The sequence below is a fragment of the Triticum aestivum genome, chromosome 3B (assembly GCF_018294505.1).
Source record: "Triticum aestivum cultivar Chinese Spring chromosome 3B, IWGSC CS RefSeq v2.1, whole genome shotgun sequence".
NCBI classification, from domain to species: Eukaryota; Viridiplantae; Streptophyta; class Magnoliopsida; order Poales; family Poaceae; genus Triticum; species Triticum aestivum.
Window position 1 is genome coordinate 62,023,081 of NC_057801.1, and position 72,089 is coordinate 62,095,169.

Consider the following 72,089-nt stretch of genomic DNA (forward strand, 5'->3'; position numbering starts at 1 on the left):
GCCGCCATCGCCGATCTCGTCTTCACCAACTTCGGCCACTGCATCAACCTGGTTCGACCAGAGTAACGCGACAATCTCTGCTGCAACCCGGCATCCGTAAGTCCCCTTTTTCCTGCCTCTTAGATCCACATTAAGACCTTCGAGTTCTTGCGTTCTTCGATGTTTTAGCAGTTCCCTTTCATGGATTCCATTACCCCCGCTTTTCTTGATCCTTAGAGATAGTAGAAACCGTTATGGTAGGTTTTCCGCACCTACTTTGGATGTAGATAGATCCCTTTCTGTTACACAGAGATCCCATTTGAGCTTTCGAACTTCATCTGCATCAGTTTTAGGTCTAGAAATATTTCTTGTCGGTGTCATTTTTTGATCTCAAATATCAATAGCAGATTATGAAACCTGTTTGTATCACCCAGAAAACTACTTCTGTCCAATACTCTTCCACGCAACTATCCATGTAGCCGGCTTAGATAAATGACACAGAACTGTGAACCTTACTTGCTCCTCATGACCTTAAGAAGTTGGAACTGCTTTTGTTATGTGTGGCGGCTTAAATACCGTTGCGTAGTTATCCTTATATCATTAGGCCCCTTATTAAGCCGCCACCTTGAATAATTAAGATATTTCTTTCGGGTTAAAATTGAACCGGATCTTCTTATTTTGTCATAGGCCAATTGTTGTCATGGCTCCTAAGGCTGCCAAGGCCCCTGTGACCTGCAATTGGGTCCCATCCATAGATACCAAGAGTAAACTGGCTGAGTTCGTGAAATCTGGCCACCTTCCAAAAAAGGAGGTCATGTCTTATCGTGCCCCTGACCCGTCTGAAGAGAGGCCTCAACCCAAAGAAGGGGAGGTAATAATTTTTATGGATCATATGAGCCGGGGATTTGCTCCTCCTGGATCAAAATTCTTCAGGGAGGTTCTGAATTTCTTTGACCTTAGACCTCAAGACATTAGACCCAATTCCGTGTCAAATATTTGCAATTTTCAAGTCTTCTGCGAGGTGTACCTGGGAGAGGAGCCAAGTCTGCTATTATTCAGGGGACTTTTCTACTAGAACTGGCAAAATGAACGTGCCAACGGGCCCAGTCTTGAGCTTGGCGACATCTCGATCCAGCGACGGAGAAACTGCCTTTTCCTTATGCTGAGCTGCCGAGTCACCCAAAATCTTGGAACCAAACGTGGTTCTACTGTCAAGACACTTCTCCGGCTGATGAGAAGCCTCTGCCCGGCTTTCGCGCCCTGCGCCTTGAGTCCAACCATCCGTTAACAGACAAACTGACGGCCATTGAGCGTCTGCCTCTCAATCCCACCATCAAGAAGATCAAAGCTCTCTTGGGAAATGGTTTAAACAACATCGATCTGGTCCGAGTCTGGGTCACTTAGCGAGTACTTCCCTTAAGCCGTCGTTCCGGCTTAATGTGCACTTACATAGGCGAAAAGGATGACCCATATGCCATAGTCATGACGACTTACCAGATGATGTGGTGGATGCTACAACCCAGTCGCTGCTGAAGGAGGGCACTGTGACGAGTAAAACCTTCGGCTTATTTCCCTTTTGCAAGAAGAACACGGCCCCTGCAGTAAGTTATCAATCTTAATAAATATTCTTTGCTATATTATACCTTTTTTGGTACTCATAATTCCTTATCCTTTTCCTCAGGCTGATGATAACTTCTGGAAGGTCAAATATGACCATGAGGCTGCCAAACAAGCCAGGACGACCAAGAAAACCAAAAGGAAAGCCGCCAAGATGGGAACCTCAAAGAAGAAGAAACCCAGCGCCTCCGACTTACTCAAATTGGATGACAGTTCTTCGGATGATGAAGAGGTAATCTTTAAATTTTCTTAATTCCCTTGTCATTACCTGTCTGACATTCTATCCCTTCAGGAGGATACGGGGAACAGTCAAGCAGTCAATGAAGAGGTAACTATAATCTCCTCCGACTCAGAGCCTTTGCCAAAGCAAAAGATCCGAAGGGTGACCCGGAAAGTAAGATTTTCACATGCTCTTGCTTATCAAGATCCTCAATTTCTTTTGAAGCAACAACAGGTTGTGAACCGGAGGCAGACCCAGAAAAACAAGGATGCGGAACTCTCCTCCGACTTACTTGACATAACCAGGAAGCGTCGAACTGAGGTTATCTCCGATTTATGTTCTGTTTTACCTTTAGCGGGCTTAATTCGTCAACCTCTCAATTCGTCTGACTCCAATTATCAGGATACATGTCCTTCTTCCGGCGAATCCATGCAATCAAACATGCCGGCTTTCAAAACTGCTCCCGGGTAATGTAACCTTATGTACCTTGAGCTTTAATTTACCCATGCTTGCGTATTCATCCTTCTGCCTTTGTGAACAGCATGCAAGTGAAACCCAGCAAGAGGGCAAAGAAGAATAAGCCGTCCCAAGGCCTGATTGTAACTGAACCGTTGATTAATACATCTGCTCCAGACAGCTCTACCCATCAGCCGCCGCCTGAACCCGCTTCTGATATTCCAATGCCAACCTCTGATGCGCCCGTCAAAGATACTCTCAATAGTTCTGATAACCCGGAGACTCCTAGCCCGGTCAAGACAAATGACCCAGAAGTTGAGATTGTGAGGTCTCAGTTTGTTGAACCAGGGCGGCCTACCATCCTTGCCAAATGTACTGCCAAGGAAGAACTTGCCGAACACCGAAAAGCCAAGAAGAACATTACTGATTATACTCACTTAAGCATTGGTGATATAGTCTTGGGCTATCTGAATCAAGTGCATAATAGTCGTGACCTGGAAATTGACATGGTAAAACAAATACAACACAAATCTGAGGTATAACTTATACTATTTACCTGAATCTTACATACTGTACCAGCCCCCAAGTCTATTGCTTATGAATAAATATGTTGTAGACTTAGAAATCTGCTTTATTTGTTAGTTTGTCCGTCTTAGAGAGAATACATTTAACCCGGTTATAACATGATAGTTTTAAATTTGCAATATACATTAGCCCCCAAGGGTCAAGTATCATTACTTGTAAAGTGCTTGAGACTTAACATGTGTGACCCGGTATGATAGGTTTAAAATTCTTTAGCATACATTAGCCCCCAAGTGCCAAGTATCTTCACTTGTAAAGTGCTTGGGACTTGAATGTTACTGTCGGTGTCAAAACCAGCGGATCTCGGGTAGGGGGTCCCGAACTGTGCGTCTAGGCGGATGGTAACAGGAGACAAGGGACACGATGTTTTTACCCAGGTTCGGGTCCTCTCGATGGAGGTAAAACCCTACTCCTGCTTGATTAATATTGATGATATGGGTAGTACAAGAGTAGATCTACCACGAGATCGGAGTGTCTAAACCCTAAAGCTAGCCTATGGTATGATTGTTGTTCGTCCTACGGACTAAAACTCTCCGGTTTATATAGACATCGGAGAGGGCTAGGGTTACACAGAGTCGGTTACAATGGGACGAGATCTTCATATCGTATCACCAAGCTTGCCTTCCACGCCAAGGAAAGTCCCATCCGGACACGGGACAGAGTCTTCAATCTTGTATCTTCATAGTCCGGGAGTCCGGCCAAAGGTCTTAGTCCGGCCAACCGGACACCCCCTAATCCAGGACTCCCTCAGTAGCCCCTAAACCAGGCTTCAATGATGATGAGTCCGGCGCGCAAGTTGTCTTCGGCATTGCAAGGTGGGTTCCTCCTCCGAATATTTCATAGAAGATGTTGAACACCAGGGTAGTGTCCGGCTCTGCAAAATAAGTTCCACATTCCACCGTAGAGAGAATAATATTTGTGTTAATCGGATCTGCTGACGTATTCCGCGGCATGCCATCATGCCACGGCCAGGCTTTTATTCATTTTATTGTTCCACCTCAGCGAGTTTAGCGAGGCGGTTTCCTTGGCACGTCTTGTCAAAGTAGAGATCGTGTCCCCTTATTTCGGGATTCTCATCAATACGGGTGTGGGTAACCCAACCGCGCCATTAACCGCGGCGCTTGGGAGATAGGCGAGTTTTATTAGGCCGGTGGGGGGCTCGTAGTTTTGACCGCCATATAAGGGGATAAGAATCCGCCCTTTCCATTCACGCCTTCTTCCTCCTCTGCTTATCCGTCCCTGCGCGCTCGAGCTCCAGCGCCCCAGCCCGCACTTCCCACCTCGACCTTCTCCAACCATGTTCGGAGCGGGAGGTAGATGGATGGCCTCCTCCATCATGGAGGGGCAAATCAAAAAACTGAGGAAGGCCGGATACTTGTCTAACGACACAGCGCACCGGCTTCCAGATGTGGGGCAACTCATCCCCACCCCCGGGCCCCATGTTTTTCTTCCCCATTTCCTCCCCGGACTGGGTTTTCCTCTTCATCCGTTCGTCCGGGGGCTCATGTTCTACTATGGCCTGGACTTCCACAATCTGGCCCCGAACTTTATCCTCAACATCTCGGCGTTCATCGTCGTGTGTGAGGCCTTCCTCTGCATCCAGCCCCACTTTGGCTTATGGCTGAAGACTTTTAATGTCAAGCCGAAGGTGGTGAGCGGCCGTCAAGCGGAGTGCGGAGGTGCCATGGTGGGCTGGATGACCAACGTCCTATGGCTCGAAGGCTCCTTCGTGGAGACAATAAAAGGATGGCAATCGGGGTAGTTCTACATCACCGAGCCACGCGACCCCAACTGGGAAGCGGCCCCCGAATTCCGATCTGGCTTTCCCACACGGCTAACCTCCTGGAAAGAGACGAGCTTAACATGGGGAGATTTGGAAGAGCTGACCGGACTCGATACCTGCGTCAAAAAGCTGGTCAGCAAGAACCTCAAGCTCGTCAACGTAGTCCAGGTCATGCTTATCCGCCGGATCCTCCCATGCCAACAACGGGCCTTCAAATTGTGGGAGTTCGATCCGGCACAGCACCAAGCCTTGAGCGGGCTCTTCGATACTACGTACGAAGACGCCTGGAAGGTGTTGTTTAAGGGCGCTGAGGTCCCTGCATCCGCTACCGAAGATCGCGGATTCAGCTCGTGGCGTCGGCCCAACGAGGTAAGTTGTTCTACCTTTACGGGACTCTTTTCTCTCATAGTCTAACTTTATGCGGGATCTAAACTCCCCTACCTTTCACAGGACTGGCTGAAGAAATCCGGATAGGTTAGCTGTCCTGCTCCCCTACCAGAAGATCCAGCGGATGCCCGATTGACAGGGTTGCTGGTTCCGGCACCCGACGTGGTGCCGGAGAAGAAGGGCAAGAATAAGGCCACGGGGACTCGAAAGAGTTCCCAGCGCCTGGCGGCATTGGATTCGCCCGACAACCCCGACGCACCCTCCGCCTCCGAACACGAGGAGGAAGAAGAAGATGCCTCTCCCCCTCCAATAGGGGGAGGAAAGAAAAGAAAGGCCGCCCCAACTGGGGAAGCCGGAGGGTCTAAGATGGGGTAGACCCTTCTGCCGGACTACGCCCCCGACGCCGAAGACGGTGGGGGGGAATGGCCATCCAGGGTCAAGCCCGTGGCAAAATCGTAAGTGTCCGGCTACCCGAATGACTTATTGCACTCCTTTGGTATTCGATAGCTTCTAACACCAAATTTAATTATGCAGTCCGCCTAGAGCTCAGCTTGGCGATTCGTCAAGCGGCTCCCTGAATTCGTTGGACGTGAATAGCGCTTCACTTCCGATGGCCTCCTCCCCTCTCCCTACAGACGATGCTGAGGTGGAGTCCCGTACGGGACAAAACCAAGAGGAGGTGGTCCTGGAGGCGCCACAAGGCAACCTACCGGACTCCAGGCCCAAAGGGGGTAAAGCTCCGAAGGGATCTAAGTCCGGCCCTGGGCCGGACACTGCTCCGGAACCATCAGCGGTTCCAAAGTCCGATAGGCGGCGCCTTCATAAGAAGGGCAAGCCTGCGACGCCGGCGACTTCCGTCCACCCGGAAGCGCCGGACAATTTGCTAGAGGCGCTTAACGGCGCCTCCATCGACAAGGAACACCGCACTGTTATGAGTGCGGTGATTCAGAAGGTTCAGTCCGCCAAGAGTGGGCTGACGGAAGCCAGCACAAGCCTGTTAACGGGCTTTGAGGTATGTGTTCAAAAACATATATAAAAAATATTACCGCATAGATAGTAGCCCCTGATGCTCAGTTCGGTGTTCGGAAAGAAAAGCCGAGCTGAGGATCTAAAAAGATATACGCAGCAGTTTAATAGAAATGTGTCAATATGGGAATGCAGGCTGCGCTGCTGACCTCTGCCGCACTGACTGCGGAGGTCAATGCATTGAAGGAAAGCCTCGAGCGGTCCGAGAGCGAGCTCGGCCATGCCAAGAAGCATCTCGAGGATAAAGAGGGTACATGGTACCTCCTGTAAATGTATATAGAAATATTTGGTTGCAAAATAAGAACAGGACCAACATTAATGTTGCAGGAGCCACGACCGAGGTGGCGACCCTGAAAGAGGCGGTCTCCGAGGCCGAAAAGAGTGCGGCCTTGGAGCGCACCGAGCGAGAGAAGCAGGAGGCGCGGGTGGCGGAGGTGCGGCAAGAGCTCCAGGCTCTCATGGAAAAACACGAGAGTTTGGAGCGTGACTCGAAGACTCGAGAGTCCAAGCCTGCCTTGGCTCTTGAGAGTGCCAAGACCGCTAAGGACGGAGCCCATAAGGCCCTTCAGGAGATCGAGGCGATGAATAATATAGCGGCGGGTAAGGCATTCTTTATGCAAAGCAAAAATATAAAAGTTAATTATCTGCTACTTACCCGAATCCGGAGCTCTCCAGGAGCGTTCTCCGATCTGCCCCGTAGTGTGTCTGATGCCGCGGCATACTACCGAGCCGAAGAGGGGAGCTCGACGGAAGAAGTGTTCTGGTCTCAGTATGCTGAGGCCGAACATCCGGTGCCCCTGAGCGACCAGCCGAAGTAGCTGGTCGAGCTCCATAAGGTGGCCGAACAGGCCATGAAGGGACTCATAGCTCGGCTGTGGCCTAGAGAAGTCATGCCTGGGAGCTACTTCGGTCTGGTGCGGCGGCTGGTGGACGCGTGTCCGTGGATTGAGGTCGTCAAGCACTCCGTTTGTATTGAAGGTGCCCGTCGGGCCCTTGCCCATGGTAAGGTGCACTGGGGCAAGCTAGATGCGGAGAAGCTGTTGACGGACGCGCCACCGTCGGGCAAGGAGTATCGCACGCCCGAGATGTATTATAATGGCGTTTTGAAGGGTGCCCGCCGTATAGCGAATGAGTGCTCCAAAGATGTAATTTTTGAGTAGACTCGCATTTGTTATCCTGTACGCTGAAGCTTTGCTCATATGCGTTAAGCAACGCTTGTTAATTTAAAATATTACCTTCTGTGCGACCGTTTATCAAATCTGAGAGATGCAAGTCGTCGGCTTCGACCCCCATGCCACGAGTGCTGGGGTGTTCGGGATAAACCTGAGCGCTCTTGTTCCCGTTCTTGGGTCCATCTAGGGAGGCGTTCAGCACAACGAACCAAGCCGTCGGACTTATAATGCTTTATCACTCTCACTTATCCATAGAATTCTATAATTTTAAATTTCGGCGAAGCCCCTAGTATTCGAAAGACCGAGTTCGGGGCGCTATCCACACCTAGGCCGAATAAGTCCGGTTCCTCGCTCGAAGCGGCATAAGTCTTTAAGGACTCGAAGAAACCTCGCGAACAACGACCGGTCTCTCGCACTATCATGACAGTCAGTTTTAGCTTTCTCTACTCAGGTGTTAACCCAGCTCAAATGGGGCACAATCGCAGTAGTTCTCCCAGCGCTACCTTAGCCAACAATGCGGAACGTAAGGTACCAAAACATGGGAGCCGGGCAAACCCAACTATTGACCAAAGACATGATTCGGAGCCGATGCATATAGTGCTATAAGTTCGGGGTGCCGCACTCGTGAGAGTGTTCGGTCTTCTCACACCATGTTATGGGGTGTTGTAAGCCCCTAGTGTATTGTCCGCACCAAAGTATACTGTTCTAGAATGTCATGACTGAACATATTTGTATATAAAAATAGATAAGTACAATAGTAGGTAAGAGCTATATATTGTTTATTAAAAAAAGGCTGCTGCGAAAGCAGAACGATACAAGAAGTGCGGTAAGCAAGAGATGTGAGTATTTGACATATTCCCCTCTAGGGGCAAGCTGCGGGATTGTAAGTAAAATAGGTATTAAACTCGTTATAGAGACCACCTGGACTTTTGACGTGGCTTGCTCCCTCCTGGCTGTTGCATCGTGGGTTCGGCGAGTGTATTGCCGGACAGGCCTTCCGAATATTTGGGTCCTGAAAGTGTATAAAAAGGAAAACGGCGAAATAGGGAGCCCCTTAGTGCGGTTGAGCCGCATTCTGGGCATGCCGTTGTTGTGCCCCTCCCCTTATGCCCATGGTATATCTAAGGCGTAATTATGTATGCGTGGTACTAGTATTGCCGTTTGGCGGGGGTTGGGGTTGGGGCCGCACTGCTATGCTTGCTCGGAACATGCTAGCCGAATTTGTTGGAGGTTACTTCAGGCTCGCTTGATGTTGTCCGGACGTTTGACGCCTGGATTGGAGAATTGCCTTGAGAGGCTACTCTGTACTTCCGCCGCCAGGGCCACCGTGTGCTCCTTCGTTCAGAGAGAGCGTTTGGTGTTTCCGTTTACCGTGATGACTCCGCGAGGTCCTGGCATCTTGAGCTTGAGATATGCGTAGTGCGGCACCGCATTGAATTTTGCAAATGCGGTTCGTCAAAGCAGGGTGTGATAGCCACTGCAAAATGGGACTATGTCGAAGATTAACTCCTCGCTCCGGAAGTTATCCTGGGATCCGAAGACCACTTCGAGTGTAACCGGGCCTGTACAGCTGGCCTCTACCCCTGGTATGACACCTTTGAAGGTTGTCTTTGTGGGTTTAATCCTTGAAGGATCGATGCCCATTTTTCGCACTGTGTCCTTGTAAAGCAGGTTCAGGCTACTGCCGCCGTCCATTAGGACTCTGGTAAGGTAAAATCCGTCGATAATTCGGTCTAGGACCAGTGTGGCGAATCCGCCGTGACGGATGCTAGTGGGATGGTCCCTTCGATCGAAGGTGATCGGGCAGAAGGACCATGGGTTGAACTTTGGGGCGACTGGCTCCAGTGCATAGACGTCCTTGAGAGCACGCTTCCGCTCCCTTTTGGGGATGTGGGTTGCGTATATCATGTTCACCATCTGAACTTGCGGGGGAAATCCCTTCTGTCCTTTGTTGTTCGGCGGCCGGGGCCCCTCCTCGTCATCGCTATGTAGCCCCTTGTCTCTAGTCTCAGCACTTAACTTGCCTTCCTGATTGAACACCCAACAATCCCTGTTGGTGTGATTGGCTGGCTGTTCGGAGGTGCCGTGTATCTGGCACAAGCGATCGAGTATCCAGTCTAAGCTGGATGGGCCCTGAGCATATCTTTTGAATGGCTTCTTCCGCTGACCCCGTTTAGAGCCTCTGAATCCAGCATTGACTGCCGTATCTTCAGTATTGTCACTGTTAACGCGGCGCTTATGCTTGTTGCGACGTGACCTGCCGTTGTTATCCTTGGTATCCGAATTGCCGGGGCTCTTGGTTATGTTATTGCTACGAGCTAGCCAGCTGTCTTCTCCCGCACAGAAGCGGATCATGAGTGTCGTGAGGGATGCCATAGATTTCGGCTTTTCCTGTCCTAGGTGCCGGGCAAGCCATTCGTCTCGGATGTTGTGCCTGAAGGCTGCAAGGGCCTTGGTGTCCGAACAATCGACTATTTGGTTTTTCTTGGTTAGGAACCGTGTCCAAAATTGTCTGGCCGATTCCTCTGGCTGCTGGATTATATTACTTAGGTCATCGGCGTCTGGTGTTCGCACATACGTGCCCTGGAAGTTGTCAAGGAACGCGGATTCCAGGTCCTCCCAACAACTAATTGACTCTGCTGGCAGGCTGTTAAGCCAATGTCGAGCTGGTCCTTTAAGCTTGAGCGGGAGGTATTTGATGGCGTGTAGACCATCACCACGGGCCATGTGGATATGAAGGAGATAATCCTCGATCCATACCATAGGATCTGTTGTGCCATCATATGATTCGATGTTTACGGGTTTGAAACCCTCGGGGATTTGATGATCCATTACTTCATCTGTGAAGCATAGTGGGTGTGCGGCGCCCCTGTACTGGGTTATATCACTACGCAACTCGGACGAGCTTGGTCCGTTGTATTCGGCCGGGCCATACTTATTATGTCCGGCGTGACGGCTAGCGTCACGTGAAGCAGGGCGCCCATGAGATCCGTAGATCGATCTTGTTTGCCTTGCCTTATTCTCCAAGATGTCTCGCAGGTCTGTTGCGTCTCCCCATATTCTGGTATGTTTTGAGCGGTGTCGGGGTGCGGCTTGGGTTGAGGGCCTGAAGGCCTCTCTATCGCGGCCACAGGGTGGCCGATCGGGCGCATCGTACGCTGGTGATGTAGGTTTAGTTGCTTCCTCCTCAAGTTGGGGTAGCAACCTGCGCTTTGGGTAGCTCTTGGATGGGCGTTCTAGTTTATACTCCTCGGCCGCCGGGACTTCGGTCCATCTGTCGGCTAGCAAGTCTTGGTCGGCTCTAAGCTGCTGCTATTTCTTCTTGAGGCTGCTTGCCGTGGCTACGAGCCTGCGTTTGAAACGCTCTTGTTCGACGGGATCCTCTAGCACGACGAATTCGTCGTCGTCAAGGCTTGCCTCTTCTTCGGAGGGAGGCATGTAATTGTCGTCCTCATCCTCTTTGTCAGCCGCTCTCTCATGAGGGCTGGGTCCTTCGTCCTCCTACACTGAATCCTGCTGGAGGGGGTTGTCTTCGGGACTGTCCGGCGTGTTGTTATCTCCGGTGCCGGAATCACCGTTTTTGCTTTGGCGGGACTTAGAGCGGCGCCGCTGATGTCGGCGCTTGGGTTGCTTCTTGGAGGGGTCATCCTCCGTTTTCTCCTCGCCATCCCCCGCTTTAGGGGTGTCCACCATGTATATGTCATATGACGAGTTGGCTTTCCAGTTCCCTATAGGTGCTGGTTCTTGATCGTCTCCTTTATTGGCTTCCATGCCGTCGATGTCTTCCGAGTCAAAGTCGAGCATGTCGGTTAAATCGTCGACAGTGGCTACGAAGTGGGTGGTGGGTGGGCTACGAATTTCTTCCTCGTCCGCATCCCAACCGTGTTGGCCGTAGTTCGGCTAGGGCTATCCTGACAAAGAGAGAAATTTAATGAATTCAGGATATTGCCGAAAGGCGAGTGCTGAAAGACGTCCGCGGCGGTGAACTCCATGACCGGAGCCAATCGGGCTTAATTGGAAGAGGTGCGGGATTTACGGAGTCAGGATCGAAGTCCGGCACCTTGGAGTCACGGGCCTTGCGAGGGACTAGGCTGGTATCCAGCTGTATCGTCGTAGAGGTTGCAGCTTCCGGGGCGGCGTCCAACCGTCCGTCCCCGACTAGCGCAGTGGGCTCTGAGCTAATGGTCGGAGCGGACACCTGAGCGACGCTCTGGGTGTTGTCTGATGACAGAGCTAAATCAAGCCCATCGTGACAGTGCGGCGCACCCGGTCGTGGCTCGAATCCGTCGAAGATCAAGTCCCCGCGGATGTCGGCCGTGTAGTTTAAGCTTCCAAACCTGACCTGATGGCCAGGGGCATAGCTTTCGATCTGCTCTAGATGGCCGAACGAGTCGGCCCGCAGTGCGAAGCCGCCGAATACAAAGATCTGTCCGGGGAGAAAAGTCTCATCCCAGACCGCATCGCGATTGATGAGCGAAGAAGCCATCGGGCCTAAAGGCGACGACACCGAGGAACTCTCAGTGAAAGCACCAATGTCGGTGTCAAAACTGGTGGATCTCGGGTAGGGGGTCCCGAACTGTGCGTCAGGCGGATGGTAATAGGAGATAAGGGACACGATGTTTTTACCCAGGTTCGGGCCCTCTCGATGGAGGTAAAACCCTACTCCTGCTTGATTAATATTGATGATATGGGTAGTACAAGAGTAGATCTACCACGAGATTGGAGTGGCAAAACCCTAGAAGCTAGCCTATGGTATGATTGTTGTTCGTCCTACGGACTAAAACTCTTCGGTTTATATAGACACCGGAGAGGGCTAGGGTTACACAGAGTCGGTTACAATGGGAGGAGATCTTCATATTGTACCACCAAGCTTGCCTTCCACGCCAAGGAAAGTCCCATCCGGACACGGGACGGAGTCTTCAATCTTGTATCTTCATAGTCCGGGAGTCCAGCCAAAGGTTTTAGTCCGGCCATCCGGACACCCCCTAATCCAGGACTCCCTCGGTTACCTTACCATGATCCTTACCATAATGTGGTGTCAATGCAGTCCACCATAAGTCAATTTAAATCGGAGCTTGCTGTCCTAAAGAGTCGTCTGGAAACTCAAGAACTTGAAACTCAGAAGGCCAACTCCAAATTTGAATTCAGCGTCTCTGAAAATGAGAAGTTGAAGAATTTTTTTGAGCCGGAGAAGAAAGCTTGGGCTGAGAAGAAGGCTTCACTGGTGACTCGGGCCGAGACATCAGAAACATCTCTTGCAGAGGCAACAACCGAGCTGTCCGACTTAAAACGACAGATATCTTAAATGGTCTCAGCCATCTTCGGTAAGTTACTATGCAAAACCTCAAACATTGTAACCTTACAATAACTATTGTAATAATTACTTTCGGCTGACTGTTATGCTTGTGCACACACAGGCCCCAGGAGTACCAACCTTAAGAAAAACATGTTGATCAAGCTTAATGCAGTTTACACCTTAGTGGAACAGCTGTACTCCGAGTCACAATGTGCCTTGGCCATTGTAGCCTTATCAAAAACCCCTCCCCGCCTCTTACAAGATGTGCTGAAGCATCTCGCTGTGCTACCTCAGCGAATTCAGGATTTAAGGCTGTCATCCGCAAGAGCCGGAGCCGTAGCCGCATTGAGTCGGGCAAAAGCATGGCTTCCAGAGCTAGACCCGGCCGACCTTGCTCTTGGATATCCCAGTCGGAAGGAGGACGGTACTGTATTTGATGATCAGGACTTCATCGCCTGTGTTAAAGTTATACGTCCCATGGCAACCCTTATTGGGAACGATACCGACCTCACCAAGTATTCTCTGGGCTATGATCGTGAGAATCGGAGAATTCCAAACGTTCCATATCATGAAGTTAGCCTAATCCCTCCTACTCGTAAGCATACTTTTGCCCCTGAAGTGGACCCAGCCGATTTAATAGATGATGAAGCTGAGTTTGAAGCCTTGAGCGGCATTGACTGGGCCTCGTCAACTTTCCAGGACAAAACAGCCGATGGAGAGGCGGAGAAGGATAACCCGGAAGCTTCAAGCCCACCGAAGGAGTAAAGTGTCATATGAAAAACAATGCTTCATTTGTTCAGACTCGGGAAGTCTTGTAATAGGGTAGAAAAACTTCTCCATGTTTTTCATGCCTTCGCGCATATTCCTAGCGCTTAACATTTTCGTAAGCCGCCGTTTCTATATACTTATGGCTTATGTTGATCGGTTATGCCCTTGGCGTTTGAAATTTACTTCCCTTATCCTGCACATAAAAACAAACAAAAATTCCCTTGGCGATTTATTGCATTGGGGCCCCATAAAGTACTGACAACCCGGAATACCATCCAAAGATACCATATACGAGCCGGTTTACGACTATGGTTGTTTAAACATAACCATGATAACATACATGCGATCCCCTTGATAATCTTTCCTACTGATATGATGCTCACGTGGTATTTAACAACCTGGTGTGACCAATATTAAACCGGAAAAGACAGAAAATATCGCATACTGCTTTCACAAGGTCTTAGTATAGTCAAAATAATTTATGCTTATAATGGATAATAACCAACATTTACAGGCTTCTGATTCGAATACGATCAGTAAACCGTTCCAAAGGGGTTAAGGTAAGATTCGGATATGATCATATAGCCCCTAGTGGCTTGGCGATGCCGATCAAATGGGTATCGACAGCTATGTTCTCTTTGGTTCGAATACGACCTATGTTTGAACAGGAAGCCCCCAAGTGACCATAAGATTTGTTTAATGACGCTGATTCGAATACGATCCACGTCAGACCCAAAGGGGTTAAGCTGTGATTCAAATATGATCAAGAAGCCCCCAAGTGGGTTTGGTAGTATGCCGATCAAGCGGGTATCAACAACTATGTTCTCTTTGGTTTGAATACGACCTATGTTTGAACAAGAAGCCCCCAAGTGATCATGGCTAGATTCAGATATGATCATAAGTCGGGCCAAAGGGAAAGCCGGATTCAGATATGATCCGATCCCTGTTGGTAGTGTCCACCACCTGATAAAGAAGACATAAAAACATTCTTTATAGGGAAAAAGGACAGAGGTCCTGCTTTAGTGCTTTATATAATATGTACATCGTCAAAAGTATATACATCTTAAGAGTCGGTGGCTCAAGTATAGTAAGGCCGAAGATGGGCTATATTCCACGGCCGACGGGTCTCCTCCTCTGACTTACTTGAGTCCTTGCGCTCTCGAATATCAATGAGGTAGTATGACCCGTTGTTCAGATTCCTGCTGACCACAAAGGTCCTTCCCAAGGCGGAGATAGCTTGTGCATGTCAGATTGATCCTGGATGAGCCGGAGCACCAAATCACCTTCCTGAGAGGTTCTGCTCTTAACCCGGCGGCTGTGATAACGGCGCAGGTCTTGCTGGTAAATCGCCGAGCGGGCTATTGCCAAGTCTCACTCCTCATCCAACAAGTCCAGTGCCTCTTGAAGAGCCTTTTCGTTGTCCGCCTCAACATAAGCCGCCACAAGGGGTGAGTCGTGTCGGATGTCACTTGGTAGAACTGCCTCTACTCCATAGACCATGAAAAAAGGTGTGTAACCCGTGGATCTGTTAGGCGTAGTGTTGATGGTCCATAGTACAGAGGGTAACTCCTCCACCTAGCAACCCGGAGTCCATTTTAAGGGGACTAAGAGTGGGGGCTTAATACCCTTCAGTATCTCTTGATTAGCTCTTTCTGCTTGACCATTGGATTGAGGATGAGAAACAGCCGAAACATCAAGCCGGACATGTTCTCGTTGACAGAACTCTTCCATGGCTCCATTGGAAAGATTAGTACCATTATCAGTTATAATGCTGTGTGGAAAACCAAAACGAAAGATCACCTTTTTCATGAACTAAACCGCTGTGGCCGCATCACACTTACTGACTGGCTCCGCCTGAACCCACTTTGTAAACTTATCTACTGCCACGAGAAGATGTGTCTTTTTATCCTTAGACCTTTTGAAGGGTCCCACCATGTCAAGCCCCCAGACTGCGAACGGCCAAGTAATTGGGATCATCCTTAATTCTTGAGTCGGCACATGAGCACATCGTGAGAACTTCTGACAACCGTCACATTTACTGACCAGATCCTCCGCATCAGCATGAGCCATGAGCCAGTAGAAACCATGACGGAAAGCCTTGGAGAGATTTTGAGTCGGCATGATGACCGCAATCTCCTTCATGGATCTCTCGAAGTATCTCTTGACCCTCCGCAGGTGACACACAACGCTGGAATGCCCCTGTGACACTAAGGTGATGTAACTCGACATTAACAGTTGTCATGGATTTGGACCGCCTGACAATTTGTCTCGCCATGGTCTCATCCTCAGGCAACTCTCCCCGGGTCATATAAGCCAAGTATGGCAATGTCCAATCTGGGATGACGTGAAGCGCGGCCACCAACTGTGCCTCCGGGTCTAGCACTGCTAGATCTTCCTCTGTAGGTACCTTGACAGAAGGATTATGCAAAACATCAAGAAAGGTGTTAGGCGGCACCGGCTTACGCTGAGATCCCAACCGGCTTAACGCATCAGCCGCCTCATTCTTCCTTCAATTAATGTGCTCCACTTGATACCCTTTGAAGTACCCAGCTACAACATCTACTTCACGATGGTAAGCTGCCATAAGGGGATCTTTAGAATCCCACTTGCCTGAGACTTGTTGAGCCACGAGATCGGAGTCGCCCAAACACCTTACCCGGCTCAAATTCATCTCCTTGGACATCCGGAGACAGTGGAGCAAGGCCTCGTATTCAGCTGCATTGTTAGTACAGGGAAACATGAGCCAGAGCACATAGCGAAATTTGTCACCTCGAGGGGAAGTTAAAACAACTCCAGCCCCTGAGCCTTCTAACTCCCTGGACCCATCCAAGTGAATAGTCCAATACGTATTATCCAGCTTCTCCTCAGGTGCCTGCAACTCTGTCCAATCATTGATAAAGTCGACCAAGGCTTGAGATTTGATAGCAGTACGGGGCATATACTTCAAACCATAGGGCCCAAGCTCAATAGCCCACTTAGCGATTCATCCTGTGGCCTCCCTGTTCTGAATGATGTCTCCTAGAGGGGCTGAACTTACAACCGTTATAGGATGACCTTGGAAGTACTGCTTCAGCTTCCGGTTTGCCATGAACACACCATAAACTAGTTTCTGCCAATGTGGATTTCTTTGTTTAGACTCAGTGAGCTCCTCGCTGATGTAGTAAACTGGTCGTTGAACTAGGTGCTCCTTGCCTGCCTCCTTACGCTCCACCACAATGGCAACACTGGCGGCCCGCGAGTTAGCAGCCACATATAACAACAGCGGCTCTCTATCAATGGGAGACGCAAGAACCGGTGGCTCAGACAACTGTCTCTTTAAATCTTCAAAGGTAGTGTTAGCAGCATCACTCCAGACGAAGGTGTCTGTTTTCTTCATCATCTGATATAGCGGTAAAGCCTTCTCCCCTAATCGGCTTATGAACCGGCTTAAAGCGGCACCATGACCCGCCAGGCGCTGAACATCATTGATACACGCCGGCTTAGCCAGAGAGGTAATCGCCTTGATCTTCTCCGGATTAGCTTCAATGCCTCTGTTTGACACCAGAAAACCCAAGAGCTTGCCGGTAGGTACACCAAACACACACTTGGCCGGGTTAAGCATCATCTTGTAAACCCGGAGATTGTCAAAGGTCTCTCTCAAGTCAGATATCAAGGTTTCCGTTTCTCTGGACTTCACCACAATGTCATCCACATAATCATGAGCATTACGCCCAATTTGATCATGCAAACAGTTCTATACACATCGCTGGTAAGTCGCCTGGGTACTCTTGAGTCCAAACGGCATAGATACATAACAGAAGGCCCCAAACGGAGTGATGAAAGTTGTCTTCTCCTGGTCCTTAACTGCCATTTTGATCTGATGATAACCAGAGTAGGCATCCAAGAAGCTCAAACGTTCACAACCCGTCGTAGCATCAATGATTTGATCAATACGGGGGTGAGCAATGGGATCAGCCGGACAAGCCTTTTTTAAGTCCGTGTAATCCACACACATCCGCCAAGTGTCGTTCTTCTTGAGTACTAACACCAGGTTAGCCAACCACTCTGGGTGAAAAACTTCAACAATAAACTCGGCCGCTAAGAGCCGGGAGACCTCTTCCCCAATAGCTTTCCGTCTCTCTTCGTTGAACCGTCGGTGAAACTGCCTGACCGGCTTATACTTTGGATCAATATTGAGAGTGTGCTCAGCGAGTTCCCTCGGTACACCCGGCATGTCAGAAGGTTTCCATGCAAAGATGTCCCGGTTCTGACGGATGAACTCAATGAGCGCGCTTTCCTATTTAGGATCCAAATTGGCACTGATGCTGAACTGCTTAGAGGCGTCTCCTGGGGTAAAGTCAACAAGCTTTGTCTTAGCGGCCGATTTAAACTTCAACGCCGGGTCATGCTCAGTAGTTGGTTTCTTGAGGGAGGTCATATCCGCCGGGTCAACATTGTCTTGATAGAATTTGAGCTCCTCCGCGGCACAAGCAGTCTCAGCGTAAGCCGCGTCGCCTTCTTCACATTCCAAAGCCACCTTTCGACTCCCATGCATAGTGATGGTGCCCTTGTAACCCGGCATCTTGAGCTGTAAGTAAACGTAACATGACCATGCCATGAATTTAGCATAAGCCGGTCACCCAAACAGAGCGTGATATGGACTCCTGATTTTAACCACTTCAAACGTTAATTTCTCAGCCCTGGAATCATACTCATCTCCAAAAGCCACCTCCAATTCAATCTTGCCAACTGGGTAAGCCGACTTGCCAGGAACCACCCCATGGAAAACAGTGTTGGATGTTCTCAGATTCTTCTCAGTCAACCCCATGCGCTGAAAAGTCTCGTAGTAGAGGATATTGATGCTGCTACCTCCGTCCATGAGTACCTTAGTGAATTTATATCCACCAACCTGGGGTGCTACCACCAAGGCTAACTGACCCGGATTATCAACTCGTGGAGGGTGATCCTCTCTGCTCCGTATAATGGGTTGCTCTAACCATCTCAAATAATGAGGAATTGCCGGCTCAATCGAATTTACGGCCCTCTTATGAACCTTCTGGTCACGTTTGCATAAGCTAGTGGTAAACACATGGTACTGCCCACCACTCAACTGTTTCGGATGGCTTTGATAACCCGACTGCTGCTGCTGTTGTCCTCCCTGGCCGGATTGCTGCTGATTATTTCCACCCGATTGTCCCTGAAAACCGGAGTTTGAACCGCCGCCCGGGCCATGAAAGCCGCCAGCCCCTGAACCGCCGCCAGATCCATGACTGCCATCAAAGGTATTGGAATTTTTAAACGCCTTCACGATCGTGCAATCTTTCCACAGGTGTGTAGCGGGGTGCTCCCGGGTGCCGTGCTTCGGGCAGGGCTCATTGAGTAGCTGCTCAAGAGATGGGCCTGACCCGCTGGATCGAGGCCACTTACCCTTACGTCTCTGATTGTTACCCTATGCATTAGCGTTGGCTACAAACTCCGGGTTGCGGTCTGCCTTACGCTTGTTGCCGCTTTGATTCACTGGGTTGGGCTGTTGACCCTTTCCATTGCCATTCCTTTTTCCCTTCCCTGTCTTCTCATCGTCAGACGTGGGATCCTTGGTACTATCAGAATCGGCATATTTGACTAAAGCCGCCATTAGCATACCCTATCCTTGCAGTCACGCTTAAGACGCCCCAGTTTCTGCCTCAGCGGCTCAAAGCTGCAATTTTTCTCCAACATGAGGACTGCACAGACGGCATCCATCTTATCAGATGAATGAATTATATCCTTGACCCTGCGTACCCAATGGGTGGTGGATTCACCCTCCCCCTGCTTACAATTCGTCAAGTCCATGATCGACATAGATTGCTTACAGGTGTCCTTAAAGTTCTGCATGAAACGGGCTTTTAACTCCTCCCACGAACCAATGGAATTGGGTGGTAAGCTTTTTAACCAAGACCTGGCCGTTCCATCTAACATCATGGTGAAATATTTAGCCATTGTCGTGTCACTGACTTCCAACAACTCCATGGCCATCTCATAACTCTCAATCCATGCTCCAGGCTATAAGTCGGCCATGTAATTTGGCACTTTTCGAGGTCCCTTGAAGTCCTTGGGTAGGCGCATGTTGCGTAAAGCCGGTACCAAACAAGGAACACCACCGGTTCTGGTGGCTACTCCGGTCTCAACAGAAGTCGTTAGATACTCTAGAATATTCTCATGAGCCGCCTGTTGAGCCGCCAGCTGAGCCGCACGCTCGTTCTCTTGACGTACTCGGTCTAGCACCGGGTTATAGCCACCATGTTGGTCATAGCGTTGGGCATTGCTTGACAAAGCTTCGGACTCCATGTGCCTGATGTAACTCGGGCTCTGGTTCTGATGAGGCAGTGCTAACCAAGGCGAAGGAGTTGAATGAATCCTATCCCGGCTATAAGAATAGGTCTCTTGCTGAGCCAGGGCCGTATGGACAAGTTCCCCGATCCTCCGGGTCTCCACCGCTGTTGGATCATCACCATCCACTGGGAGAGCCGCTAGACGCGCTGATGCTGCAATCAAATTCTCCATGGGGTTGGAAAAGTGACCCTCCGGTATCGGCACGTAACGCGGTGGTGCCATGCTCACATGAGGAGGCGGCATCTCTCGAGGCTGAGCCGGTCCTCCTGCTCTGGCTATCATAAACTGATTGGCATCTGGCGGGTTACTTGGGCCAGCTCCGGGTGTAGCGAAAAGAACCCGAGGGTCATAATTCAGAGGTAAACAGGATTGGGTTTTCTGGTGTCTCCTCCTCATTACCTCATTGGATGTGTTTAAGCTCATCGTGAGCTGGTAAGCTTCTGACTGCAACCGCTGTGCCCGGGCGTCGAGAGTCGCCCGCTCTGTACCTAGTCTAGTTCCTCAGCTGCCAAGGCCTCTTTGGCCTGAGCTATCTCCTCACGCACCCGTGCCACCTCCGCGTCGTGCTCATCTTTTTTCGCAGGGATAACCGTGGTGGTTAACAGGGCTGTAAGCTTATCCATGAGATCTATTAGCACTTGAGCCGGCGGGCGCACATGGCCTCCTGCCCCGGCCGCTCCTATCCTGGACGTAATTGCAGCAGCGGCTGTAGAGTTTTGGCCGGGTTGAGTCCCAGCCATGAAGACTCCTGCCCAATTCAGCGACTCACAGGGGTCCGGAATACTGAAGCAATCGGAACAGCCCCCGAGCACGCCATCTTGTACCTGATACATCGAATCTGTTGAACCGGCGGACGAATCACCGTTAGAGTGGACGGCCGTCTCACCACCATCTTCAGGTCCTTCAGAAAGCTCTTCTCTATGGACGCCGCCCACAAAGACACGCTTCATGCCGGGTTGAGCTCGGGCGGGTTTCGCATGCTGAGCCGCCTCGACGAGGTCGGTGCAGCTTTCCGGCTCAGGTCCCGGCTCGCCAATCCGGCCGATGAAGATGTGGATCCCTCCGAAGGGGACCCAGTACCCGTACTCAATTGAACCGGCGTCGGGGCCCCAGTCTTCGTCGTCGATGTAGATCTTGCCGCGACGACTCTTGGTCATCCGGCCCACTGCGTATCCCTTGAGCCCTTCGAAGTTGCCCTTCAAGAACTCAAATCTACCGTGCGCGAGCCCCACAGTGGGCGCCAACTGTCGTGGAATTGTCATGTCAGATGTCCTTGTGAAAGGACTTAGTTGTGGAGCCATCGCAACTAGGAAGCTTGAAGGGGTTAATCGGGACAAGGAACACGAGAGGTTTTATACTAGTTCGGCCCCTTACGGTGAAGGTAAGGCCTACGTCTAGTTGGGCAGGTATTGATGTTTTGATGACCAGGGAGCGAGATACGCTATGCCCGGCTCTCGATGATCTGTTTCTTGCCCTAAGCCGCCCGCAGGTCGTCCCCTTATATACACGGGTTGACGCCCTGCGGCTTACAGAGTCCCGGCCGGCTTATAAATAGTGTCCGGCTCGGTGACTAGTTAAGTCTACCTTATGATACAAGTCATATTACTGTGGCGGTTTACTACAACGGGCCTGAAGTCGCCTGTGGGCCTTAAGCCCTCTATGAACCGCCATCTTCATGCTTTGGTCTTGGGCTTCTTTCTGGTGAGTCCTCTTTGCGTAACCCGGCCCCTCCTGGGCGGCTTACACAAATAGTTATATCCCCAACAATAAGTATATGAGTTCTTTTGACTAATGTTGAGTCCATGGATTATATGCACTCTCACCTTTCCGCCTATGCTACCCTCTTCGGTACCGTGCATTGCCCTTTCTCACCTTGAGAGTTGGTGCAAACTTCGCCGGTGCATCCAAACCCCGTGATACGATACGCTCTATCACACATAAACCTCCTTATATCTTCCTCAAAACAGCCACCATACCTACCTATTATGGCATTTCCATAGCCATTCCGAGATATATTGCCATGCAACTTTCCACCGTTCCGTTCATCATCATCATGACATACATTACTTCTGTCATATTGCCATTGCATGATCATGTAGTTGACATCGTATTTGTGGCAAAGCCACCATACATTATTTTTCATACATGTCACTCTTGATTCATTGCACCATCCCGATACACCACCGGAGGCATTCATATAGAGTCATATCTTGTTCTAAGCTTCGAGTTGTAATCCTTATGTTGTAATCAATAGAAGTGTGATGATCATCATTATTAGAGCATTGCCCAAAAAAGAGAAAGGCCAAAAAAGGGAGGCCCAAAAAAAAGGAGAAAATAAAAAGGGCAATGCTACAATCTCTTTTTCCACACTTGTGATTCAAAGTAGCACCTTGTTCTTCATGTAGTGAGTCTCATATATTGTGCTTCAAAGTAGCACCTTGTTCTTCATGTAGTGAGTCTCATAAGTTGTCTTTTTACACTAGTGGGAATTTTTCACTATAGAACTTGGCTTGTATATTCCTACGATGGGCTTCCTCAAATGCCCTAGGTCTTCATGAGCAGGCAAGTTGGATGCACACCCACTAGTTTTCTTTTGTTGAGCATTCATATCTCTAGTGCATCCATTGCATGGCAATCCCTACTCCTCATGTTGACATCGATTAATGGGCATCTCCATAGCCCGTTGATTATCCTCGTCAATGTGAGACTTGCTCTTTTTTGTCTTCTCCACACAATCCCCATCATCATATTCTATTCCACCCATAGTGCTATATTCATGGCTCACGCTCATGTATTTCGTGAAGGTTGAAAAAGTTTGATATTATTTAAGTATGAAACAATTGCTTGGCTTGTCATCGGGGGTATAGAAGTTGGGAACATCTTTGTGTGACGAAAATGAAGCATAGCCTAACTATATGATTTTGTAGGGATGAACTTTCTTTTGCCATGCTATTTTGAGAAGACATGATTGCTTTGATTAGTATGCTTGAAGTATTATTATTCTTTATGTCAATATGAACTTTTGTCTAGAATCTTTCAGGTCTGAATATTCATGTCACAATTAAGAAGATTTACATTGAAAATATGCCAAAGTATCACTCCGCATCAAAAATTCTTTTTTATCATTTACCTACTCGAGGACAAGCAGGAATTAAGCTTGGGGATGCTTGATACGTCTCCAACGTATCTATAATTTTTGATTGCTCCATGCTACTTTATCTACTGTTTTGGACTATATTGGGCTTTATTTTCCACTTTTATATTATTTTTGGGACTAACCTATTAACCGGAGGCCCAGCCCAGAATTGCTGTTTTTTGCCTATTTTAGTGTTTTGAAGAAACAGATTATCAAACGGAGTCCAAACGGAAAGAAACCTTCGGGAACGTGATTTTCTCACTGAACGTGATCCAGGAGACTTGGACCCTGCTCCAAGGAACAACAGAGGCGGTCACGAGGGTGGGGGGCGCGCCCCCCTACCTCGTGGGTCCCCTGTTGCTCCACCGACATACTCCTTCCTCCTATATATACCTACGTACCCCTGACAGATCAAATACGGGGCCAAAAACCTAATTCCACCGCTGCAACTTTCTGTATCCACGAGATCCCATCTTGGGGCCTGTTCTGGAGCTCCGCCGGAGGGGGCATCTACCACGGAGGGCTTCTACATCAATACCATAGCCCCTCCGATGAAGTGTGAGTAGTTTACTTCAGACCTTCGGGTCCATAGCTAGTAGCTAGATGGCTTCTTCTCTCTTTTTGGATCTCAATACAATGTTCTCCCCCTCTCTTGTGGAGATCTATTCGATGTAATCTTCTTTTTGTGGTGTGTTTGTTGAGACCGATGAATTGTGGGTTTATGATCCAGATTATCTATGAATAATATTTGAATCTTCTCTAAATTATTTTATGTATGATTGAGTTATCTTTGCAAGTCTCTTCGAATTATCCGTTTGGTTCAGCCAACTAGATTGGTATTTCTTGCAATGGGAGAAGTGTTTAGCTTTGGGTTCAATCTTGCAGTGTCCTTTCCCAGTGACAGCAGGGGCAGCAAGGCACGTATTGTATTGTTGCCATCGAGGATAACAAGATGGGTTTTTTATCATATTGCATGAATTTATCCCTCTACATCATGTCATCTTGCTTAAGGCATTACTCTGTTTTTAACTTAATACTCTAGATGCATGCTGGATAGCGGTCAATGAGTGGAGTAATAGTAGTAGATGCAGAATTGTTTAGATCTACTTGTCTTGGACGTGATGCCTATATACATGATCATACGTAGATATACTCATAACTATGCTCAATTCTGTCAATTGCTCAACAGTAATTTGTTCACCCACCATAGAATACTTATGCTCTTGAGAGAATCCACTAGTGAAACCTATGGCCCCCGGGTCTATTCTCATCATATCAATCTCGATCACTTTATTATTTGCTTTGTTTTTACTTTGCCTTTTACTTTTCACTTTGCATCTCTATATAAAAAATACCAAAAATATTATTTATCATCTCTATCAGATCTCACCCTCGTAAGTGACCGTGAAGGGATTGACAACACCTAATCGCGTTGGTTGAGAGTAGCTATCGTTTTGTGTAGGTACGAGGGACTTGTGCGTGGTATCCTACTGTATTGATAGCTTGGTTCTCAAAAACTGAGGGAAATAGTTACGCTACTTTACTGCATCATCCTCTCATCTTCGGGGAAATCTAACGCAGTGCTCAAGAGGTAGCATCCACGAGGGTGGGGGCACGCCCCCTCCCCCTGGGCGCGCCCCCTATCTCGTGGGCCCCGTGATGCTCCACCGACCTCAACTCCAACTCTATATATTCCGTTTCATGGAGAAAAAAATCAAAGATAAAGTTTCATCGCGTTTGACGACACAGAGCCGCCGCCAAGCCCTAATCTCTCTCGGGAGGGCTGATCTCGAGTCCGTTCGGGGCTCCGGAGAGGGGGATTCGTCGCCGTTGTCATCATCAACCATCCTCCATCACCAATTTCATGATGCTCACCGCCGTGCGTGAGTAATTCCATCGTAGGCTTGCTGGATGATGATGGGTTGGATGAGATTTACCATGTAATTGATACATCTCAACGTATCTACTTTTCCAAACACTTTTGCCCTTGTTTTGGACTCTAACTTGCATGATTTGAAAGAAACTAACCCGGACTGACGTTGTTTTTAGCAGAACTGCCATGATGTTGTTTTATGTGTAGAAAAGAGAAGTTCTCGGAATGTCCTGGAAATCCACGGAGGCACTTTTTGGAATTAATAAGAATTTTCGGTGAAAGAATTAATGCCAGGGGGCCCACAGCCTGTCCACAAGACATGGGGGCGCCCCCCCTAGGGCGCGGCCTCCTATCTCGTGGGCCCCCTGGACCTCCTCCGACCTCAACTCCAACTCCATATATTCCGTCTCGGGGAGAAAAAATCAGAGAGAAATTTTCATCGCGTTTTACGACACGGAGCCTCCGCCAAGCCTAATCTCTCTCGGGAGGGCTGATCTAGAGTCCGTTCGGGGCTCCGGAGAGGGGGATTCGTCATTGTCGTCATCATCAACCATCCTCCATCACCAATTTCATGATGCTCACCGCCGTGCGTGAGTAATTCCATCGTAGGCTTGCTAGACGGTGATGGGTTGGATCAGATTTACCACGTAATCAAGTTAGTTTTGTTAGAGTTTGATCCCTAGTATCCACTATGTTCTGAGATTGATGTTGCTATGACTTTGCTATGCTTAATGCTTGTCACTAGGGCCCGAGTGCCATGATTTCAGATCTGAACCTATTATGTTTTCATCAATATATGTGTGTTCTTGATCCTATCTTGCAAGTCTATAGTCACCTATTATGTGTTATGATCCGAGAACCCCGAAGTGACAATAATCAGGATACTTCTCGGTGATGACCGTAGTTTGGGGAGTTCATGTATTCACTATGTATTAATGCTTTGGTCCGGTTCTCTAATAAAAGGAGGCCTTAATATCCCTTAGTTTCCGCTAGGACCCCGCTGCAACGGGAGGGTAGGACAAAAGACGTCATACAAGTTCTTTTCCATAAGCACGTATGACTATTTATGGAATACACGCCTACATTACACTGATGAATTGGAGCTAGTTCTATATCACCCTATGTTATAACTATTGCATGAGGAATCGCATCCGGCATAAATATCCATCACTGATCCATTGCCTACGAGCTTTTCACATATTGTTCTTCGCTTATTTACTTTTCCGTTGCTACTGTTACAACTACTACAAAAACCCAAAAACATTTATCTTTACTATTGCTACTGCTACCATTATCATACCACTTTTGCTACTAAACACTTTGCTGCAGATACTAAGTTATCCAGGTGTGGTTGAATTGACAACTCAACTTCTAATACTCAAGAATATTCTTTGGCTCCCCTTGTGTCGAATCAAGAAATTTGGGTTGTACTTCACCCTCGAAAGTTGTTGCGATCCCCTACACTTGTGGGTTATCATGACTAATTTCTGGCGCCGTTGCCGGGGAACATACACTACTGGAAACAGGGAATTTTCCATCAGCCAGCTCTTTGCCATCTGCCAGCTGATGGCAAAGAATGTCTTTGCCATCTGCTTATAAAAAACAGATGGCAAAGAACTGGGAGATGGCAAAGAACATGGTTGCCATCAGCCAATTCTTTGCCATCTGCTAGTGGATGGCAAATAATCTTTGCCATCTGCCAGCAGACAGCAAAGAGGTTGGCAAATCCTGTGGCCGTCAAACGTGTAACGGCGTACCAGCCCCACCTCTTTGACATCTGCCAGCAGACGACAAAGATTCTTTGCCATCTGCTGGCAGATGGCAAAGAGATGGGGTTATTTTTTTCCGGTAAAAAAAAGCTGTGGGGTTATCCCCTCCCACTATGCCCTCCTCTCCCTCTCTCCCCTCCTCTCCCTCCCTCCCACGCATCTCACCCACCGCCGCCCAAGCACCCCGCCGCCCCACCACCCCACCACCCCGCCGCCCGCGCCCGCACCACCCGCCGCACCCAGCACCCCGCCGCCCCACCCAGCACCCCGCCGCCCCACCACCCCACCACCCTCGAGCTCGCCGTTTCTCGCCGACCGGAGCCCAGCCGCCCCGCCCCTCCTTCCCGCCCTCCTAGATCCAGCCGCGCGGACGCGCTCACTTGCGTGCGCCCCTACTTTGCGCGGGCTTGGCTGCGCCCCTTCCCCGACCTCCTGGCGCCCCTGCCCTGCCCCGCCCTGCCTCCCTGCAAAGCCGGCGGCAGTCGCTGCCCTCCCTCTGAGTCACCAGTGACCAGTCCCCGGCTGCAGCAACCGGGCAAGTGAGCAAGAGCAACCCGATTTCTGATTTAGGGTTAGCTTTTTTTGCACTTTGGTATCTAGTACATCACTTATTTTGGATCGAAGGGAGTACTTGATTCATGTTTCTTCCTTTCCACTATTTGTAATATGAAGCAAACACCTCACGTGTTTATGTTGCTTTAATATTTCAGACCAATATAGAAGTAAAATCACATGTGGTTCATAGTACTTCTGGATAGTTGCAGCTAAAATGATAGCTTGGCTGTGTATGAGAATTGAAGAGGTGAAACATTGACATAAATGAAACGATGACACACTTATCAAAGGTGACATGGTACTTCTTTACAAACAGAGTACAAACTGCAAGAAAGCTCTTAGAAATTGGTAAACTTATTAGTCCGTGATATCGTAATACCTGACAAAGAGGTTGCTGAACTCAGTCTTAAAAATAGAAAGAGCCATGAGTGGTACTGCCCAGTCTCTATTTCGGTTTTAGTAGTGAAGCTACCAGTATTTTTTGTTTTCAGTGTGAAAACTCCAAATTTTTCACATTGTTAGCCACATCCTCAAACTATGTTGACAAACCTTTAGTCTCTATTTTGTACGTTCATGGAGATTTTAGCTGGGTACATTTGCATCAAAATATATCTTATATATGTTGTGGACTATTGTTACATGTTGATAATGTTACTACAAAAAATATGTGAACTCCATCCCAGGACAGAGAAAGAGGCACTATGGACTAGGGATTACTTGCTGGCTACCAACAACTGAAAATATGAGACATAGATTGACATGGAAACAAGGTGTTACAAATTCCGTACTCCCATATAGTATACAAAAAGATTAGTCGGCCTTTCCTTCTGGAGCTTATTTTCTTTATGGTTCATGTGCAGAGAAAGAAGAAACAAAAATAAGCATTATAGACTAGATAATGAGAACAGTGGTTTCTCTCAGTACAATATGCTTTGTTGATGGAGCATGCTCCTGGGACATACCTGGCTAAAGTGATGTTCCAGAGTACACATGGAAAGTGACTTGATGGAAGTCAATGACATGGTAACAGGGTGATTGGATTTTGTGTTCTTTTACGCAGTTCATTTATATGTTCATTTCAAATCAGTTAGCAATGACATTCAATGTGGATGGAAGGTGAAACAACTTATGATTTCTAAGTAGGAGTATATATTATTTCCAGGCTTTGGTTTTACTTTTTTTGGCTTTAATGGGTCCTACTAGTGTGCATTGGGGAAAAATTATTTCAATCTAAGTGGCAACAGGTTCCAACGTGTATATGTATTATGCGCTAACACACATAAGTCCTCAAGTATATCATCCATCATGTCACTAACTTCCTGTCCATGACACACCCATGCTGCTGCATGTTGTTAGCACATTGAACTCCTTCCATGACTAACTTAACTCCTGAAGCTGTGGCCTACTCTATTGCCAGTTTCGTAGAGTATGATCCTTTTTGGCCCTTTTTATGAAGTTGGCTATATTATCCTTGAGCTTAGTTTAATTTGGGAGGGAGAGAGAGGAAGAAAGGTTGATGACCCACCATCCAACAGCCAACCCTACCAAACTTGGAAATGATAATATTAGGAATTCTATTCCAAGTTAGAAGTACAATAAAACAACAACATTTTCAGAAATCAACAGTTTACCCTTCCTGGTGCTTTATCCCTTGGAAGAAACCTTTATGGTGCTTCCGTGCTCTCCTAAAAGCCAGTTTAAATAGACTTAAAGAGTAGTGTTATCAATGGATAGTAAGAGAGCACCCTCATCTTGCTTTCAAGCTCTTGCTTCTGGGCTTCACTTATATTTTTATGTACTGAACAATCTCCGCAAAGTTCGCATTGTCCTACTGAATTAATAGGGCCAAGTCATAAGTCTGCAGCTAAATTTCAGGGAGAAGAAATTATCAAAAGACAACATAGGATAAATGTTACATATTCGTAGATTATTAATATTATTAGAAATGCACTACCTGCATACTATTTGGTGCATTTTGGTACTCATGTGTCTATTTCCTTCACAGCAAAATAAACATGACCAATTACCGCATTTTTTTATTGGCCATGGGTTCTGAAAATAAATATCTGAAAAGCAAGATAAACATGACTCTGAATCTTTGGCTAGGTTGAATGGGTTCATCTGACTTTTAGAGGGCGGTACTAATTATCTTGGTAAAGTTATTAGAAAAGGAGAAGTTGGTAGACCTATCATGTTTGTCCGGGTGGCACTTCTACTTGTGTTCTCATCGTTATCCTAAGGTGCTAAAGGATAAAGATTCCTAAATGTGAAGTGCATTCTCATTGTAGACATCAGTTGTGCTATCCATTTGGTAAGATTGATGAACGTCTGTGAGGTCAATATCCATGCATGTAATGTGGTCGTTCCTTGAAAGTTGAAACTTTGAACTCTTTGCCTCTTTGGTCCACTTGGCATAATCTTGGCTTATTTCTGCTGATAAATTTGGTGTCACCAAAAATCCTTCGACTATAGTGTTCATCATCTAATGTATATTCTTGTTGTTTTCCTCATGGCCCTGTTTTAAATGTTTTGTACATGATGCCCCTGAAAAAACTGGAGTTGATATACCCAGGCCAAGTATCACTTTCTTTAGAAATAAGGCTAGGATACCTGATGTTAAAATAGAGACCGTGCCAATGAGTAATTCATCAACGTGTTGTAGCTAGCATTCCTATTGTTCTAGAGAAGCTGCTTATGCTTCTTAGAGTAAGGGGCCATACCATAATTAGGACAATTGCTTCCAAGCTCTTGGTGACATATTTTTCCTTCCATTCCATTTGCAACATGTAAGTACTAATGCAACTTCCTACCAAGTGCAAACTTGTCAAATTACGCAAAACAATTCCCGCATAATGATGTATCTTCTCATCTTAATAGGGAGTTGTTTGAAAACAACATCGTCGCCGTTGGGAGGTTTACTGTGGGGAGTTTGGGGTGACCTACCTCTGCATGGACTATACCACCGGGGAGGCCCTCGCTCTGCGAGGGTGGGGAGCTCTTCGACCGGATCATTGTGAGGGGGCACTACACGGAACGCGCCACCACTGTGGTCACCAAAACCATCATCAGGGTCGTGTAGGTAAGAATGGCCCCTGGATAACTTCATTTGCCATTTGGTTAACACTGTCCTAACAGTATGCTGGGACACATTCATTCTGCGATTCATGGTAGAAATATTTGTTGGCTATATTCCATTGAATAGGTTATGATCTAATCTGTGAAGCAATTAATTTCTGCATTTTCTGTTGTTCGTTCGCGCTGTTAGATTATCCAGGATCACATTTAACTTGGTAGTACTTAAATTGCTGCAACTTCACTTTTTTGTCTGTTTAGTGAATAACGTGTGTACATTTGTTCTTTCCTATACAATATCAGATCTGCCATATGCATGAAGTGGATGCACCGGGAACTCAAACCAGAGAATTTCTTGTTTGCAAACTAGAAAGAAACGGCTGCACTGAAAGCAATTGAATTTGGCCTGTTTTTTTTTGTTTTTCACTCCAAGTAGAGTCAATCCTAATATCCTATATGGCTATCGTTGAAGCTTTCCATTTTGACCCGTCTCTCACTTGTCGATGATATGGTCAGAGCACAAAGCTAAGCTGATACAGTAGTCTGTCTTATGCTATATTTAGTTTTTGTTTTGACCTTGTGAAACTTGCTACCTATGGATGAAACTTGTTTTGACCTTGTGAAACTTGCTCTTTGCCATCTGGGACACGACAAAGTATGTTGTTAGCCTTCTAACGGGGCTAACCCCATTAAGAGGCTTTGCCATCTGCTAGCTAATGGCAAAGGCACAGGCTCTTTGCCATCAGCCAGCAGACGGCAAAGAAGCCTTTGCCGGCAGGGTTTCAGCCATCTGCCGACCATGCCTTTGCCATCTGCCATGGCAGATGGCAAAGTGCCAGATTCTAGTAGTGATAGCTCTATTCTCTGAGTCACTTGGGATTTATATATGTTGATCACTATGAAGAACTTGGAAGACGCTAAGACAAAGATTTTGCCCTCAACTACGAGGGGAGGTAAGGAACTGCCATCTAGCTCTGCACTAGATTCTCCTTCCGTTATTAGTAGGCTTGCGACACCTAAACCTGCTACTGCTATGAATTCTGATATGTCGCATGTTATTGATGGTGCCACTTCTGCTATGCATGATGAAACTACTTCTGTGTGTGATACTACTTTGCCATTAGGTGAATTTCTTGATGAACAACTTGCTAGTTAGGGGGAATGAAAATATTGAAGAACCTATTATTGATGATAGTGATGATGAACGTTCCCCCAATGATTATGTATTACCTGTTGTTCCTAAGGGTTTTGTTATGAATGAAGCAGCTGCTATGGAAATTCTTGCTTGCAATGATAGAAATGATCTTAAGAAATTATTAGCTAAATGGAAGCAGCAGTCTCTTAATGCTAGAATGAAACCCGATCCTGCTTTTGCTACTTCACCTATCTGTGTTACTGATAAGGATTATGAATTCTCTGTTGATCCTGATATTATTACTTTAGTTGAATCTGATCCTTTTTATGGCCTCGAATCTGAAACTGTTGTGGCACATCTTACCAAGTTGAATGATATAGCCACCCTATTTACTCATGAGGAGAAGTCTCGCTATGTATATATCCTCAAGATATTTCTGTTCTCATTAAAGGGTGATGCTAAGACTTGGTATAATTCTCTTGCTCCTGGTTGTGTGCATAGTCCCCAGGATATGATTTATTACTACTCTGCTAAATATTTGCCTGCCCATAAGAAATAAGCTGCCTTGCAGGAAATATATAATTTTGTGCAAATCAAAGAAGAGAGTCTCCCACAAGCTTGGGGAGGCTTCTCTGGTTACTTAATGCTTTGCCTGATCATCCTCTTAAGAAAAATGAAATACTTGATATCTTTTATAATGGACTAACTGATGCTTCCAAGGACTACTTGGATAGTTGTGTTGGTTGTGTTTTCAGGGAAAGAACAGTCGACGAAGCTGAATTACTATTGAATAATATGTTGACTAATGAAAATAATTGGACTCTTCCTGAGCCAATTCCTGAGGCAATTCCTGAACAAATTGAGCCAACTCTTGAGCCTATTCCTAAACCCACTCCAAAGAAGAGAGGTGTTTTATTTCTCAGTCCTGAAGATAGGCAAGAGGCAAAGAAGTCAATGAAAGAAAAAGGAATTAAAGCTGAAGATGTTAAGAATTTACCACCTATTGAAGAAATACATGGTCTTAATTTACCGCCTAAAGAACCACATTGTCTTGATAACCCGACATAGGTAGTAAAGGTAAATTCTCTCTATAGATATTATAAAGTTGAAATACCCGCTACTAAATTTCATAGCCCATGCTTAGATGAATTCGATGACTTTATTGCTAGACAAGAAAGTTTTAATGCTTATGTTGGTAGAGAGTTAAAGAATAATGCTTTCAAGATAGGACGCGTAGGTGATAATCTGGCTAGAGTTAAAGATGAACTTCACCGCGTTAGCAAATATGCTTCTATGGTTGCTACTCAAGCCGAGGAAGTACTCAAAGCTCAAAATGATTTGCTTGATGAATTGAATAATAAAAATGACTTTGTTGTTAGAGTGGCTACTAGAACTGGTAGAATGACTCGGGAACCTTTGTATCCTGAAGGCCACCCTAAGAGAGTCGAGCAAGATTCTTAGAGAAATAATTTAGAGGCACCTAGTTCTTCTAAAAAGAAGAAGAAGAAAAACGATAGAACATTGCATGCTTCTAGTGAACCTACTGTAGACACACCTTAGAATCCCAATGATATTTCTATTTTTGATGCTCAAACACAATCAGGTGATGAACATGAACCTAGTGATAATGTTAATGATAATGTTCATGTTGATGCTCAACCTAGCAAAGATAATGATGTAGAGATTGAACCTATTGTTGATATTGATAACCCACAGTCAAAGAATCAACATTATGATAAGAGAGATTTTGTTGCTAGGAAGCACGGTAAAGAAAGAGAACCATGGGTTCAGAAACCCATGCCCTTTCCTCCTAAACCATCCAGGTCAAAGGATGATGAGGACTTTGAGCGCTTTGCTGAAATGATTAGACCTATTTTCTTACGTATGCGCTTAACTGATATGCTTAAAGTAAATCCTTATGCTAAGTATATGAAGGATATCATCAAAAATAAAAGAAAAATACCGGAAGCTGAAATTTCCACCATGCTTGCCAATTACACTTTTAAGGATGGAATACCAAAGAAACTTGGAGATTCGGGTGTTCCAACTATACCATGCTCCATTAAAAGAAACTATGTTAGAACTGCTTTATGTGATCTTGGAGCCGGTGTTAGTGTTATGCCTCTCTCTTTATATCGTAGACTTGAATTGAATAAGTTGACACCTACTGAAATATCTTTGCAAATGGCTAATAAATCAACTGCTATACCTGTCGGTATTTGTGAGGATGTGCCTGTTGTGGTTGCAAATGTCACTATCTTAATGGACTGTTATCCTTGGTAGACCTTTTCTTAATACTGCATGGGCTGTTATTGATTGCAACAAAGGCAATGTCACTTTTCATGTTAATGGCAATGAGCATACGGTACACTTTCCGAGGAAATAATCTCAAGTTCATAGCATTAATTCTATTTTGAAAAAGTTCCAACTATCATTTTTGGAGGTTTTGAATTTCCTCTCCCTACTGTCAAGAAAAAGTAAGATATTCTTATTGTTGGGGATTTTCATATCCCCGTTGGGGTAGCTTAGAGTTATTCGAAATTTCTCTGGTTCTGTGTTAGTCGGAATGAGTTTATTAACAAGACTTGATCAAGCTTCTTAACGGGTTCATTTTTATGATCACGAGATGGATGAAACTAGAAGGCACAACCTTCTGTACCCTCTTTTTACTATCTGTTATTTAGAATAAATTAAGCAAAAATAGTATTATCCATCTGTGTTCTGATTTATTCGTGCATTAAAAAATAGTCCGAAAATAAAAGTGCTCCAAATGCCCTGCAAATTTAGTATATTTTTTTCTGGAATATTTGAGGATTTTAGGCACTGAAACACACTGCAGGAGGGGCAAGCACCAGGACACGAGAGAGGAGGGAGCGCCCCCCCTATAGGGCGCGCCCCCTGTCTCGTGGGCCCCTGGTGCCTCCCCTCCACTTATGCCTGCACCCACACACTTCATCTTCTACCCAGAAAAATCCCCATCCAGCTCAAGCATGAGTTCTAGCTTGTTTTGCTGCGATTTTCGATCTCCTAGCTGAAAGCTCCATTCGCAAAACTGCTTTGGGAGATTGTTGCTTGGTATGTGACTCCTCCATTGGTCCAATTAGATTTTGTTCTAGTGCTTTATTCATTGCAAATTTTTGCTGCTTAGGTGACCATGTTCTTGAGCTTGCATGTTAAATTTTTGAGGTTCCAAGCAATTCCAATGCATGATATAGGCTCTAGGCACTTGTAGGAGTAGTTGCTATCAATCTTGTTTAGTTTTATTCACTTTTATTTTGAAGTTATTAAAATTTCAGAAATTTTCATAAAAAAGAAATATGCTTAGAAGAATGTACCAAGGAGGTCCCTCGGTAAAGAAAGGGCCAAGAATTGCTATACGTGACACTAGTAGAAAAGGGGGCAATGGTCCAGGCCGGGTCAGCCCATTAGTCCCGGTTCAGTCCAGAACCAGGACCAATGGTGGCATTGGACCTAGTTGGTGAGCCCCGGGGACCGGCCGGGCCACGTGGGCCATTGGTCCCGGTTCATGTGGACCTTTTGGTCCCGGTTGGTGGGACGAACCGGGACCAATGGGCCTCACTCCTGGCCCACCACCATTGGCCCCGGTTGGTGGGACGAACCGGGACCAAAGGCAGCCCATTAGTCCCGGTTAGCGGCACGAACCGGGACTAAAGGGTTGGTCCTCGTTGCGGTCAGAGTTTAGTCCCACCTTGCCAACCGAAGGGCGCTCACACCCGTTTATAAGCCCCTCCCTCTCTGCCTTGTTGAGCTCCTCTCAAAGTGAAAATAGGTGCCCTTATACAGGGAATTCAACCCAAATTCATATTAAATTTCTCTGAAGTTAGTAGAAATTTATTATGAATTTAGGTCTAATTTTCTCTATAAGCGCATCTATGCTCATTTTTTAGTAAAGTTAATCACAACTATTTTTTCTTCTATTTATTTCTGAGTAGTTTTTTATATAGTTTTTTTTCGTTTCTGCTATATTTATTTTTTTCTATTTTTTTCTGAGTTGTAATAAGTCTTTAAAAATAAAAAAGAGGCGCAATGCTCGTTAATTAGCTTCAAGCCTTTCGGAATAGTGTAAACTGCACTGCACATAGCTCCTTGCAGTCTACCCTATTCCTCAAGGCTTAAAGCTAAGCAACGTCAGGTTAGCATTGAGCCTCTTCTACATCGTCTCTGCACTCGGGGCTTATAAACCACTGCGAGTGCCTCTCGCTTGGCGAGGTGGGACTAAAAAACAGCTGCGGAAAGAATCAACTAAAAAACTCATTTACCGATTCATGGCACGAACCGGTACTAAAAGGTGCTCGTGGGGCACCAACCTTAAAACCTGTACCAAATAAAATGCCTTTGTAACAGCCTTAGAACTGGTACCGAAGGAATCAACTAAAAAGCTTTTATAAAGCTCTAGTATTATTGAAACTAAAATTATATAGAATTTTGCTACAAACTTTAATAGCAAAAAGGATTATCATAATAGAAAATAAATAAGTAATTAGAATTCTGTTCAAAACATTAAAAGCAAAAAGAATTATCATAAAAGAAAATAAATAAGTACTTAGAATTCTGCTCAAAACATTAAAAACAAAAAGAATTATCATAAAAGAACATAAATAAGTGATTAGAATTTTGTTACAAACTTTAATAGCAAAAAAATATCATAAAAGAAAATAAATAAGTAATTAGAAAGATTATCATTATCTGAGCTAAAATAGAAAAAGAAAAAAGAAAAAATCAAAAGAATATAAATAATTCAAAGCAAAAATAAAATAAAATAAAAAATAAAGAAAGTGCCACCTAAAGGGCTACGACTGCCTGAATACGACTAGAAACCCAACAATGGGCCAGGATTCAGGCCGGCAACAGGCCCAATAGGCCCACAGACACATATAGTGAGTTTAGACCCGTAAGCCTGCATTTGAGAGGAGCTCGAGAGGGCAGCGGGACTGGGGCTTATAAACCACCCTCGAGCTCCCACAGCTAGCGAGGTGGGACTAAACTTTCGTGCCGCGACGCGGGTAGCACAGGGCCTTTATTCCCGGTTGGTGGCACCAACTGGGACCAATGCCACCCCTTTAGTCCTGGTTGGTGCCACCAACCGGGACCAAAGGCCTCTGCTTCCCGCCCTTTGGGCTGCTGAAAAGAGGCCTTTGGTCCTGGTTGGTGCCACCAACTAGGACTAAAGGTCGCACTAGTCCCGGTTTGTCTCACGAACCGGGACCAATGCGTCATCTATATAACTGGCACTCGTCAAAATCTCGTTCAGTTCGTTCTTCCCCGCCCCGACACCGCCAGGCTACCCATATCCGCCTCGCCGTCGCCGTCATTGCCCCGCACCATCCCGCCCCGTCCTGCGTAGCCCCGACGCCGTCGTCGCCCCCCGCCCCGTGCCCCGTGCCCCGTGAAGCCCCCCCCCCCCGCCCTGCCTGCCCCGGCCCGCGCCGCCCTGACGCCATCGCCGCCTCACCCGCCCCGGCCCGCGCTGCCCCGACGTCGTCGCCGCCCCGCCCGCCCTGGCCCGTGTCGCCCCGACGCCGTCGCCGCCCCGCGCCGCACCTCGCCGTCGCCGTCGCCGTCGTCCTGAGCAACTAATTTAATTTGACGTTAGTAGTAGTTAATTTAGATGTGTAGTTAATTTTGTTGGATTTTTTTGTAGTTTATAGATTTTTTGTTAGATGTGTAGTAATTTAGATGTGTAGTTCATAGATTTTTTTGTTAGATTTTTTTTCATATTGTGTAATTAATTTGTTCATATTGTGTTAGATTGTTATGATTTGTTTCTGTTGTAATTTAGATGTCCATTTTGTTATATTGTGTAAGTAATTTAGATGTCAAATTTTTATGATTTGTTTCTATTGTAATTTAGATGTCAATTTTTTTTCATATTGTGTAAGTAATTTAGATGTCAAATTTTTATGATTTTTTTCTGTTCATAGAATTTTTATGATTTTTTTCTGTTCTAATTTTGTTCATAGAATTTTAATGATTTTTTTGTTAGATGTGTAGTTCATAGATTTTTCTGTTAGATTTTTTTCATATTGTGTAATTAATTTGTTCATATTGTGTTAGATTTGTTTATGATTTTTCCTGTTGTAATTTAGATGTCAATTTTTTATGATTTTTTCCTGTTCATAGAATTTTTATGATTTTTTTCTGTTCTAATTTTGTTCATAGAATTTTAATGATTTTTTTGTTCATAGTATTTTCTTTGTCAATTTATTGTGTATGTATAGGAAAATTAGTTAGAAAAATAATAGAACTATAGTTAAACTAGTTTATTTTTAGTAAGTAGTACTTTATTTTATTTATAGTAAATGCTTCATATATAGTTGAACTAGCTAGTTGATTTAATAAACCAATTTATTTTACTATATATAGAGGTAGTTTATTTTTAATAAGTACTACTTTATTTATTTATAGTAAGTGCTTAGTAGTTGAACTAGTTGATTTAATTAATAAAACTACTTTATTTGACTATATATAGAAGTAGTTCCCGCATCGTCGTCGACGGTGCCTATCCCGCATCCTCGTCGTCGTCGACTCGGCGGTGGTGGAGGCCTGCTTGATCAGGGCCATGTTCGGGACTAGGCTCCGCCGGGCTGGTATTGGGAGGTGCTACCTTCTGGGGGACGTAGGTTGGTGAGGAGGCAGCCCGTTGTTGACCCGATCCTTGTTTGGTGGCGGTTGCGTGGGCCAGTGATGGTGCCGAGGCTTCCGGACACCGCGGAGGTGGTACGTCACTGTGTCAGCGAGGAGGATGAGCACGTCCGTCGCTACATGGTTGTGTTGGAGGGCAGGTTCGACAATACCTGGCAGGTTCTTCGGGGATCTCATTGGAGCTATGATCCTGTGATCGTTCCTTATCTTTGGGTTTCCACCACCCACGACGATACCCGTCGGGTGCTACGGTTCTAGCTGTATTAATTAGCGATGCTATATGTATGATAGTATTCGAGGAGTATTCGACGATGTACAGACACAAGAGATGATGTACTTTTGGTTATAATTGAATGCATGCTAATTTGAATACTACTTTATTTTATGATTTGGTTTTTCTTATTGAATGCTCATATTGGAAAAGTACTCCTACTTTGAATGCTAAAATTGAAGAGCACTCTATGTAGAAATCTAGGAGCCCCCTCCATCATCCACGCCGTCGTGGGGGTAGCTTCTCCTTCATTCCCGTGTGCTAGACAATTTGTTGTAATAATGCACCCGGGAATCAAAGGAGGAGCTACGTACCATCACCGATAGTCAACCCGTGATTAATAATAATGATCTAATTTAGGTTTTTTAGTACATATATTTAATATTTGAATTATGAACTTAGGCCGGAAATGTCGTACTCGGACGACGAAAACCGCCCGGTGGAGTGCGACTGGTGCCATGACGACCGAGGTATGTGCAACAGGTTCATTGAGCTGGACGAAGATCGGCGCTTCAACATTAAGCTCGAGGAGACCTTCGATGTTCATACGGTACACAACAACGACAATAGTTTTTTTCGTAATTAAGCACGACTTCAACTATTAAAATGTGTATTTTTCATCTTTTCCAATTCGACTAGCTTATCCCATGCTATGCAAGACGCTATGTCTTGGAGAGGATGGGTTTTGAAGAGCATGAAAGTATGGAAACCAAAAAAATTCTCCTAAGGACCCATCATGGTGTGGATTTTCAAGTAAAGTTGCACAATGCTGAGAGTGTAACACATTTTGGTTGCAAAAATTGGGAAGCACTTTGCAAGATGTATGGTTTTGATGAGGGTATGCTTGTCACCATGGATCTTGGTGATCCTATAATCTAGCAAGACAATATGGGCATTTGGGTCCTTGTGGATACACCTCCAATTCTTCCCCCATGTGAGCTTAACATAGTTATTAAGTAATTTATATTGTTTATTTCAAAATAGTTGACAGGTTGTTTCCATTGACAGCTTATTTTCATTCTTCAAAGAATGTGGGGAAAATGGTAGACAAAACCCACTACACCGATGGCTCTGAATTAACTTATAAGGAGAAAAATCATCTGATCGCATTTTGTACTGATCTTGAGAATTACAATGTCTACAATCGAACTCCTCAACATTATGGTCAATACGTCCCACTAGTGCACGTGTTGAACTACGGTAACTACCATGGAGATACCCTGGTAAGATTTCTTTACTATTATGACATCCCTGCATCTTTTTAGATACTTCTAAGACTAGTACATCATTGCTAACTACGAAGTTATTACTATGATTTTCAACAGATAATCCCGAATGATTGTGTGCCTCATCTGATGTATACGCACGGTCGCCTTTATGTTTTGAACATACAACCAGGTCGTCCTACGAATCTCAATTGTCCATACCGGATTTCTAAAAGAAGTGGAGACATGACAATCAAAGAATGGAAAAAATTTATGGAGAGTCGTAAGGAGCTTCTTGCAAGCAAAAGGAGGCGAAGCGCAAGAATTGGAGACAGGATGTTCTCCATTCTTCATAATGGAGAGTCAGGGTCTATATTGTTTTATGCTATTTTACCTTAAGGGTGTTTAGGTCGTACCTGATACTGATGACCATGTGCTAAGAACAATTATGTAGGGTTGGGTTCGATGACTATGAGGAGGAGGATCGTATGACTTGCTATTAATAATGAGTAGAAGTTGTATGATGATGCATGATTAGTAGGACTTGTTATTATATATGATGATGTATGAAGCGAGCATGCATGAGTTATTATATATCAGCGGGTGAAATGAACATAGCAGTATAAGAGAGGACACTTCTCTCTATTAGCTAGCTAATAACAACCTAAAATTAACCCCCAAAACCCCTAAACCAGCCACTTTTTTTTAAAAAAAAAAGAAAAACCTCAGCTACTGACACGTGGAAGCCTTTTAGTCCCGGTTCATGTCACCAACTGGGACCGAAGGCCCCCTTCCCTGGGCTGCTCGCAGTGGCCACGTGGAGGCCCATCTGTCCCGGTTCGTGTTAGAACCGAGACTAAAGGGTGGAGGCATTAGTCACGACCCTTTAGTCCCGGTTCAAGAACCGGGACTAAAGGCCCTTATGAACCGGGACTGATGCCCCCTTTTCTACTAGTGTGAACAAGATGTTAATTTGCCAAGGGATGCAAATGTACGGGCTTGTGAGTGGCCATTCGATGATTTTATGGTCGAAGTGGGCTTCAAGGAAGGATTTGATGCGTATGTGCGTAATGCCGAGTTGGAGGACTTCTTACAAGATAAGTGTCCTCAATATTATCAATTGACCGATTCCTTTGTGCGGTGGTTCGAATATATTTCTACGCGTAATTCTCCTAGTGTCATGTTTGATATTTATGATACATCTTATACCATGGATTTAGAGGATTTCACAACTGCTTGCAAACTCCCTCAGTGGGGTAATATCAATGATCCTCGCAAATCTGAATTTAGAGATTTTCTTGCTAGTATTACTATGGGAGAATCTAGCGACGTAGCACAAGCTACCATAGGGAGCATTCATTTTCCTGCTATACATTACTTTGCTCTCTTTATTGGTAGATGCATTAACGGTAAGGACGAGGTATGTCACATGTGTGCCCCTGATCTTTGTGTCCTCAAGAGTGCTGTGTCAGGTTATAAAGGCTATAACTTGGGGGCAATAGTTGCAGGTAGGTTGACCATCATTTTCTTAATAATAGTAAAAGGGGAGATTTCTTTGGAGGAATTTATGCATCCCGTGTGGCTAATTTTCTTAATATAGCTCCACGAGAGGGGGATATGATTGTACCTCCTGGTTATTTGGATAAAGAAGCTATGTTTGATCATCATTTTCTTGAGAGGAATGAACAATTCCTCCATTATCGACTAATCTATGATAGATGCAATGTCGTCCCTATTACTCTTCCTGCTCCCTACCTTTTTGATTATCAGGCAAAAGGAAGATATGTTATCACCAGGGAAGAAGCAACTGAATACGAGAGGGGAATGGAGGCATCCCTCCAACACACTACTACTCAGGAGGCGGTCGCCTCTGCATCTCAGTACTATCCCAGTTTCACTTATGGATATCAGTCAGGCGGTCCTTGGTATTAAACCAACTTAGGCCAAAAGCCTAAGCTTGGGGGAGTACGTATTTCTCACCGACTTTACATTCATGTTCACACACTAGTCATCGGTGCTCATACACTTTCATTGTATTATCCTTGCTAGTTTAAATTATTTTTTCTAAGTTTTCATCCTGTGTGTTTGATAAACCTTGAGAAAAAAAAATAGTTAGTTTAATTTCCTTGCCTATAGTAGGAATTAAAATGAAAACCCAAAAATATTTCTCATTCTTCTTTTACTTGTTGGGAGCTTTCCCGTGTAAATAGTTTTATTTTCTTTTCTTTCCTATGGGGGTCGAGAAGACCATATTGAAAATGCTTAGTGGCTCTTATATGCATGATTGTTTATTTAATTTAGAGCCCATATTACTTGTCTTCTCTCTTGAGTTGAATGCTTGCAGATTCCAGCTTAGTCCAAAGCACGTTCACTCTTATTATTATACACATCATTCGGTCGTGAAAGTGAAAGACAATAATGACGATATATGATGGACTTATTGGGATGAGAAAAGCTGGTATGAACTCGACCTCTCTTGTTTTTGTAAATATGATGACTCATTGTTCCTGAGTCAGCTATTATGAAGTAAACATATTTGCAATGACATTTAGAGATTATAGTTACTTGTTCCATGCTTGATTAGCTATGAGTTATAATGGTTTACCTTGCATGCCAACATGCTATTAGAATGATTATGATGTGGTATGATGGGATGGTGTCCTCCTTTAAATGAATTGAGTGACTCGACTTGGCACATGTTCGCGCATGCAGTTGAAACAAATAAACATAGCCTTCACGATATTTATGTTCATGGTGGATTATATCCTACTCATGCTTTTATTCGGTGTGAATTAATTTTAATGCATGTTTATGACTGTTGTCGTTCTCTCAGTTGGTCGCGTCCCAGTCTTTTGCTAGCCTTCACCTGTACTAAGCGGGAGTACTGCTTGTGCATCCAAACTCCTTAAACCCCAAAGTTGTTCCATATGAGTCCACTATACCTACCTATATGCGGTATTTACCTACCGTTCCAAGTAAATTTGTATGTGCCAAACTCCAAACCTTCAAATGAAATTCTGTTTTGTATGCTCGAGCAGCTCATGTTACAAATAGGGCTGCCTATATCTTCCATGCTAGGTGGGTTATTCTCACGAGCAGTGGACTCCTCTCCTCATTCACGAGAAAGGGCCGGTAACCGAGATGCCCAGTCCCATGATCCAAAAAGATCAAAGCAAATCAAAATAATTAAACAAAACTCCCCCAGGGCAGTTGTATGTTGGAGGCACTCGTTGTTTGGAGCAAGCCATGGATTGATGCTTGTTGATAGTTGGGGGAGTATAAACCTTTACCATTCTATTTGGGAACTGCCTATAATGCATGTAGTATGGAAGATACAGCCATCTCATAGTTGTTGCGTTGGCACTTGGCAGTGAAAGTATGCCGCTCAAAATGTTATTCAATCTCTATTTTAAAATCGAGCTCTGGCACCTCTACAAAGGGCCTATCTACAAAGGGCCTATCTATTTACTTTTATGTTGAGTCATCACCCTTCTTATTAAAAGCACCCGCTGGAGAGCACACTGTCATTTGCATTCATTACTATTGGTTTATATTGGGTATGACTTGACTGGATCTCTTTTACCATGAATTACAATGTTTAGTCAGTCCTTGATCTTTAAAGGTGCTTTGCATTTATGCTTTGCGGTTTCAGAAAGGGCTAGCGAGATACCATTTTGTTATATCATGTTATAATTATTTTCAGAAAGTGTTGTCATCCGAGTTTTATTATTATGGCTCGCTAGCTGATTGTGCTTTTGATATGAGTGATTGTGAGAGCAAAGTGTTATTGTGAGTATGGTTAGTTCATAATATTTGCTGATACTTGAATGCTGGCTTTTCATGTTACAACAATAAGAGCAAACAGAGTTTGTAAAAGTTTTTCTTTATCACTTTCAGTTTATCAACTGAATTGCTTGAGGACAAGCAAAGGTTTAAGCTCGGGGGAGTTGATACGTCTCCAACGTATCTACTTTTCCAAACACTTTTGCCCTTGTTTTGGACTCTAACTTGCATGATTTGAATGAAACTAACCCGGACTGGCGCTGTTTTCAGCAGAACTGCCATCATGTTGTTTTATGTGTAGAAAAGAAAAGTTCTAAGAATGTCCTGGAAATCCACGGAGGCACTTTTTGGAATTAATAAGAATTTTTGGCGAAAGAATTAATTCGACGGGGCCCATAGCCTGTCCATGAGATAGGGGGCACCCCCCCCCTAGGGCGCGGCCTCCTATCTCGTGGGCCCCCTGGACCTCCTCCGACCTCAACTCCAACTCCATATATTCCGTCTCGGGGAGAAAAAAATTAGAGAGAAAGTTTTATCGCGTTTTACGACATGGAGCCGCCGCCAAGCCCTAATCTCTCTCGGGAGGGCTGATCTGGAGTTCGTTCAGGGCTCCGGAGAGGGGGATTCTTCGCCGTCGTCATCATCAACCATCCTCCATCACCAATTTCATGATGCTCACCGCCGTGCGTGAGTAATCCATCGTAGGCTTGCTGGACGGTGATGGGTTGGATGACATTTACCATGCAATCAAGTTAGTTTTGTTAGGGTTTGATCCCTAGTATCCACTATGTTGTGAGATTGATGTTGCTATGACTTTGCTATGCTTAATGCTTATCACTAGGGCCCGAGTGCCATGATTTCAGATCTGAACCTATTATGTTTTCATGAATATATGTGTGTTCTTGCTCCTATCTTGCAAGTCTATATTCACCTAATATGTGTTATGATCCAACAACCCCGAAGTGACAATAATCGGGATACTTCTCGGTGATGACCGTAGTTTGAGGAGTTCATGTATTCACTATGTGTCAATGCTTTGGTCCGGTTCTCTATTAAAAGGAGGCCTTAATATCCCTTAGTTTCCGCTAGGACCCCGCTGCAATAGGAGGGTAGGACAAAAGACATCATAGAAGTTCTATTCCATAAGCACGTATGACTATTTACGGAATACATGCCTACATTACATTGATGAATTGGAGCTAGTTCTATATCACCCTATGTTATAATTATTGCATGAGGAATCGCATCCCGCATAATTATCCATCACTGATCCATTTCCTACGAGCTTTTCACATATTGTTCTTCGCTTATTTACTTTTCTGTTGCTACTGTTACAACTACTACAAAAACCCAAAAACATTTATCTTTACTGTTGCTACTGTTACCATTATTATCATACCAGTTTTGCTACTAAACACTTTGCTGCAGATACTAAGTTATCCAGGTGTGGTTGAATTGACAACTCAACTTCTAATACTCAAGAATATTCTTTGGCTCCCCTTGTGTCGAATCAATAAATTTGGGTTGTACTTCACCCTCGAAAGCTGTTGCGATCCCCTAAACTTGTGGGTTATCAGTAATGAAGTTAGTTTTGTTAGGGTTTGAACCCTAGTATCCACTATGTTCTGAGATTAATGTTGCTATGACTTTTCTATGCTTAATGCTTGTCACTAGGTCCCAAGTTCCATGATTTCAGATCTGAACCTATTATGTTTTCATGAAAATATGTGAGTTCTTGATCCTATCTTGCAACTCTATAGTCACCTATTATGTGTTATGATCCGACAACCCCGAAGTGAAAATAATCGGGATACTTCTCGGTGATGACCGTGGTTTGAGGAGTTCATGTATTCACTAAGTACTAATGCTTTGGTCTGGTACTCTATAAAAAGGAGGCCTTAATATCCCTTAGTTTCCATTAGTACCCCGCTGCCACGGGAGGGTAGGACAAAGATGTCATGCAAGTTCTTTTCCATAAGCACGTATGACTATATTCGGAATACATGCCTACATTACATTGATGAACTGGAGATAGTTCTGTGTCACCCTATGTTATAGCTATTACATGAGGAATCGCATCCGACATAATTATCCATCTCTGATCCAATTCCTACCAGCTTTTCACATATTGTGCTTTGCTTATTTACTTTTCCGTTGCTACTGTTACAACTACTACAAAACTGCTATCGTTACTTTTGCCACTGTTACCATTATTATCATACTACTTTGCTGCAGATACTAAGTTATCTAGGTGTGGTTGAATTGACAACTCAACTGCTAATCCTTAAGAATATTCTTTTACTCCCCTTGTGTCGAATCAATAAATTTGGGGTAAATACTTTACCCTCGAAAGCTGTTGCGATCCCCTACACTTGTGGGTTATCACTGGGGTCCTTGCGCACTCTATATAAGCCACCCACCCCCTCCTATGGGACAAGGTTTCACACCCCTTGTAACACACACCCATATTCCAGTCGACCGCCTTAGGGCACTGGGACGTAGGGCTTTTACCTCCTCCGAGAGGGGCCTGAACTCGTAAACTCGTGTGTACAACCTCGCCGTATCTAGTGCCTTGCCTCCTCATACGTACCCCCTATTCTTACTGTCAGACTTAGTACCACGACAAGCGGAGCGGTGGAGATTGGCAGTGGCACGATGGTGCCAGTCGGCAGCGAAAGCGACGGGGTGGGCGGCGGCAAAGACATGATCGGAACTGAGCTATCTAATACCAAACTGGTAGAAACTAGGGTTCTACATGGTCTAGGACGGAGGTTATAGGGGAAGGAGGGAGTTGGTCGTGGACGAACTCGCGGCCACCGGCGGCTGGATGCCGTCGTACTCAAGGAGGCGGCGACTGAGAGGGAGATGGCGCAGGGGAGTAGGCGACTAGGGTTAGGTCTCTGGGCTCACTAAGGAAGCCGAGCAAATATGATTGCTTCTTTCACTACTAGGGATAAGGCTAGCAGCAGCGCGAGTTTTAGGTGTATCAGTAGCGCGGGGAGTGGCGCTACTAATAAGGCGCTACAGCTAACACATATCAGTAGTGCGTGCTCACTGGCGCTACTGCTACACAAGTGTTGCAGCAGCGCGGTTAGTGGAAGCTTGCTACTGCTAGTAGCTCTAGTGCACTTTGCCTGGACGTGCTACTGCTATCGCGGCGCTGCTGCTAACTTTTATACACTCGCTACTGCTAATTTAAGTAGTTTTTTGTTTTTTTTTCAGCATATTTGTTTTGTATTTGAACAGGCTTTATAGAAGAATCTTTAGCACATAGAAATGTCATCATGATACACATACAAATGCCTGCGAGACCACAAATGTAATCATAGCATATACATACAAATAGTCTCATCATAATCATTATCCAACACAAAGTGGTATCTTGTCATCATCTCAAAAATAGCGATACATGCAAGTCTCGAATACTTGCAACTACAACAACGTCATCCATCTAAACAAAGGTATACGCAAGAAGAGATATCACTATGAGTGAGAGCGGAACTATGCAGTACATGAGGTGGCGGTTACGAGTCCTCTCTCGCGCTAGCGTGAATCTCAAGTAACTAGCTTCTCCTTCTTGTCTTCTTTTGAAGCCTTTATGGCTGGCGCCCGTGAACCCATTCACTTGCGCCTGGCACTCATGCCACTCGTTGTACACCCCCGGAACCTTCCCTTTGTACACGACATAGCAATTGCATCTCGCCATCAAGAAACTAGGTACCTATTAGAGATGCATGTTCATGAAGAGGATGTACAATCATATATATGCAACAAAATATACTAGAGCAACACCAAAAAAGTAAGGGTTAGCAACTAGATGCAACATATAGTACGAAAATTAATTAAGTAGAGGTACGCAGGTCATCGTACACAAACTAACAAAGTAGCGTTACGCAAGTTCGGCAAGGACCGTGGACATCACAAAGTTTCATCGCTACAAAAAGTATACAAGTTCAACCGACACATATCATCATCATCGGCATCATAAATCACTAGAAGTTCCATCCTTCCATATCATCGTGGATGAACCCTCGCTTCTCGAACGTCGTGAGGTCTAGACGTTGCATGCCTATGCGAGTTCAGATGTCAGCTCGCGATATAGGGCTGTGGTGGAACATCCCCTTCTCATCGACGACTTCTTTCATGATGATCGTCGCAATGTCGCTTTGGATGCGAAAGAAGTCATCTCTAAGTTTATAATCCACTTCTCCATGAGATTCTAGCCACTTGTGGATATGATCATCATTTCTGCTTCTCATGCGAAGCTTTTGGTCATCCGTGTTGAACTGAATCATGAGATGGACGATGTAGAATCCATCCTTCTTGCTTGGTTTTGGGACATGGATGCAGGAGAAGTTAGTTTTATGCGCGAAACCCATCTTATTGTTCCTTTGTTTCCTGATCTGCATGTGGCCACCTCTAAAGCTGAAGCCTTGGAGAGCATCATCTAGAATATTCATTATGTGGGTGTAGTCTTTTTTCTCGTAGTCTCGGGAAGGGTCAAAATACACGGCATGGGAGACTTGCGGGTAAAGAACGATAAGGATGGTGCGCCCGTTGCTGCGGGGAAAAGACACCTCAAATTATTCCCCATATGAGAGAGAAGGAATGATTGAAATGTACGAAAGGGTTGTCCGGAACTGACTTACTTTCGATGATTTGGCACGAGGACAATTTCCCGGTCCTTATTCTGTACCATGAAGTTTTGGAGGTACTCCCTAGCAGTTTCACGCTCAAAGTCGCCGAGACTCAAGAAAGACTCGTGCATGTAGTACGGATCCGCCACACAGATTTGTGAGACTTCTTCACTCTTCATGACGGAGCTCATATGTAGCGCAAAAAGGCGGACGATTGTAAAATCGAGCCGCCTTGTTAGAAACATCTGAAAGATATGGTCAAACCGGAGCAAGAACACCTCCGCGGGCCGTGTCTCGACGTAGCACTTCCCCTCAGGCACACGAGCCGCGTATGTCGGATATCCTGGATCCTTTGAGGTTAGTAGACTTTTCTCAGTCGACAGCACATTGTTGTGCAGTCTCCTGAGATCCCCTGATAGTGCCTCCAGTGGTTTCGGCGGTACCATCGGCTCGCCCGTGAGATGGAACATGACTGCACCTTTCACGGGTACACGCTCTTTAGAATGCATCGATTGGCTGCTATGTGCTCTGGCTTGTTTGGAGGCACTTATCTTCCCTGATCTCTTCCTCTCCTTTTTCTTGGGCACACCTTCCAGACCCTTCCTTAACCCCTGCCCCAGTGTTCCTGGGCTAAGTACTGTACGATCCTCGCGCCCGGCTAGTTGAGCCTCTGTTGAGGCGGCATCTTCAGGCGTGTCCTGTGAGGATTTCATGAAGAGAGACTTTTTGCAATCCCTGCTATGACCCTGCCCGGGCATATCATCCATATCCTCATTAGCAAGCTGATAGCCCGATTCGTCGTATGGTTGACTCATTATATCTATGTCACAGTCATACGCGTTTTTATTGAGGAAATCCATAGGGTCGACCTCCGTCTCATCATCCATTCTCTGTTCTACAGGAGAAATTACATCAGCTAGTACTATTGCACCCCCTTCATCATGTCGTCCGCCGCTCTCACCCGGCACTACAGGAGCTGGTAATTGCGTAGGCGGGGTGGCGGTCTCCGCACATGCTTGTTGATGTGTGGTTATTGGTGTGCTCTCGGCCGGCTCCAGACGAATAAGATTCTTCGGCCATAGCAGCACCCAACCCTTACAGCTTCCAATCCACGGTGGGGTCTCGTCGTCCGCTCCCACATGCTGTACTGGAGGAGGAAAATCCTCGTGCCCCGATTTCACACTGGTCAAGCTAACCCTGAAGTGCCCAGTGGGGATCGGCTGGTTGTGGAACGTGGGTTGCGACGGGTCCATTATCATCCCCTTTCCCACATCCACCTTCTGGCCTTTGATCAAGTAGAGTATGGTGCACGGGGTTTCTTTTGCCTGCAAACACATATGTCTGTGGCGTAAAACTACCGAAAGGCAACAAAAATGGAATATTATATATATATATATATATATATATATATATATATGTTGGTGCGACATGTAATTACCGTGACGGCGTCGAGCTCAGCCAAAGACGAAGGTCCACCTAGCGCACCCGAGATTGAGGACGGGCTGCTATGAGCAGGAGCGGCTGCAAGAGGAGGCCTGGTTGCATGAGAAAGTGATGCTGCGATGGTGTTGTTGTTCATGGAGTTTCTCCCGATGAAACTAGGCAACGGGAAATCATGTACCGTCTTATCTGAATTTTCCTTCGTCCAGTTGATTATAACTGGAACCAAGTTAGTAGCGAAATCATTTCTGCAGGCAGTTACACCTGCATTGACTGCCTGCTGTAGCAACTCATATTTGTCCTCAGCTGTTTTTTCGCGTCCTCAGCTGCTTTTTTCTCGACCGCAAGCTTCACCTTCGCGTCGATGTCCGCCTGACTAAACTTCTTTTTCTGCTTCTTGGACTCCGGGCCCTCATTGTAAAACACCTTCCACGTGGCGCCGTCTCCAGCGCCGTGCACACGACCATATTGCGGCCGCTGGCCCAAAGGGAGTCCCTTAAGTTCGTTCAAGGCCCGGTTGAGAGGGGTGACCCACATGGGCCTCATCGGAGAAGTAGGGCTTTCAGCTACAAGCTGGTGTTGCTTCTCCAGTAGTCTAATCAATTTCCTCGTGATCTTCTCCGTGTAAAAAACCTTTTTAACCTTGTCCCACTTGTAGCGGGCCCTGATGAAGTCACGCTCCAAGGGGTTGGTGAACTTCGCGAAGGGGTCTGGGAGACCCACGGCTTCACGATCCGTGTCCTCCTTATCCCATATGGGCCTTTTACCAAGGTAGCCACGGCTTCCGAGGTGATGCTTCCCCATGTTCCTTTGCTGAAGGCTCTTGAATTTTGCAGCCTTATCCTTGGCTGCCTCGGTACCGCAAGTGTCCTTGAACTTTTCAAACTCCTCTTCCGTAAGTGTCGGATTTTCCTCTAGAATCTTGGACATGGGTTCATCAGCCTCAATAGCTCGTTTCATTGCTGAACATGCCCATGGCGTGATTGTTAATCGTTTTCATCTTCGGATCATCCCACGGTTGGTCTATGTTATCATCCCGGTCAGGGAACTTGAATCTCTTGTGCAACTTTGTTAGGAGCAACTGCGTCAAATGTTCTTTACTCCTTAAGTCATTGTCGTTGATGCTCGCGTATTCCCGTAGGATGCATCCTACTTAGTTCCCATAGCACTTGCGAGGTTTTTCTGGCTCTAACGGCTCAAACTTGCCAGGTGCCATCTTTGTGATCACAAGTCATCCAATCCCTAGTTTGTTAGGTTTTCGTATCCTCTGCTTCTTATGCTTCCTCTTTTCGGTAGCGGCATCGGGGCCGGTACCTTCCCCACCGGTATCTTCCTCGCTGGTACCTTCCCCATCGTTCTCGGCGCTACCATCGGTGCCGGCACCGTCGGTGTTGATGTCGGTGTCAGTACCATCATCGAGGCCGACCTGCAAACCTTGCTTAGCAGTCAAATAGTTGAGGTACTCTTGTTCACCCTCATAATCCATCTCGTCTGCATCTTGGTCAGAAGGCCCAGTTTCTTCGTTGTTCGACAAGTTTCCTATGATTAAGTGTCCTCATTTATTTCTAAAAGTATGAATAAATGAGAAATGACATAAAAAGAAATCTATGTGCCAGCACTCGATATGCCAACTATGTAGCACAAATCATGCCTTTATTCACGGGAAATTTCGGCATGACCTTTGCTAAAAAATGGACATATCGAGCGCCTGAAATTCACCGGAACGGAAATTAATCAACATTCCGGCGTAACATAGACCACTCGGATCATTTTGCAAACATGACATGTCCAAAACATGACATATCCACATATCACATGTCCAGTTCAAATTTGCATATAAATTCAGCTAATTTTGAAACCTATCTAAATTCATAACTAAATAGATAACCTAATTAACATACTTCCCTAACTAAAACCTAAGTAAATTAACCGAAGAACCCTAGCAGAGAGAGAGGGGGGGTTACAGAGGGTGAAGGGGCGAGGAGGCACTACTAGGGAAAAGGCTAGCAATAGCGCGAGTTTTTAGGCTAGCAGCAGCGCGGGTGGCCGCGCTACTAATAAGGCGCTACAGCTAACTCATAGTAGTAGCGCGGTCCTAACCCGCGCTACTACTGTTGACGATATCAGCAGCGCTTTTTGCAGACGCGCTACTATTAACTAGCTATAGCGATTTCGCCATCCCTCGCTACTACTATATCTTTCATCATTTTCCCATTTCAGTTCTCCTTTCAGATACTAGATACTAGGAACTGCTAGTAGATATCAAATTCATAAACCATTACTAGGTATGGTAGTACTCCCTTCGTTCCAAATTACTCGTCGTGGTTTTAATTCAAACCACGATGAGTAATTTGGAACGAAGGGAGTACTAGATAACAATTTCATGCATAGCCAACATGCATCCTCAAGCAGTACAATTCTTATCAACGGCCATCATCATATGTAGTTCTAGATGATATCGACGACGATCATCATATGTAGTTCTAGATGATATAGCCACACACACATATATAGTTCTAGATGATATCGAAGACAATCATCATCCTCAAGCCTGGGCGGTTGGTGTTCCTGATAGTAATTAGGATGGCCTGTCCAACACGAAGATTCTTGCCATCGAGGAATTTCTTCCACCCAACTGAGTTTAAGTGTGTGCGACCGTCTGTGTCCACGCGGTAAGTACAGGTTGTGACAGAGCCCCTTGAAGTAAGGCGTAGTCCAGCTGAGCCTTCTTCATCAGGCTCGATACCATAACTCACAGATATGCTCTTTGCCAATTTCTGAATAAGAAAAACATATCAATTAATAAGCATGTGATCGAACTCTACACTAAAACATATATATCATCGACTAGATTCCACACAACATACCATATCATTGGACTGTACACTAAGTAATTCACACTATTAATTTGCATTTGTAAGTATAACATACCATATCATGTCGATCAACCATGGTATTTGTCAAGCAGGTCACGAATGGCACCCCGACAAAGTCAGCACGTGGCGGAATTATGTCCCACAGGTTGCACACCTCCTCCTCACCTAGCCTTGTTCTTTGAGCTACGATGGCTTCATGAAGTGGGTCCTCATTATCTTCATCATCTTCATCATCTTCGTCATCTTCATCATCTTCCACCAGGTTGAGATAAATGACAGCTAGCTTGGGTCTTTCTGCTTTGAAGTTGAAGCTGATCAACTCACCACCAGTAAGATGCATGCGAGCGACGAAATGGGCCCATCCATCTCCTCCAATCTGCGACATATTGCGTCCTTTCTCGACCTCCATAGTGTACGCCCCCCCAGGAGCCTCAAATGTCACAGTGTCTCCTGTCAGCTTGTTGAATTTCAACCTCACATTGCATGGGACGATCTGTGTAAAATAAGCAAAATGACACAATGCAGTAATGCCAACACTAAAAATAAAATAGTTATTACATTTCATCTAATTTCTTACTGCCGCATGATGAAAACTCGGCTGGAAGTAGATGCCGAACAGCTTGCCAGTTGCAAGGCTGCTGGCGCATCTTGAATTGCACAGTTGACATAGTGGTGGTGGTGGTGGCGCCATTCTTCCTAAAGCAATATGAGCAAAGGATTAATGATCAACTAAATCAAAATGTTCTAAGTGAACTAAATCAACTAGCCTACTAAATCAACTAAATAAAAATGTTCTAAGTGAACTAAATCAACTAGCCTACTAAATCAACCAAATCAAAATGTTCTAAGTCAACTAAATCAACTAGCCTACTAAATCAACTAAATCAAAATGTTCTAAGTCAACTAAATTAACTAAATGAATTAGCCTACTAAATCAACTAAATCAAAATGTTCTAAGTCAACTAAATCAACTAGCCTACTAAGTCAACTAAATTATATCAACTAAATCAAAATGTTGCATATGAGCAGGAGGGAGAAGGAGGGGCGACTCGAGGAGGGAGAAGAGAGTAGGATGGAGGAGGAAGGCGGAGCGAGGAGGGGCCGGCCGGCGCGGCCAGTTGAGGGAGGACGGAGGAGGAAGGCGGAGCGAGGAGGGGCCGGCCGGCGTGGCCAGTTGAGGAAGGACGGAGGAGGAAGGCGGAGTGAGGAGGGGCCGGCCAGCGGCGAGTGGAGAGGGAGGACGAAGGAGGAGGCCGGTACCGAGTCCAGCAAGGAGGAAGAGGTGACGGCGCACGGTGCAGATGGAGGAGGGGCGACGGGGGCGCACGGCACAGACGGATCGGAGAGGATTGAGTGGCTGTGTGTGTGAGTGGATCCGAATGGAGGGGATGAGGGAGATGAATGGCTTAGCAGTAGCGCTCTTCAGGAAAAGACGCTACTGCTAAGCTACCTAGCAGCAGCGCCTTTCACAGTAAAGCGCTACTGCTATGTGTCAGCATGTAAAAATAGACTTTGTTCAATATATCAAAAACACATTGATCATCAACGATCTTTTTGTGTACAATCTGATTTGACAATATGAGTCCTCACCAGTTTAGGAACAGGTGAAGACTCATATTGTAGCCACAAATTCTACACATAGAGTTCAATGAAGATCAAGTGCTTGTCAAAGTGTGAGAAGTAAGATATTTAAGGTGGTAGAAACTCTCTTCACGGAGCGAGGTGGGACTAAATTTTTGTAGGAAACTTAGCAGTAGCACTTATCAGAGAAATGCGCTGCTACTATGCCACGTAGCAGTAGCGCGCATCACCTTAACGCGTTGCTGCTATAACTACCCTCGCGGCGGCCTCGTAGGAAATATAGCAGCAGCGCGTCTTTGTGGTGACGCTCTACTGCTATATTTGTCTCAGCAGCGAGTTTAGTCTGTCCGCGCTACTGCTAGTTAGCAGCAGCGAGTTATTTTGGAGCGCGCCGCTGGTAAGATTCTGTGTATAGGCTTTTCCCTAGTAGTGAGGCAGGCCCGACGACGGCCGAGGTTGGGAGGGGAGGATGCAGAGGAGGGAGGCGAGGGCCGACGGGTCGGGGGCGAGTGCGCTGGGGTCTGGGGCGAGCACCTAGGTCGGGAGCGAGCGCTGGCACCGGGGTCGGGGGCGAAAGCCAGGGTCGGGGTCGGGGGCGAGGGCCGGGTCGGGGGCGAGCGCCAGGGTCGGGGGCGAGCGCCGGCGCCGGGGTCGGGGGCGAGCGACGGGGGAAGAGAGAGTGGGGATTTGGGGGAAATGCGGGATGAAGCAGGGATAGTGAGAATTTTGGGTTAAGTGGACGTAGCAGCAGTGCGTTTGGACAAAACGCGCTGCTACTACCTTCACTAGCTGTAGCGGTTTATACGAAATGCGCTACTATTACCTTTAGTAGCTGTAGTGGTTTATACAAAATGCGCTACTACTACTGCCAGTTTTCCTTTTTCTTTTCCTTTATTTTCTCCCACTTTTATTTCCCGAGAGCAGTGAACGAAGGGAGGGCGATATATATTGCATCATTTGACGGTTAAATATGTATGCAAAATAGGAACATATATATTACATCATTGGACCCATGCATAATAATGGCTAAGTGTGTATACAAAATAGGAACATATATATATATATATATATATATATATATATATATATATTACATCATTTGACCGGTAACATACGGTTCCTCAGCGCTGACGTTTTCATTTTTGAGTCAGCTTCTTTCCCTTCTTATTCGTCGAAGAATAATTGAGCCCCTCATTGTGACTTTGCCTTTTCCATGGAGTACGATTTTTCTTAGGTAATGTAGTATTGATTCTTCTTTTGACGTATACTTCATCATCATCGTCATCTTCCCTCATTGGGTTGCCATACTAATCATAGTCTTCCTCGTTGGCAACTCCATCCATTCCAATGATGTTCCTTTTGCCTCTCCTCACGACAACACGACTGGGATTGCATGGGTCGGTTATAAAGAAGCATTGTGTCACGTGCTTAGCGTGTACCCATGGATCATTTTTTGTGATAGCTTTCACGGTAGCGCTCTTGGCGTCGGGTATACTCATGGTAGGGAAAATCCGGTTTTCTCTTTTGATATTCTTTGCCCATCTGACACGGAACATCATCGTGTTGTGCAGTCCAGAGTAGTCAAGCTCCCAGATCTCTTCGACCCTTCCATAAAATCATTCAGTTGTGCCGTTGTCGCTGCCGGTCATGCATTCCATCGTCACCCCTGAGTTCTGATCATCACTGTCCATATCTTTGGCCTCCGTGTAGAACGTGTATCCGTTGATATCATATGCCTGATAGGTTACGAGGTTGGGCAAGGGGCCATGTGCTAAGGCGTATATGAGCAATCTGTCCTTAGAGCCCTCCTCCGGGGGAGTAGCAATAATATGCTCTTTGAACCAATGCAGGAAAGTGGAGTTGTGCTCTCTAGTAACTTCGGTGTTCGTCCTGCATACCCCCCGGTCACGATACTTCTTTGCGATAATTTCTTTGTGCACTGCCACGAAAGGATCTACCTCGTCTAGGTGTTCTAGCACTACCAAGTTTGCTCTGTCAAAGTCGCTGGATCCATCTAAGTATGCCACGTGCAGTTCCCTGCGACCGTTGCAGTGACCATCTCCTTCAAGCCTCCCATCGTGCTTGTTAACGGGCAAACCAACACTAACACCAGGCTGCTGGTCTGCGCCATATAGAAAATTCTCATAGAAAGAGATGCACTCTTGTGTCAAATAGCCCTGGACGATGCTTCCATCCGGATGGGACATGTTATGAACGAATCCTTTGATGATCCCATTCATCCTCTCAAACGGCATCATGTTGTGCAGGAATGACGGCCCCAGGTCTATTATGTCATCCACAATATGGACACGCAGATGCACTATCACATCAAAGAACGCGGGTGGGAAGTACATCTCAAGCTCATTCAGTATCACAACGATCTCTTCCTGTAGCCTTCGGAGTTGCTTCACACTGATCGACTTTCTAGAGATGACGTCGAAAAAGTTGCAGAGACCAATAAGTGTGTCACGGACGTGCTTGTCCATTATCCCTCTAAGGGCAACAGGTAGTATCTGCGTCATCATCACATGACAGTCATGAGACTTCATCCTGCTGAACCTTTTCTTGTCCGTGTCTAGATATCTGCTTATCTTGCCACAGTAACCGGAACTAACTTTGACTCCGGTAAGGCACTTAAAGAATTGATTGATCTCAGCCTGACTTAAGGTGAAGCAAGAAGGGGGGCAATAATCCTCTTTCTTTATTTTCTTGCCCTTCTTCTCCCGTGCCTCTGTCTCCGTCTCTGTCTCGTCTGACATTTTACGGGGCGGCATGTGCAGATCTTCCCTGATTTTCAAATCTTGCAAGTCTTTTCTTGCCTTCGGCCCATCCTTGGTCTTATCCGGCATGTTCATCAGTGTTGCGAGCAAGCTCTCAAGGACATTCTTACAGATATGCATTTGATCAAGGCAATGAGGTGTATCGAGTTTGTGCCAGTACTCCAAGTCCCAGAACACAGACCTCGTCTTCCATACCTTCAGCAGCGGCTCCGGCGCCTTTCTCATCGTCTTTCCCGGCGCGGGGCACTCCTTCCAGTTTTTCAACAGCTCATCGATTTCGGCACCGCTCCGCTTACGTGGAGGTCCTCGATGCTCAGCGTGACCATTGAATAGATCTCCACGGTTTCTCCACGGGTCGTCCTGTTCAAGCCATCTTCGATGCCCCATGTACACGATTTTCCCAGACCCACCATCTTTCCTTGATGTTAGCTGCTGAGACATCGTATCATCCATGCACCGCATGCATCCGCAATATCCATGGCACACCTGGCCTGCCACATATCCGTAACCGAGATAGTCCTGCACTGTCGTGATCAGCGCGGCTCTCATGTTGAAATACTCGCCTTTGCTGGCGTCCCATGTCTTGGCCGGTGTTTTCCATAACGTGTCTAACTCCTCTTGAAGTAGCCCCAGATACAAATTAATATTATTTCCTGGTTGTTTCGGCCCTTGAATAAGCATGCTCATGTGAATGTTCTTCGATTTCATGCACAACCAGGGGGGAGGTTGTACATCCATACAAACACGGGCCATGTGCTATGGTTGGTGTTCTGGTTGCCAAACGGATTCATGCCATCGGTACATGCGCCGAGCATGATGTTCCTTGCATCACATTCAAAATACCGATAGAAGCTGTTCAACGCTCTCCACTGGCTTCCATCCTTCACGTGTCTCAGCTTCGGATCATCTCCATCGTCGGGCTTCTTCCTCTCCGCGTGCCAGTGCATTAGCTTTGCTTCCTTGGGATCTACAAAATACCTCTGGAGACAGGGAGTGATCGGTAAGTACCATACAACTTTTTGGGGACATTTCTTCCCGACCTTCTTGTATCGAGAAGCATTGCACACCGGACAACTTGTTTTTTCCGCGTGCTCCTTCCGATAAATTATGCAATCGTTGATGCATGCATGGTATCTAACGTGTGGCAGATCAAGAGGGCACACGATCTTCTTGGCCTCATCAACACTAGTAGGACATAGATTACCCGCGGGAAGAACATCCTTTAGGTACTTGAGATGCTCATCGAGGCTAATGTTGGTCCATTTGTTCTTAGCCTTCGTCTTCAGGAGTTGGAGCTTGAAACTCAAGCGGGTCACCTCAGGATTGCAACCATCATACAATGGAGTGTTCGAGTCTACCACCAGTTGCTCCAGCTTAGCCTCCTCTCTAGAAGCAGCTCTCTCAGTACTCATCTCATTGCGAAGCAATGCTTGAACATGAGGGTCCCACATGATTGAACTTAGTACCAACGAACTCTGCTGCGTGCAGTCCATGTCGTTCTCTCTGCCGCCATGTCCGGCCCCTTCTCCTCCGCCATGTTCGGCCCCTTCTCCGCCGCCATGTCTGGCCTCTTCCCCGCCGCCATTATCGATCATCTCTTCGTCTTTCCCCGTGTCATCATTGCCTGCCCCGTCGGCATCCTCAACATCTTCATCCTCATCAGTTATCCATCGAGTATAGCCATCCATAAAACCAGTCATGAGTAGGTGCGCTTCGACACGTCCATCGTCATAGGGGTCGAGCCAAACTATTCCTTTGCATTTTCGACACAGACATAAAACCTGTGTCAGGTTATTTTCTTTCATGTCCTGCACCACCGACCGCAACCACCTGTCCACCATCATTCCACTGACCATCATGAACATCTGCACGGTAATAATAAAACAAATTGATTATAAAAATGCATGCATGCAACAAAGTCATACAAAAATTCAGCATGACCTTCCCTAAAAATAGGACATATATGGATTTAGAGTTTGCCTCAAATTCGCTGAAATGGAAATAAATCGACATTTCGGCAAAACATAGGCAACTCAAAAGCACAATTTGGCGTCAACTCATGCCACACACACAATTTCTACAAACATATCACACACACATAAACATATTTCCATTTTGCAAAATCATGAAGTTTTCATCACCTCTATCTCGAGATCGAGCACACGGTGGAGATGTTGTTGTAGGGAGATCAAAAGTGCACAAAGCTCTTCTTGCCAAAGAGAGATCTAGTTAGGGGGCAAATAGGTCACTTAACTAAATCCTATATCTACCTAGATACGTAATTTGGGTGGAGACAACTTCAACTAGTGGAGGGGAAGGAAAAAGAGAAAGGAGATGCATTAATGGAGGTGGTGTAGTTAGGTAGGAGTAATGAAGAGAGAGAAAGGTAGATAGAAGAGAGAGAGTAATGGGGGAGAAGTATTGAGGAAGAAGAAGAGTGAGAGTGGGAGCATGTGGGAGGTAGGGGAAAGGGAAGAGAGGAGGGGGAGGGGAGGGACGGGTGGGGAAAAGGTGGTGGGTTGGTGCGGATTAGCAGTAGCGCGGGAGTTAAAATGCGCTGCTGCTAAGGAAGTAGCAGCAGCGCGCTTTGGGCAACGGCGCTACTGCTAACCGGGACCAAAAAGTGTGCCAATTTGAAATTTAGCAGCAGCGACCTCGGAAAAAGCATGCTACTACTACATCCATAGCAGTAGCGCGGCTCGCAGCACCGTGCTGCTGCTAAATGGAGTTTGGTGGACACCACCGGTCGATATTTGTAGCAGTGTGGTTTACACCGAGCGCGCTACTGCTAAAAACTTGTCATTAGCGAGTTTCCCGCACACGCGCAACTACTAATTAGCAGCAGCGCTCCTTTTTGACCCACGCTACTGTTAAGATTTCGTGTATAGGCTTTTCCCTAGTAGTGTTTGCTTAATGCCAAAATGGATCCTTACACGAGTTTATATAACCCTCCTAATAAGATAATTTGGCTAAGCCCCTAATAACTATAAGTTAGACTGGGCCACAACTAACTGGGCTAAGCCCCTAATATGCTGGTCATAACAAGAATGAACACAGCACGGCGTGCGCAGTGCGGTGAATGTTGTCGTTCCTCAGCTCCAGGAGCACAACCCCAGAGGAGGATGGTACCCTTTGCCGGAGCTCTGCAACTTCTGCAAGCGTGGCCGGCATACAGTGGGGGCCAAGTATGTTTTGAAATAGCAGCTATCTGGAGAAGTGTGAGCTATGAAAGGGCAAGCTTTGTTTCTCTACAGTTGAGCTCAAGAATAGTAATGGACACCACAGGCGTGTTTGGTTGCTGGGCGCTACAGTACCTGCATAGCATACCCTTTTCCACTCAGCCTGGCTCAAGAAAACAGCCTCATATGCGACATTCGCGAGTTGTTTGGTTGCCTGCATATGGACTTCCTGCATTAGGAGATCAACTTTGGCACGTTGTTTGGTTGCATGCATTGTCTTGGCGCATGCAACTACACGCTATTTGGTTGCCCGCATGGGGTACGATTAAGACCTAGGACATGCACTTAGCACACAGGGTTACGAGCTAGCATGGGGTATTTCCTTAATTCATGATAAATGTTTATTATTCATGCTAGAATTGTATTAACCGGAAACTTACTACATGTGTGAATACATAAACAAAACATATAGTCCCTAGTATGCCTCTACTTGACTAGCTTATTAATCAAAGATGGTTATGTTTCCTAACCATAGACATGTGTTGTCATTTGATGAACGGGATCACATCATGAGGAGAATGATGTGATGGACATGACCCATCCGTTAGCTTAGCATTATGATCGTGTTAGTTTGATTGCTACTGCTTTCTTCATGACTTATACAAGTTCCTCAGACTATGAGATTATGCAACTACCGAATATTGGAGGAACACTTTGTGTGCTACCAAACATCACAACATAAATGGGTGATTATAAAGGTGCTCTACAGGTGTCTCCAAAGGTATCTGTTGGGTTGGCATAGATCGAGATTAGGATTTGTCACTCCATGTTTCAGAGAGGTATCTCTGGGCCCTCTCGGTAATACACATCACTATAAGCCTTGCAAGCATTGTGACTAATGAGTTAGTTGGAGTATGAAGTATTACAGAACGAGTAAAGAGACTTGCCGGTAACGAGATTGAACTAGGTACGATGATACCGACGATCGAATCTTGGGCAAGTAACATATCGATGAAAAAGGGAACAACATATGTTGTTATGCGGTTTGACTGATAAAGATCTTCGTAGAATATGTAGGAACCAATATGAGCATCCAGATTCCGCTATTGGTTATTGAATGGAGATGTGTCTCGGTCATGTCTACATAGTTCTCGAACCCATTGGGTTCACACGCTTAACGTTCGATGATGATTGGTATTATGAGTTTATGTGATTTGATGTACGGAAGGTTGTTAGGAGTCCAGGATGAGATCACGGACATGATGAGGAGTCTCGAAATGGTCGAGACATAAAGATTGATATATTGGACGACTATATTCGGACACCAGAAGTGTTCCGGAGAAGTTTCGGATAAAACCAGAGTGCCGGAGGGTTATCGGAACCCCCGGGGGAACTAATGGGCCTCGATGGGCCTTAGTGGAGAGAGAGAGGGGAGGCCAGGGTAGGCCGCGTGCCCCTCCCCCTTGAGTCTGAATTGGACTAGGAAGGGGGGGTGTCGGTGTCAAAACTGGCGGATCTCGGGTAGGGGGTCCCGAACAGTGCGTCTAAGGCTAATGGTAACAGGAGGCAGGGGACACAATGTTTACCCAGGTTCAGGCCCTCTCTATGGAGGTAATACCCTACTTCCTCCTTGATTGATCTTGATGATATTAGTATTATAGGAGTTGATCTACCACGAGATCGTAGAGGCTAAACCCTAGAAGCTAGCCTATGATTATGACTGTTGTTGTCATACGGACTATACCCTCCGGTTTATATAGACACCGGAGGGGGCTAGGGTTACACAGAGTCGGTTACAGAGAAGGAGATCTACATATCCGAATTGCCAAGCTTGCCTTCCATGCAAAGGAGACTCCCACCCGGACACGGGACAAAGTCTTCTATCTTGCATCTTCATAGTCCAACAGTCCGACCAAAGTACATAGTCCGGCTGTCCGAGGACCCCTTAATCCTAGACTCTCTCAGTAGCCCCTGAACCAGGCTTCAATGACGATGAGTCCGGCACGCAAATTGTCTTCGGCATTGCAAGGCGGGTTCCTTCTCCGAATTCTCCAAGGTAGATTTCGAACACGAGGATCGTGTCCAGCTGACAATTTTTCATAGCGTGACATCACTCCGCAGCACAATATTCCACAAGTCTTACCTGCTGACAATTTTTCATAGCGTGACATCACTCCGCAGCCCGGTCATTACGCAAACTGTTCTTCCCAACCTACTACCGCACATATTGCGAGGCGGTTTTATTGGCACGTCTTGTCGAAGCAGAGATCGTGTCCCCTTATCACGGGATTCTCATCAATACGGGTGTGGATTACCCAACCGTGCCATCAATCGTGGTGCTTGGGGAATAAGCGAGTTTACCGGGCAAGTGGGGAGGCGCAGGATCCCTGCTGCCTCTATAAGGAGATAAGGGCTCCCCTTTTTCACCCACGCCTTCATTTCTCTCTGCCTATCCATTCCCTCTCTCACTCGAGCTCCAGCTCCCAAGCGTTTGTCTTCTCCTCCCACAAAGGCCCTCCAAAAATGTCCGGATCCGGAATAGGAGGCAAGTGGATGGCCTCTACCGTCCGGGAGTAGGATATCAAAAAGCTTCGGGAGGCCGGGTATCTAGCCAAGAAAATCAGCCATCGTCTCCCGACGGTGGGACAGATCGTCCCAACCCCGGAACCCCATGAGAGGGTTGTATTCCTCCCTCACTTTGTCTGCGGGCTAGGGTTTCCCCTCCACCCATTCATTCGTAGCATCATGTATTACTATGGGATCGATTTTCATGATCTATCCCCCAATTCCTTGCTCAACATCTCGACATTCATCGTCGTGTGCTAGGCCTTTCTCCGCATCTCACCACACTTCGGCTTATGGCCGAAGATTTTTAATGTGAAGCCTAAGGTAGTGAGTGTCATGACGGTTTTCCAATAAAACATTTATTGAGAAACCGACCATTTTATCGGACCAGTATAGGAAAATCTTCCTTAGCAGTAGACAAATCCTTGATACAGATATCCAGTAGTACTAAATACTATACAAGGTTGAGCTGAGGCTGCTCAACAATTTTATTACAAGAACGCCGATATTACACATAAAGGCGGATATGGCACACAGAGTATGGTGGCATACTACTGACTTGTAATAAAAGTGGTGGTGGATATGTCACGGTGACATGGGTGACATGACTCCTAAATCTTACAGCTCATCGAGCGCTGGAGTGAGGCTCGATGAATTTATTTGGGTAGCGGAAGTGTATATGATACAAGTGACCAATTCCAGGATCGCACGGGACTGACCGGGACTCCTATAGGCGTCGTACTCGCTATCGTACTCTTCATCCATAAGATCGCCTTCGTCGATATCTGGCCAAATCAACAAGCCAGGTGAGTACTTTGAATGTACTCGCAAGACAGTTTGGACATAAGATATAACAAATGCAAACATGATGCACATGAGCAGATTGGTAATGCACACTCAAATAATAAATTTGCACGATAGGTTAATTAAAAAGGAAGTCAGGCAGTAGTCCTCCCGAAATCCCAATAAAATAACTGAAGACCGATCGGGTGTCTGAAGCGACGCCTCGAAAGGTAAAAATAAATTAACATGCCACAGCCGGGCGTCTGAGCGACACCACATAAAGGGCTTATATTGAAATTTAAATGAAAGTGTGTGCCACAGTCGAACGTCTATGCGACATCTCGGAAAGCGCTTATAATGAAAGTAACATGGATGCCACATTTGGATGTCTGGGCGACATCACATAAAGGGCTTATAACAAAAAAAACAAGAATGCCACAGTCGGACGTCTGCGCGATGTCACATAAAGGGCTTATAACAAAAATAAACAACAAGAATGCCACAGTTGGACGTCTATGCGACGTCACATAAAGGGCTTATAACCAAAATAAACAACAAGAATGCAAGAGTCGAACGTCTGTGCGACGTCACATAAAGGGCTTATATTTCATCATCCGAACTCACGTTGTTCACGAAATTAAGTCATTCCAAGAAAATACTCAGTAATAATAAGCAGGTTAGTCCATCCACAGTAATATAACATTCAGCCGGTTTTACCACTCATGTTTGTGCACAGGAGATTGTCACTGAAACTGACACTGAGACTGACATAGATAAGTTGATCACAGTCCTTGACCATAGATACAGTTACTCAAATGATTTTGACTCTGCAGAGTTTGTACTATTTAACCACAACCAACGGATTCCAGTAGTCACAAAAGACTAGTTTCGTTTACGGTATTTTAGAAGAAACTTATCTAACCAGTACACACCCATTCCACATCCCGATGCCAGGAAGCACCCTAGGCAACGTTCAAGAAAAACTTTGAGATGGGGAGGCTACAACCTCGAGTAGCATGGGATCAAATTTATATCACGTGCTCTAAGGGGTGCCCCCCTCTCGGTCCCAACTGGAAACACCCATGCCCCCTGACCGGATGACTGGCTTTAATCCAGGCCCATGGAACCCTCATCACGGCCCCACTATTTGGTGTGTACGAGGAAAGAGGTTTGCAACTTACTAAACCATATTCTTTGCAAAAAACATGTGGTAGCACAAAAAAAAGGGGACGGACGGTAACGTGACTTGATCCACGTTAACACTGGAGTTAAACGGTTTGTCATAAGACTGGCATGCTTCAACAATACCATCTTACCACCTTTAATGTCACCACATGATCATGTTATCTCCCATCAAATAACACTTCGAGTTTCGGAGCTCACTTGTAGTTGCTTTGCATGCAATATAACACTTACTGATGCATATATAAACATGCCATGAAATAACTACTCAAGCAAACATGCAAAACACTCATCATATCAAAGGTTCAAACATGCTTGCCTGGTTCGGAGTAGTCGGAGTCTAGCTCGACGAAGTTCGCGGTTACATCACCTCCTCCGGTATCTACGGTATAAAGAAATCGCATACTAACGTAAATACCGTGTGTGCATAAAACTTGTTCCAAATATTTTTCAAATACATATGATAAAAAACTAGACAGAAAAATAAAGATGATAGAAAAAGAATCAATTCAAAATCATCTTTTGTTTAGAAGTTATTAAGGTTTTAGTCCAAGGACTCATCTATAATGAAACAGAAAACTTCCAGGGGCATAAATACGCCAACCCAAGGAAAACACGTACTTTGCCCGAAGGCGTTTTCATAAAACGGTTCGAAAAAGAGAGAAAGTTGACGGGAGGGTCCCACCCGTTAGGTTTAAAAACTGAAACAGAGTACGTCGGCGCCCGAGGCTCGCGGGGGTCGCCGGCGACGATCCACGGCGAGGTAGGGGGAGTGGATGGTACCTACGGACTCACGGTGCCCTCCCACGTCTGTGGGTGGTGGAGTTGGTCATCGGCGAGCACCACGTCGACGGCGGCCTTCGCTCCGGCGGACGGCGGTTCGGGCGAGGATGGTTCTCTTCAAAGGAACCCGCAAGCGCCAAATTGAAACTAGGGTCAGAAGAGTGGGTGCACTAGAGGGTTTCTGGCGCGGTTTGGGAGGCGGAGGTGCACGTACTCGAGCGAATCTTGCCGGAGCCCGAAGCAGATCGGGGCGGCCGGAGTCGGGGAAGAAGGCCTCCCCGAGGTCTTCCTAGTAGCTAGGCGTGGCTCTGGTGAGGTGGAGGGGTGATGCATGGTCGAAGGCGAGGTCGGGGCGCAATTTATAGCTGGCCCGAGATGGTTCCCGAGAACTGGATAACTCTGGCGAGCGATTACGGCAAGGCAGTGGTTGGGCAAGTGGCTTAGGTGGCTAGGCGACTGCGGATTGGTCCACTGGTTCCATCCCGGGGCTAAGTTTGGCAAAACTTGGGTGATACTCCACGTTCTCGACGGAACGGCTCACGGGCACGATGGAAGCAAAGAGCACGCTCTACACCCCTCAGGCCACGGCGACGGTGCCGCAGCATGCACAGGGGAGCGGATGGCCACGCGGAGGCCTCTGGTGGCTTGGGCGGTGCTGGCCGGCGCCGAAAGGTGGTGTTGGTCCTTGCTGGCCGCCACGGGTGGCTCTGCCACCGGAGAAGTTGCAGGCGTCGGTGAGACACGTTGCCACTGACGCTTGCGCCCATCCAAAGGACCGTGCGGTGCTTCGGATAAGAAGAAGGAGCAGCAACCAAGGCGCTAACGTTCACACTTGTGAGATTGACGCCGCGGCTCTAAAGAAACGACACTGACGACAGAGCTGCAACACTGAACTTTCTGAATTTTACTGAATTTTGACAGTAATAGTGCATGCCAGGTGTTCGATGAAATGATTTTGGCATGTGGAAAATTTTTCTGGAGTTGATCTTTGGTGAGGTGGCCTCTCAATGAATCTAGGGGCTGCCTGATTTATCTCAGAATTTTTGGCTCTTGATGGATCTAGGTTGAGGGTACTAAGGACTAGCCAGGGGAGTTTATTTGGAACCAAAACTCAAAAGGAAACTTGTAGTTCCTTTGTAAGTCACCTTGGTCCAAAATAAATGACAGAGATTGTTTTGAGGATAAAATAAATAGAATAAAAATCAAAAATGGGTTCAAACTTGCTGGAGTTGGATGTTTGACTAGACCCAAAGTAGGGAGGTGGGTTTGGAAGAAAATTTTCAACCTAGGTCATGGCAAGAGAATTTTTTTTGGAATGGGGAGAGAATAAAAACCAAAATCCATAGAGTTTCTTTTTAATAGAAATAATTGCAACCCCCCCCCAACAAAGTTTGTGTTGAGCTAACACAAATATGAAAAACCCTTAAAAAACCAAAGATCAAGGTTGAGAAGGTCCTTTAAAAATTTTGTCATAAAAGATTTTGAGAAGGAGAGTCCTTCTAAAAAATATTTAAATAACCTCCTTTAAATCAAATAAAGATTTTAATAAAAATCCAATAAATTTTTTGGGGTGTTACAACACCTACCCCCTTAGGAAAAATCTCGTCCCCGAGATTTCAGCTGATCCTCAAAGAGGTGTGGATATTTTGTCCAAAGAAAATCCTCTCTTTCCCATGTTGCTTCATCCTCGATGTGATTGCTCCACTGAACTTTGAAAAACTTAATTGTTTTCTGACGGGTCCTCCTTTCAGACTCCTCCAATATTTTTATTGGATGTTCCCTGTAGGTGAGGTTTGGTTGCATGTCAATGTCCTCATGAGATACATGCTTCTCTGGGTTGCTTACACATTTCCTCAACTGTGAGACCTGGAACACGTCGTGGACGTCTGACAATTCCTCTGGTAGGTCTAGCTAGTAGGCTACTGTGCCTCTTCGCGCGACTACGTAGAAGGGTCCGATAAATCTTGGTGCTAGCTTTCCTTTAACTTTGAACTGTTGCAGGCCCCTCATAGGAGATACTCCTAGGTACACATATTCACCGGGTTCAAAGCTGACTCCCCGATGTTTTCGATCGTAATAACTCTTCTGTCGGCTTAGAGCTGTCTTGAGTCGGTCCCTGATTAGCCTAACTTTCTCCTCAGCTTCCTTGAGCATGTCTGGGCCAAAGATACGACTGTCTCCTGTTTCTGACCAATTTAATGGGGTACGACATCTCCGCCCATACAAGGCTTCAAAAGGTGCCATTTGTAGGCTGGATTGGTAACTGCTGTTGTAGGCGAACTCAGCATATGGCAAGCTTTCCTCCCAACTGGTTCCACAGGTGAGAACACATGCTCTCAGCATGTCCTCTAGATTTGGTTCACGCGTTTACTTTGTCCATCAGTCTGGGGGTCGTATGCTGTACTTTATGCCAGTTGAGTTCCCAGACCTTGTTGTAATTGATCCCAAAATCTAGAGACAAACCGAGTGCCTCTGTTGGATATTATCGTCTTTGGAATTCCATGCAGACAAACTATACGGGAGAGATAAAGCTTGGCAAGCTTCTGAGTGGTGTGGGTTGTCTTTACTGAGATCAAATGTGCCACCTTAGTCAATCTATCTGTGATTACCCATATGGCATCATTTCCGTATCGTGACCGAGGTAGTCCGACAATAAAATCCATTCCAATTTCGTCCCATTTCCACTCAGGTATCTTGTTTGGCTGTAATAGTCCTGCTGGTTTTTGGTGCTCGGCTTTAATGCGTTGACATGAATCACAACATGCAATGAATGTGGCTATATCCCTTTTCATACCGTGCCACCAAAATCTTTCCTGAATGTCCTTGTACATTTTGGTCCCTCTAGGATGGATTGAATATGGAGCGGTGTGGCCTTCGGCTAGAATTTTGTTGTTTGAGGTCTTCTATATTTGGTACTCAAAGTCTGTCCCCGTACCATAATATTCCCTTATCATCTATGATGAATTCTGAGGCCTTGCCCAAACTCACTTTTCTTTTTATGCCCTCGATACTGGGGTGTCCATGCTGAGCCTCCTTAATCTATTCAAGTAGGGTAGGCTGTATTTCCAAATTTGACACATTGCCTTCAGTGACCATCACTAAGTTGAGTTTGGCGAACTCCTGCTGGAATTCAGGTCTCAAGTTCTGTAGGCTGTTGTTGCCCGAGGTGGGGTTCCGACTAAGAGCATATGCCACTACATTTGCCTTCCCGGATGGTAGTGAATGCCAACATCATAATCCTTCACTAATTCCAACCAGCGCCGTTGTCGTAAATTGAGCTCTGGCTGTGTGAAAATATATTTGAGGCTTTTATGGTCCGTATATATTTCACAACGATTTCCAAGCAAAAAGTGTCTCCACTCTATGAGTGCATGAATGACTGCTGCCAATTCTAAGTCATGAGTAGGATAATTTTCTTCATGTTTCCGTAGTTGCCTAGAAGCGTATGCGACTACTTTGCCTTCTTGCATTAATACGCATCTGAGGCCCTTCCGGGATGCATCGCAAAACACTTCGAAACTTTTGTGTATGTCTGGCACAACCAATACCGGTGCTGTTGTTAATTTCCTTTTGAGCTCTTGGAAGCTTTTCTCGCAAGCTTCAGTCCATAAAAATTTCTTATCCTTCTTGAGTAATTGCGTCATAGGTTTTGCTATGGTGGAGAACCCTTCAATAAACCTTCGGTAATATCTAGCCATTCCCAAGAAACTTCGTACCTCTATTACGCTGGCTGGTGGTTTCCAACCCAGTACAGCCTTGACTTTTTCTGGGTCTACGGTAACACCTTCTTGGGTCAATACATGGCCTAGAAAACCAACATGTCTTAACCAAAATTCAAATTTGCTGAATTTGGCGTATAATTGATGTTTCCTTAATTCTCCCAGTACAATCCTGAGATGTTCAGCATGCTCTTCTTGTGTCTTGGAGTATACCAGAATATCGTCAATGAACACCACAACAAATTTGTCCATAAATTTCATAAACACTTTGTTCATGAGGTGGACAAAATATGCGGGGGCGTTCGTCAGTCCAAACAGCATTACTGTAAACTCATATAGTCCGTATCTGGAGGTGAATGTTGTCTTGGGGATATCTTCTGTCCGTACTTTTAATTGATGATACCCCGACCTTAAATCAATTTTTGAGAAAACCTTAGCTTGCGTGAGCTGGTTAAATAAATCATTTATCCGAGGCATCAGATATTTGTTTTGATGGTAACCATGTTGAGTGCTCGATAGTCGATACATAATCTCAGTGTCCCATCCTTTTTCTTGGCAAATAATAGTAGTGAACCCCAAGGTGCGGAGCTGGCTCGAATAAATCCTTTGTCCCGTAATTATTTTATTTTCTTCTTAAATTCTACCAATTTAGAGGGTGCCATTCTATAGGGTTTCTTATAAATGGGGGTGGTTCCGGGTGCTAGCTCAATGATGAGTTCTATTTCCCGGTCTGGTGGCATGCCTGGTAGTTCTTCAGGAAATACGTTAGGGAATTCACACACCACTGGAACTTTTCTTAATTCCGAAACGTCCACCTTATTCAACCTTGGTTGCCGTGACCTCTGTCTTTCTTGAGCTGCAATTTTTATCGTCTTCCAGTGATGATAGGTAAGAATTACAGTCTGATTGAAACAGTCGATAAATCCCTTGTTGGTGGTTAACCAGTCCATTCTTAGGATAATATCCAGTCCCTTATTTTCCAATACAATGAGGTTTCCCTGAAACTTTAATCCATCAAACTCAATAACCACACCTTGGCAGTAACTCTGAGTGATTTGCTTAATCCCGGGGGACTTGATGATCATGGATTTTTCCAAGGGAAGCATTGAAAAATCATGTTGCAAAGCAAATTTCTTTGAAATGAATGAGTGAGAAGCTCTAGAATCAAACAAAACCGTGGCAGGTATTGTGTTGACAGGGAACGTACCGAGTACGATATCTGGGGCATTCTGTGCTTCCTCCTTGGTCACATGGTTCAGGTGACCCTTCTTGTGATTGTTATTGGGGTTGAAGTTGTTTCGCTTGGGTGTTGAATTATTGCCATTGTTTTTCGGCTTGGGGGCCGAGTTTCTTGGCTTTGGACACTGTTTGGCATAGTGCCCTTCTTCTCCACAAGCGTAGAAAGTAACACTTGGGCGATATGTAAAATCTTTGTCCCTCACATGGAAATTTTTGTTTGGTCGAGGAACATTTGTCATGGATTTGTTTGCTCCACCTTTCTGAAAATCAGTCTTGTTCTGGTTGTTGCGAGCATGAGTAGTCTGGTCTCTTTTGCGCTTGCGAAAATCCTCCAAGCTGCGGTGCTCATTTTCCAATGTAATAGCTTTTTCCACGAGCGTTTTGAAATCCGGAAAGGTGTGTACGACCAGCTGGCATTTAAGTGCTGGTGCCAAACCGTCCAGGAATTTTTCCATCTTTTTATTTTCAGTCATATGCTTTTCATTGGCATAACGAGATAATAGGGTAAACTGACTATTGTACTCAGTCACTGTCATGCTTCTCTGCTTGAGGTCATCAAACTCCCTTTTCTTGATCTTCATAATGCTTCTAGGAATGTGCGCCCCACGTAAACCTTCTTTAAATTCTTCCCAGGTGATGTTATTTTCATTAGGGTGCATGTGTAGGAAATTTTCCCACCATGATGCAGCTTCTCCAGTGAGGTAGTGAGGTGCATAAAGCACCTTCTCACGGTCTGAACATTGTGCAATAATTAATTTCCTTTCAATATCTTGAAGCCAATCATCGGCCTCAAGAGCTTTATCAGTATGAGAGAACGTTGGGGGATGCGTCTTTTGTAGTTCAGACAATTTGGATTGCTGTTGATACGGTCCACGGTGATTTCCTATATTGATGACATGGTTCATCATTTCTTGATGTTGTTGCTGGCTTTGCTCATAAAGGCGGCACATTTGAGAAAATGTTGCTTCACTGCCTTGCTGACTTGACTGCCCCTGTGTGAAATTGTTGCTTGTCTGGGTACCATAATTTTCTTCTGATGGACATGGCATGGAACGAGTCCAAGGACGAGGCATTTTCCACTCTGCGGTATTTTTTTGTAAATCCCCTCAAGCATATTTGTTCTTCTAATTCTTCCCGGCGATTCTTTCTCTTTTCTTTGTTCATTTTCATTTATATCGATGGTTCGTTCAAGATTCTTTTTCCTTCATCATATTGATTCATTCGTTCTTCACAATCCTACCGGTGGTTCATGAAGACTTTCTCAAGTTTTGTGCCACATTCCCCTTAATTCTTTTCAACAAGAATAAGTAATATGCAAAATCCATTGCTTGTCATCAATTTAATTTGATAAAGGATAAGCATAAAATAAATCTTATTCTTATTTACTCCAATTGAGTAATCCCTACCTTCGGAGTTTGTTCTTGTGGAATAAATTCTAGTTCCATGTGTTTTCATCTTTTCTTTCCCGGAGTTCAAAATTTCCTCGGCCATCTCGTCGGAACCTCCATCTAAATCATCGCAAGGCTCATCTTATTCTTTAATCCTTCAATCTTATCTCGTCATCCTTTTAGTACAGGAGTTCTTCATGGTGGTTCGTCATGATTTAATTCATTCTTCAAGAGTTCATCAAGATTTTGTTGGTGGAGTTCAAGTATCTTTTCTTCCCGCGTCTCGAAGTGCAATTAACTCTCCATTTTCTTTTGAAATGAAGTTTTGCATTTCTTCTTTCTTCCCAGCTATCCAATCATTTTCCGTTCATGGCCGGTTATCACCTTATGATCTTGAGATGTAACCTATAAGTCCACATCAAGCTTATTTTTTCGTTGTTGATTTTCTCAACAACTCCATTCAATCCTTCCTTCTAAGTTCATTTTATTCCTTTCTTTCAATTTTTCCGGAGGCATCGCTTTGCTCATCTCGTCAAGTGCCATCCCATCTTGTGGAGCTCGTGCTCTATTCCTCCATGTTTCGTCCGGAGTGCTGCCTAAATACTTTTCAGCCTTATTCGTTTCTTATCTCATTCTAACCGGAGTGGTTTCATAGTCTATCTGATTCTGTGAGCTTTCGATTTTCGTCATTCTCATTGTTCCTCTCTTCTTCTCGAGTGCTCTCGATTCTTTGCTTCTTCTCTTGAGTTCTTGTTTCACCTATTCCCTTTTCCCTTCCATCTCGGTCCTCAGATCTCGGGACGAGATCTCTTGTTAGTGGAGGAGTGTTGTAACGCCC